This window comes from Hordeum vulgare, chromosome 7H (genome assembly GCF_904849725.1).
Source record: "Hordeum vulgare subsp. vulgare chromosome 7H, MorexV3_pseudomolecules_assembly, whole genome shotgun sequence".
Classification (NCBI taxonomy): Eukaryota; Viridiplantae; Streptophyta; class Magnoliopsida; order Poales; family Poaceae; genus Hordeum; species Hordeum vulgare.
Window position 1 is genome coordinate 155,448,137 of NC_058524.1, and position 72,089 is coordinate 155,520,225.

The following is a 72,089-nucleotide window of genomic DNA, read 5'->3' on the forward strand; positions in this document are numbered from 1 at the left end:
GCTTCTAGTGATAAGCTCTAGTTTGTAAGAAGCTTAGGCCAAAACTTTCCTCAAATTGGAAGATTTTTTTACCACGACATGTTGGTGCCATTTAATGACACCATGCCAAGTTTCATGAATTTTAGACGAGTTTTGGATTTATAAGAATTTAAAAACCAAGCTTCTCAATGTTTGTGGCCGGTCCACGATGCCAAGGTGTTTGAAATTCATTCCCATATCTTGCATGGGAACTAAACATGCACGTGTGGACATATATATGATTTTTCAACCCATTTTTGTGCACTGGAGCATGTGGCTGCAGTTCAAATTTTAAATATGCACACTAAATGCCTAGAAAATTCAGTTAATGTCTAAAAATGTCCAAACGAACCCTGGATAATTCCAAATTTTAACATGACACTCCTAATAATCCATGTTGCCTCGGGAAAAAATTAAGGCGAGAACAGACGACGAATGTTGTTTCCTTCACAAAGGTTACACATTCCCTATCGAAACCACGAGGCTTCTAGTGAGAAGCTTTGGTTTGTAAGAAGCTTATGCCATAACTTTTCCCAAATTGGACAAGTTTTTTACCATGACATGTTGGTGCCATTTCATGACACCATGCCAAGTTTCATGAATTTTCAATGAGTTTTGGATTTATAGGAATTTAAATACCAAGTTTCTCAATGTTTGCACCCGATCCATGACACCAAGGTGTTTGAAATTCATTCTCATATCTTGCATGGGAACTAAACATGCACGTGGAGACACGTATTTGATTTTTAACCCATTTTGGTGCACTGGAACATGTGTGTGCAGTTCAATTTCAAATATGCACACTAAATACCTAGAAAACTCGGTTAATGTACAAAAACTTCCAAACAAACTGTGGATAATTCCAAAGCCTCTAGAAAACAAATCAAGGCAAGAAGAGGCAACAAATGTCATTTCATCCACAAAGGTGACACATTTCCTAACGAAACCGCGAGGCTTCAAGTGAGATGCTCTAGTTTGTAAGAAGCTTATGCCAAAACTTTTTGGACAATTTTTTTACCACATCATGTTGGTGGCATTTCATGACACCATGCCAAGTTTCCTGAATTTTACACAATCTTGTATTTATAGGAATTTAAAAACCAAACTTCTCAATGTTTGTGGTTGATCGACGACACCAAGGTGTTTGAAAGTCATTCTCATGTCTTGCATGGGAGCTAAACAGCCACCCTGGGACATATACATGATTTTCAGCCCATTTTTGTGCACTCGAGCATGTGCGTGTAGTTCAAATTTTAAGTATGCACACTAAATGCATAAAACTCGATTAATGTATAAAAATGTCCAAACGAACAGTGGATAATTCCAAATTTTAACACGCCACTCCTATAGTTCCATGTTCATGGAAGAAAAATGTTCTATCAATTCAAACACCGTCCTTTTAGAGGTTGTAACCCCATTTTTCTTCCAATTCAAAAGGAAAAATCAAGTACAACTCAAATAGTTCATTTGCAAGAATCATGTGCGATGCAGTATTAAATATCTTGGGGTCTAGCTTACTCCGAAAGCTTGGTCGGCTACAGTCCACCACCCGCGCGTCAACCACACTTGCTTGCTAGTTTTTCACCATTCCGAGCAAAAAAATTGGTAACCACAAAAATATCTACCTCGTCCGTATCAAAATTCATATCTCCACTATTTCCTCCTTGTTTTTCCAAGTTCAGACGTGCACTACTTGCTTGCAGCACCACCTCCTCACCTACGACGCTCCTTCCTGTTGCGCATCCTCGTTGATCTTGTTAAGTAATCCACACCCACCCACATCTTTATCCTCCTTGTTCATGCCACATGCCTCACAGCCGGCGCGACACCTTCCACCCAAATTGTCACCCCATCCTCCAAATAAGTGCCGCCCTAAGCCATGGTGCACACATTATATCTAGGAGCTCAAGGAGCATCTAGTAGCGGAAAAGCAAATTGCGGCCCCATGCACGGATGAGGTCACCAGGGCTATCATGTGTCTTGACCACTAAATCTTGGAGGAGCACCTCGCCGTAGAGGCCACCATTGATGCCTCGTGCATGGACGCAGCCACGCGGTTGGCTACTTTAAGTGAAAGTTCACAGTGTTTTCTCGAGGCCATTGCCGGTGCCTTCTTGTGATGTTAATATGCAATCTGATCTTCTAGTATATATGTTATATATAATGTGCAATGTGGTGCTTAGTTAAATGTTTGGTTTATTCATTGTGACATTCAGTCAACTATTTGATTCAATTCTAAAATGCGATGTTCAATTCTTGTGGTTTCAATTTTGTATTGTTATGTGTGAAAAATAAATCAAAATTGTCTATACTCAATACATGAGCAACATATAGAGTTGCTATAATTCCTAGTCCTTAAGCTTACTTGGTTTGGATAATTGTCTTTTCCATGTGGCTTGAATCAATCTGCTAGATCTGCAATATGTTTATTTTTCATCAATATATTATACTTAAGTACGCCAACTCTTGATTAAAATGATTAATAACTACCTTATATGTATGATAGGGGAACAATGGGAGACACTAAGGTTTACCTTCGAGGTTTGCACATGCATGGTCCTTTGGATAATAGCACATTATTGTGCAATTGCAGCAACCATTCTAATATCTTGGTTTTTAACCTTTTGGTCTTGCACATGTAGGTCCTACAGTGAGAGGTTTAGACCCACTGTTCGATCCATTTTGCATATGGGAAAATCAAATGCCCATGAATATCAGTCAAGTCAAGAAACTCAGAAAGATTGTTAGGACAAAGAAACTAGCGATGAGTATACAGTGAAGAAGACATCAGTCTACTAAAGGATGGTACTAACTCTTTTACCTAGTTTTTTTCTTTTGTGCCATTTCAAAATTTAGAACAAATATATGCATATATTTGGTTTCAGTCCTTTACAAAGCAATTCACCGATGATTACCTCTCAAACCACCTGCATGGTCAAGAGACGAAGAAGGTATTCATTTAACACTCATGGCTGAAGTCTTCCTAAAGAGGACAAAGATTGGGCGAGCAATCATCCACAACCACTGGCCTAAAGTTGCAAGGACATTCAACATTACTGAAGGTTCAATGTTCACCTTCTGATTCAACAGTTTTACAGATGAGATTCATCTCTCTATATACCGAATATGATGATATTTTCCAAAGGTTTTAGATATTGCATGTGAAACTTGATGCTGTTGAGTAATGTCGTAGCTAGCTACTTAGTTCGTTCCTAAATAAAAATATTTTTAGAGATTCCACTATGGACTACATACGAATATATATAGACATACTTTAGAATATGGATTCACTCATTTTGCTCTGAATATAGTCCGTAGTGGAATCTGTAAAAAGACTTATCTTTAGGAACAGAGGGAGTATATGCTTATATGATGTAATTGAGTGGTGAAGCTATCTGATGTTGTACTCTGATGTTATTCAGTTATGAAATCCTGGTTATTGCAATACGACTATGAAATATATGGTATGTTTGATTTGAAATGTCAATTTTATTACTAAAAGGATTATCAATAATAGGCCAATTATCCTGCTTATTGGGGTTTTCTAATGGATAAGGTTTCTAAGACACCACCGTGGGAAATTACCTCAAACAACCCACACAGTTTCTAGAAAGTAGGTGTGTTGGATCAATGAACAATCACGGCTTCCGCCCGACAAATGTTTGCGTTAGGCCAACTTGCACAAATGTTTCCACATAAAAACCATGTGAGTTGGACAACCTATGCCATACAATTTCTTCTAGGCACCGTGTGAGATGCTCAGAACATCTCACATGGTTTGTCTCATTTAATTATTTGCGATGGGTCACCCGATCATACACACACTCTTTTTGCTCAACATGTGTGACCGAAGGACTAATGTCAATTATGCAACTTTATTCTTATAGACGTTGTTGGGCTTCCAGGTGCAGAGTTTTGTAGGAGAGCAGCAAATTTCCATCAAGTGTATGACCTAAGGTTTATCGATCCATGGGAGATGTAGGAAGGAGATGGTTTGTCTCAAACAACCCTGCAATCAAATATAAGAAATCTCTTGTGTCCCCAACACACCCAATACAATGGTAAATTGTATAGATGCACTAGTTCCGCAGAGACATGTTGATACAAGTGCAATATGAATAGCAGATATAGGTTTTTGTAATCTGAAAATATAAAAACACCAAGGTAGCAGGTAACAAAAGTGAGCATAAATGATATTGCAATGCCTGGGAATAAGGCCTAGGGTTTATACCTTCACTAGTGCAATCTCTCAACAATGCTAACATGATAGAATCATATGATCATCCCTCAATGTGCGACAATGAATAACTCCAAAGTTCATATCTAGCGAAGAGCATAAGATGAAATTGTTGTAGGTAGTAGAACTACCTCCAAACTATTATTTCCGATCAATCTATTGAGCTATTCCTATATCAATCAACCCTAATATCACCTAGATACTCAAATGTCACCTCAAGTATACGTGGGGTAGTTATTCGACATGCATCAAACAATTTCAGATTTATCATATTCAAGCCAACACAATGAACTTCAAAAGGTACACCAAGATTTCTAACGGAGAAAGTAGGACAAGAACGTGTATCAACCCATATGCATAGATTATCCCATTTTCACCACGGGAATCCGCAAGTTGAGTACCAAAACATATATCAAGTGAATCAAGAGAACACCCCATTGTCACCAGCGGTGTCCACATGTAAGACATACATCAACTGATCTCAAATCCAATATTTAATCCAACATAACAAAATCTCAAAGGGGAAGATTCAATTCATCACATCAAGGTAGAAAGGGATGAACACCATATGATCCAACTATATTAACAAAGCCTATGATACATCAAGATCATGAAATCTCAAAAACAAGAGAGAGAGAGAGAGAGAGAGAGAGAGAGAGAAAGAGAGATATGAGACACATAGCTATTGGTAAATACCCTCAACCCCAAGGGTGAACTACTCGCTCCTCGTCAGGAACACCGCCGGGATGATGAACATGGCCTCTTTCGATGATTTCCCCTCCACCAGGGTGCTAGAATAGGTCTCCATGTGTTTTCTAATACAGAGGCTTGCGGCACCGGAACGGAAGCTCTAGGTTTATTTCTGAGGTTTTGTATATATATGATTTTTTAGTGTTGGAATCACGTCAAGCGGAGCCACGAGGTGGTCCCAATCCACCAGGGCGCGTCATGTTGGCTTGGCACCAATAGGTGCGCCCTCTGGTGGTTCTTTTCTCTGTATTTATTATTTTCTTAATAAAAAATCCTCAAAAGGTTTCAGGTGATTCCGGGAACTTTTATTTTGTGCATAAAAAAAATAACACCATGGTAATTCTGTTGAAAGGAGCGTGAGTCCGGATTAGTTCTAATTAAATCATATAAAGTGTATCAAAACTATATAAAAGTATTGTAAACACAGGTAAATATAGCATGAATACTTTATAAATTATCGATATGTTGAAGACAATTCTCCACATAGAATGAAACAATAAAAAAAATATGTTGGATGCATATTAGTTGTGGACGCGTCTCTGGATGTTTTGTGTGTCCCGTTCGGGGTAAGCCATTCGAGATGCATTTACTATTCATCAAACAATGTTTTTAGCATAATTTTGATTTTTTTTTCATTTTTTCTCAAAATATCACAAATATCATTTCTTCATGAAACATTATGCGTGAGTATAACAGTCGACTATCTATCTTAAAAAATCAGATTTTTAAAATTCTTTTACTGCCTCGAATCCATGCTATTTATACTAAATCATTGGTGATAATTAATATAGATCGAAGGGAATTTTTCAAGTTTACTATTCATGAATGGTGCAGGTGAGAGCATCTACAACGGGACGCCTCAAACCACCCACGAACGACCGGGCGGACGACTAGTTCAGTGACCAGTCAAAAAAGAAGCGACCCACATGGGCGCCTCAAACCAGCCATAAACGTCCGGGCCGACCGACACCCCTCAAATCTAGTCTAAATCTGGGACGAATATAGAATGGACCGGGCGCGTCCGCCACATTGGACCTGAGAGCCGGACCCCAACAAACATTGCACCAAATCCCCCCCCCCTCCGACCAGCCGTGCTTGCGACCACAGACATCCTAGCTGGTCCGGACAACATCGCAGTACGTCCCGCAAGTCTCGTACTTCACCTTACCCTCTATGTGTTCGACACATTGTGTGCTCAACTTTTTCAGTTATTTTTTTCGTTAGCAGAACGATGATTTCCGATGGTTTGTCGCACGAGCGGTATGCACCAATAGAGCTTGATGAAGTGATTGAAAAAAAGTTCTTCGATTCCTCGAATTCGAAAGAAAGTAGGGCCATCAATGCACCCATTGTGAAGGGTATAAATTGTCATTGTGAATCTTCTCCGCTCACAATGACAATTCATATCCTTCATAAAGCGAGCATTGATGGTCCACCTCACAATAAAAGAGAAGCTTACCACTTTGCATGATGCGGTTATTCGAGCTGTTCGCGTCGCTCCTCTCGTCGTGAGGTGAGATCAAACCCTCAACCCCGCCGGCCCAAGACGTATGTTACATCCACAATGAAAATCTTAAGGGCAAACAATTTGTATTTGTGTATACTGAAATATGCTTGACCAAAATGATCGACGCACATGTGTTTGCGTGTTTTGAAAATATTTCCTCTGTTTCATAATATAAAAAGATTTTGATACCAAAATGATTGACGTACATTTTTAACAAGTCCATATTTGTGTTTTGAAAATCTTAAATAGCATCTATGGTTGCAAATGACAAAATATAAGACCTAGCCAATCACTATCCGTGAGCGCTTCAGAACGCATTCACGGACGTCTAGGAATCTAGATTTGCATAGAGGTCAAATTTCATGTCTTGACCCTTTTGAAGAAGTTCTTCGAGAACTGACCGCGGTTGCAAAAAAATCAGGATATGACCTTTTTTCCTACCGTCGGGATGTATGGCAGTAGGGATACATAGCCTACCGCTAGGTACCCTAACGGTAAGTGACTAATCCACGTCAGCAGCCCTAAACGGTTATCGTCCCCCTCCATTGCACCCTACTGCCGAAGGGCCTGGCGGTAGGCTGTGTAACCCTACCGCTGAGCACCCTCGCGGTAGGGTGCTTGAAGTTGTAAGCAGCCCAACCGCCCGCCCCTAGCTCCATCTCCCCCTCCCAGCCACCAAGAATAGAGGAAGGACTACTCTCGCCCCTCTCTCATATCCTCCACTCCACCTCTTGGATCTTCTTCGTTTCTTCACCGTTTTGCGGATCGAGATGGCCTCGCAATGATAAAAGTAAGCTCCTCCGTTCTCTCCAATTAGTTTTAGTCAAATAGCTTCTCATTCTTCACATTATTTGCTTCAAATCACCCTTATTTTTGAACTAGATTTTTTGTACCCTAGGATTGTTTTAGGTTGATTTTAGATGTTCTATTGGGTTAGATATGAACTCTAATCACTAGTTGGAATGGTAGTGTGAAGATGAACCCTAGTTCCTTGGTTTTTTTAAATGATGGTATGATGCATGTTCTTCGAAATTAACTCGTATGTTTGTTTTGATATGATGTGATGCATGAGGTATAGTGGATGTTGTTTGTTAAATATGCTTAAGATGAACCCTACTTCATGTTTTTTTGTTTTTGAAAAAAAAAGAACCCTAGTTCATGTTTTTTGTTCTTGAAAAAATATGGTATGTTGCATGTTGAATTATTAATAGTGGATGTATATGATGCATATGATGTTTTTTGTTTTGCTATGATGCATATGATGTGTTGCATGTATAGTGGATGTTGTTGGAGAAATTTATAATAATGAATTAATCATGTGGATGTTATATATTTTTACGCTTATGCTTATAATGTTTATGTTTATGCAATTTCATTTAGGAGGTCACCTCTTCCGGACAACATCGGGACTAAGTATACCATGCTTGACCCTGCGTTCGACAAGGGTCATCGTGCCCGTTTCATTGAGAATGGAGAGGTAATTACCATGCTTGAACCAAATCTTTCGAAATGATGAAAAGAAGTTAATAATTATTTGGATCTTCATTTTGACAGATGCTCCCTGTTGGGGAACCTCGCCTGGGAAACAAAAAATTTCCTACGCGCACGAAGACCTATCATGGTGATGTCCATCTACGAGGGGATTTCAGATCTACGTACCCTTGTAGATCGCACAGCAGGAAGCGTTAATAAATGTGGTTGATGTAGTGGAACGTCCTCATGTACCTCGATCCGCCCCGCGAACCGTCCCATGAACTGTCCCGCGATCCGTCCCACGATCCGCTCCGATCTAGTGCCGAACGGACGGCACCTCCACGTTTAGCATACGTACAGCTCGACGATGATCTCGGCCTTCTTGATCCAGCAAGAGAGACGGAGAGGTAGATGAGTTATCCGGCAGCGTGACGGCGCCTCCGGAGGTTGGTGGTGATCTTATCTCAGCAGGGCTCCGCCCGAGCTCCGTAGAAACGCGATCTAGAGGAAAAACCGTGGAGGTATGTGGTCGGGCTGCCGTGGCAAAGTTGTCTCAAATCAGCCCTAATACCTCAGTATATATAGGAGGGAGGAGAGGGACCTCGCCTTGAGGCTCAAGGAGCCCCAAGGGGTCAGACGATTGGAGGGTGGAGTCCTTCTCTATTTTCCCACTTCCCCTTTTTTCTCTTTGATTTTCTTTCTCTCCTGCGTAGGGGCCTTCTTGGGCTTGACCACCAGCCCACTAAGGGCTGGTGCGGCACTCCTAAGGCCTATGGGCTTCCCCCGGGGTGGGCTGCTCCCCGGTGAACATCTGCAACCCATTCGTCACTCCCGGTACATTCCCGGTAATGCCAAAAAATTTCCGGTAATCAAATGAGGTCATCCTATATATCAATCTTCATCTCTGGACCATTCCGGAAACCTTCGTGACGTCCGTGATCTCATCCGAGACTCCGAACAACATTCGGTAACTAACCATATAACTCAAATACGCATAAAACAACGCTGAACCTTAAGTGTGCAGACCCTGCGGGTTCGAGAACTATGTAGACATGACCCGAGGGACTCCTCGGTCAATATCCAATAGCGGGACCTGGATGCCCATATTGGATCCTACATATTCCACGAAGATTTTATTGTTTGAACCTCAGTGCCAAGGATTCATATAATCCCGTATGTCATTCCCTTTGTCCTTCGGTATGTTACTTGCCCGAGATTCGATCGTCAGTATCCGCATACCTATTTCAATCTCATTTACCGGCAAGTCTATTTACTCGTTCCGTAATACAAGATCTCGTGGCTTACACTAAGTCACATTGCTTGCAAGGCTTGTGTGTGATGTTGTATTACCGAGTGGGCCCCGAGATACCTCTCCGTCACACGGAGTGACAAATCCCAGTCTTGATCCATACTAAGTCAACAAGCACCTTCGGAGATACCTGTAGAGCATCTTTATAGTCACCTAGTTACGTTGTGACGTTTGATACACACAAGGCATTCCTCCGGTGCCAGTAAGTTATATGATCTCATGGTCATAGGAATAAATACTTGACACGCAGAAAACAGTAGCAACAAAATGACATGATCAACATGCTACGCCTATTAGTTTGGGTCTAGTCCATCACATGATTCACCCAATGATGTGATCCGGTTATCAAGCAACAACACCTTGTACATAGTCAGAAGACCCTGACTATCCTTGATCAACTGGCTAGCCAACTAGAGGCTTGCTAGGGACAGTGTTTTGTCTATTTATCCACACATGTATCTAAGTCTTCATTCAATACAATTATAGCATGGATAATAAACGATTATCTTGATACACGAATTATAATAATAACTTATTTATCATTGCCTCTAGGGCATAATTCCAACACTCCCGCCACTGTGGATGAGGGCTCACAGGACGACCGTTAAGATGGAGTACGACGAGCGCTGCACACCATTCTACAGGAGAGCCTGACTATTGAGTTTTGTCGTGCAGTTCAAGCGTAAGCCGCCAATGCTCGTCGACTCAGATCGCATATCTTTGATCAATCGGTGGCGTCCAGAGATGCACAATTTCCATCTTCCATGTGGGGATATGACGGTGACCCTCCACGATTGGGGGATGATTACGGCCCTACCGATCGAGGGCTTTGCTCTCACTCAACGAGCAGAGAGGAAGAACTGACAGGATATGGTTCCCGCCCTCATCGACGACTGCCCCCCCCATTAAGGGTAATCGTACATCCGCCGTACCGCTTGTCTGGCTCCTGGATCATCGGAGCAAGTGCACAGAAGATGTCGAACCCCGGACGATGGAGAAGTACACGAGGGCCTACCTGTGGTATCTTCTCACAGAGGTCGTGTTTCCGGACTACTCAGGGAACAATGTCCTATGGATGTATCTCGACTTCCTAAAGGATTGGGATGCAGGGTACAACTGGGGATCCGCCGGCCTCGCCTACCCATATCATTCGGTAAGAGAATATCTCACTGTTTTTATTGACGCATGCTGCTTTAAATTATGTCATCTGATCATCAATACATGTTTTGTAGCTTGACGACGCAACCGAGAGCATGGAAGAAAAATCCAGTATGTGTGGATGTGCCTGGGCCCTCTCCATTTGGATGTGGGAGCGAATCTCAATGGGGCGTTCGGAGAAGCTGGCACAACGGGAATAGACTGACTATGGCGAATATGACGACGAAGCTCGATACCAGACCATCGCATACGCTTGAGATGTGGTGGGTGTCTACACGAGCATATCGAAGGTTTTGTACAAGGTCTTCACCAACGAGCTTAATGGTATGACAACTTTCCAGGTATAGAAATAGATTTTGAATATTTTCGACGGTATTTTCATGTGAGCTTACCAACTTTTTTGTACTAGGTTAATTGGTGACCGTATGATGAACGAGAGTGGGGGTTTGAGCTGAATACAAACATTTTTGAAGGCTCGGATGCACTAAGTTATGTCCCTGGGACTCAAGTTAGTGAGAAGAAGTTGAGGTGAACCGTGAAGGTAACATCGAGCCTCCTACAATTACATTCTTCCTTGTGTTCATTTTCATTTGTAACCATAAACTTGATCCATATTATGTTATTGTTTCATTCTAATTGCAGAAATTCGTCAACAAATGTCGTAAGCTGGTGGGCCTCCTTGGATGCGCTAGCTCTGCTAATGCTTATGCTCCTGCAGCCCTGATGCATCTCGCTTCATAGAGCCATGCTGCCTCATCGTCTAGGGTAGTTGGGGAGGACGAGGAGGAGTACGAGGAGGAGGACGATGAAGAAGAAGGTGAAGATGAAGAAGATGGCGAGGAGCGAGCAGAAGAAGGACATGTGGAAGAATAGGAACATAGCGATGAGGAGGAGGAGTACGACGATGATGACGTACCTCCACCAACTCAGACCACCCAGGACAAGAAGAGAGGGAAGCAGTCGAAGAAGGATTGGGCAAGTCTATCCCTGTTTCAGAAATCGCGTCCGCGTCTCTGCAAGAACAAGGTGGATGGGACCCATTCAAAGAACAACGAGGATCTTACCTCCAAGAGGGGAAGGAGCAAGTGAAGCTGTCGTTGAACTAGTTAAACTATTTATGTTGACTTCATGAAACTGTTTGGTATTTATTGAACTATCGTCTACTGTGACAGTAGTTGAACTATTTGCTATGTGAAACTATTTGCTACTATGTGGACGTGTGCTATGTTTCTTAGTTGAACTATTATTCATATCAAGGTGTGATACATGTTATATTGTGTTGATCTACATATTTTATGTTTTTAAGTCTAAAATATTGTTGTGGAAAAAATTAAACCGACAAAATACAAGTTGTGTGCAAAAATGAACTATGATCACACCCTACCGCCAAGGTCCATGGCGGTAGGGTGTGTAACCATATCGCAGAAATTATGTGAATCCAGGTGTTAGTACCGAGAATTGGAAATATCTGCACCCTACCGTCGGAGACCTCGGCGGTAGGTTATCACAACCTACCGCCACATGCCCATGTGGTAGGTCTGTGCTAGGTCAATGCTAGGGCCATTAAGTAAACGGTTGTTGTCATTAGCGTACCATCGGAGACCTTGACGGTAGGCTACGTAACCCTACCGCTGTACCCCTGACGGTAGCAAAAGGGTCAAATGTCGATTTTTCCAAACCGGGGTCAGATCTGGCTAAACTTACCGAAAAGGGTCAAAACATGAAATTTGGCCTTGCCTGGCTGTATATGCTCTAAACCATGTCCACCAAATCCCACATCCTCTTATGCTCAAAGCTATTTTCCCTTTTCTCTTTACGCGCCTAAAACATACTTCCTCTGTTTTATAGTATATGATGTTTTAGTAGCTTAAATTGAACTGCAGAAATGTCATATGTTATGATATGGAGGAAGTAGTTTATGATGGACTATGTCTGCATTCAGTACTGAATGAACTTATTGCGCGGGCAGCGCGCAATTTTTTTTTACAGTGCAAAGGTTTTTTTGTGTTTGAGTAAGCAGATGCTTCAACGGAAGCCGCAAATTTTTGAAGCCGCAAATTTTAGTGTGTCGCTATAACGCTTCAACAAGCACGTTAAAAGTACAACGCATCACTCATACTTCAACCGTAGTTCATCATAAATAGAAACTACTCCTCGTCGATAGTTCATAGATAAGAACATAGTTCATACATAATAAAAAATATAAAAATCATACATAATAATAAAAAACTACTCCTTATCGTCTTCCTCCGACTCGCTGGTGTCCGACTCCTCCTCGTGATGAAGGCGTCAGCCCACCGTTCATCATCGGGGTCCTAAGTTGACGCTTCTTTGAGCTCGATGTTGATGAGTGCGGCCTGCTTTCGCATACGCGTGTCCTCGCGATAGGCGGCTCGCTTCGCCCTCCTTTGCACGAAGAATGCGCGCTCGTCGAGGACGTCCTACGGAAACTATTGGCGCCATGTTGCCATGGCATGCTCGCCCATCTCAGCGATGCCGAGGCGGCGCTCCCGCCTTCGATTGTGTATCGGTCTTCTTCGATGACAACCAGTGAGGGAGGCGCGAGCCGCTGCGCCCGCTCCGAAGAAATTCATGTTCCTACGAGGCCACCGGAGGCACCACGCCGCCGCGTCGTACGCGCGGACGGCGTCTTCGGGGTTGTCGAATGTGCCGTGGTCGAGGCGCATCTCGCCGGAGCGGATCTTGACGAAGAAGGTGCCGGAGGGGCACGCGCAGACGCCACTACCTTATTGAAGTAGGGCACGCTACGGCAACACAGGACTGACGGGGTGGGGGCTAGCGACAATATGGCAAACAAATAAAATAGCCATATCTTTGGATCTGACACCATACCATAATCAAAAGGTATAACGGCCCAAGCGACCAGACTTAACATAAATGTAGCCACTCAAGCCATTCTAAAAAGGAATAAATCAGCACTACTTGGTGAAATGGGTTTTTTTAGAATCAATTCCAAACCATCTGCTAGAGGCTGTAACAATCCAAACGATCCCACTGCATCAAAACTCTTTCGTCGTTGCACAAAAGCCATTACTTTATGTTCAGCTAGCACTAAAAAGGCTACTCCTAGTAGAAGTGGTAGAATTAAACAAAGTATTTTCGCTGGAACAACTATGTATGTTTTCGATTTTCGGTAGCCCGAGCTTTTCCGGCTGCACGACGACAGCGAGGGGAGAAGAAAGAGCAACGAAGAGGGCGCGTGGCGAGGCAGAGCGATAGAGAGGGCGCGTGGAGTGATGTTGGATCTATAACGTATGCATCGACACGCGCCAAAACTACCGCACGCGATACCGCTTTTTCTCATATGCATCCTTTTTTGCGCTACTTTTTACGGTGCACGTATGGTCGTTCGCATGTTAAAATTGTTATTTTTAATATGCATTTTATTTAACATGTTTGTTGGAGATGCTCTTAAATCGCCTTCCTTTGCAATCCGGACTCTTCTTCGACTAATCAACTTTTTCTCCCTACTATGTTAAAAAACTTGTTCTCCGTACTCGCGGCCTTGTCTATCTCCACTTCACTGCACTTTCCCTTATTTTCCCAGAAAACCACTACATTTTGCCTCTCCATTCTGTTCTTGTCCTGTTCCATTTTTCCGTCTTGCTGTACATGGCGTCGGCTGCAGCTGAGGGGAGGAGCCGGGTGTTGGTGATAGGCGGCACGGGCTACATCGGCCGATTCATCGTCGCCGCCAGCGCGCGCGAGGGCCACCCCACCGCCGTCCTCGTCCGCGACGCCGCGCCCGCCGACCCAGCCAAGGCCGCCGTCCTCCAGGGATTCCGGGATGCCGGCGTCACCATCGTCAAGGTCAGCAGCCGTCGTGCTGTTCTTTGCTATTCTTATCCAGCCTTTGTTTTTATCTCTCTTTTTATGAAGTTAGTGGGTCTAACTTCTATCTAAGGATGGTGCCATTTTGGGTCAAAATGATAGCAGAAACAATCATAAGAAATTCTCTTGGATTGCTTCATGGCCTATTTAGGAATTATGATTTCCTCTTTCTTCTTGTCCCTTGTGCGGTGCACGAGTGCTAAACAAAGCGGCGAACTTGGTTTCTGTTGTGCCATATCTATCAACACGACAGAAACGAGAGTAATGGGAAGGTGATTAGCCCGGTTATAAATAAAAATTCAACAAGGCAGAAATTAAGGAAATTTGAGGTTTCAGAGGAAATAACAAAATCTTAGAAATATGCGATGGCAAGGATCCATTTCATTCTGTTCGATTCAGTCAATCAAATAAACAGTCATGTAATATGACTTCAAGGAAGTAAACATTAGATGATTTGCTTGGATTATGTACAGAATTTATCTTTTATCCAATCTGCTACGCCTTGTGTGTCAAAGGGTCTCAACCCCCAACATGGGAGCCCGCAGGGTTTATATTGATTGGTTTGCTTGTGGTATAAGAGTTTAGGTGGTTTAAACCACCTGGAGAGATTTACATGGAGGGGTAGGAGATAGAGACAAGATAAATCTAAACAGACTACCTACCTCCTAACAACCTCTCGATATGTGGTGCAGCACATAGGTTAACAGATATTTAACATCCCCCCTTAATCATAACTTTACTAAGTTAAGATTACGTTTAAACTCCTCAAATGGTCTTGAAGCCAATGGTTTTGTGAAGCCATCCGCAACTTGATCTTTGGAGTGCACAAATCTGATTTCTAACTCCTTGCTTGCAACTCTTTCTCGTACAAAGTGATAGCCAATCTCAATATGCTTGGTTCTTGCATGAAACACTGGATTAGCCGATAGGTAAGTGGCACACAGATTTCACACCAAAGACAAGGAGTTTGTGTATGATATATCCCAAGCTCCTTCAGCATTGACTTGACCCAAATAATTTCAGCTGTGGCATTCCAGTGCCTTATACTCTGCCTCTGTACTTGATCTGGAAACTGTTGCCTGTTTCTTTGCACACCAAGAAATCGGATTAGGTCCAAAAAATATTACAACCCCTCCTGTTGAGCGTCGAACATCCAAACATCCTGCCCAGTCAGAATCAGAGAATGCACTAACAAGAGTGGATGATGATTTGTTGAAGCTCAAACCAACACCCGAAGTACTCTTGATATATCCAGGGACGAAGCCAGAAAATAGTGATGGGGGGGCAAGAACTAAAAACATCAAAATCTTTGGATACATAGTCACATAACTTAGTAAATATTGGAAGATATAAATAGTCAATGCATGTTTGTTGCTCCACAATAAGAATAAAAATTACATATCTATTAATTTGAAGCTGGATTTACGAGCACCAGTATCAAATAACATGAACAAGATCAAGGAAACGCCCCCTTATCAACCCTTCTATGTTCACAAACCGAAGAACTACTGCCATCTGCTCTTTTTTAGACTCATCCCGACATTCATCAACCAGTATTGCAAACTTGCTATTACCCATTTCTTCTTTAATTGAGGTTTGCACTTTCCGTGAAATTATGCTAGCAATTTCCTTCTGAATAGTAGAGGAGGCGTACTTTGCACTTTTAGGAGCATTCTATACAACTTCTTGTACATCCTTATTATAAGAAGCCAAAAGCTTAATCATTTCCTTAAAATTACCTTGATTCTTGGAATCCTCAGATTCATCGTTTCCTCTAAATGGAAATGCTTGGAACATTAACCACCTGATGCAATCAATAGAGAATAATTATTAGACATAACGCATTAAGAAAATTTTCTTAAATTAAATATTTGTTGCTTACCTCATGGCATCAATAGAAGTCTTAAGCCTCAGTCTTGCGTCAAGAACCATTTGCTTAGTTTGCTTTTTCATCACCTTGTCAATATGAGTTGGATTATTTTTCAGATTTTCGTAACACCGAACTGCAAAGTTATGAGCCGAGCTGGGAGTAGTGCCCATATGTTTGAGAAAAGCACATTCTTTTCCATTGTTAACTTTCTTCCACTTATCAAATCCTTTGACAGTGAATGTGTCGGAACCACACTTCCCAACTGGCTTCTTCGAAAAGAGAAAACAAGGCAAGCAATAGGCACATTTTGTATCAGTCGAATATTCCAACCACCAAAAAACTGTGTACCAATCTTTTTGGAATCGCCGACGAACACTTCTTTCATTATATTCATAATTTGCCAATTCGGGCTGATAGGCCCCCTCACATATATAAAAACGCCTAGCATCATCTTGCTTTTCTGGAGGGAGTTGCCAAATTTGAGGGCGCCTCCCTGGGTCTCGATCATATTTTGTGGTTATAACTGTAGCTTCTTCTGTAACTGGAACATCTTGAGCATCACCTTCAGCATGACTAGGGTTGTTCTCTTCGCTAGGTTGCATATCATTTGTATTAGCACCATCACCATGTTCACATGGCTGAGAGCTTGAACCAATTGGCTTGAAAAAAGCATGGATTGATTGAGATCTCTTCCTCTTCATGTCTACAGAACACAATTGGACAATAAAATAAATCCTAATTAGATTTTAGTGTCTATATTCTTACAATTACATTCCAAGCAGGCCTGATTCCAAGACAAAGATTAATCTAATGCTGGTGCTGCAAAAAAACTGACCTTTCTTCCTTGTTTGGTCGCTCATCAGTGTGGCCGGCCGGCCGGAATACGCCGGGCTGCAGTTGTGCAGGATTGAAAGTGGATGGATTGATAGAGCTCATAAGATACCTGTAATTGAAACCGGATGGAGTCATGGAGAGATTGAGTCATTGAGATGTGCAGGCTCCTGCATGGTCTGGTCTCCACGAACTGCAAAGTTATGGCACATACCTGAAGACTGATTGAGCCATGAGGCCAGGACCAAACCAATCTGCCACCTGCTCACGACCAAACCTGCCTGCCTGGGAGTGTGGCCGTCGGGGTCTCACCGTCTCAGGAACGGATGGAGACAGGCGGCCGACGGTCGGCGGCGGCGGCAGCGAGCAAGTTTTTCAGATCGCAATTCGTAAGAACGAGCGCTCCTTAGGTCGTGGCGTGACTGGCGTCGTGCGTATTACGTGCGAGGGTTGTGTTTCTTTTTTCCTTTTGCTGATATATTTGGGCCTGTTGTGTAGATGACTCTGGGCCTCTTGCCTATGGGAGCATGGGGGGGGGGGGCGAGACAACTAAAAATTATATGCGTACGAAGAAAAATTTGGCTCCTAACTAATCGTTGTCAAGGGAAAACGAGATCGTTGGGGGGGGGGGGGTCTAGCCCCCCTGGACCCCCCTTAAAATCGTCCCTGGATATATCGCAGTATACGCTTTGCAGCAGTCAAGTGAGTAGTAGTGGGTGCATGAAGAAACTGACAAACTTTTTTTACAGCAAAGGAAATGCCTGGCCTGGTAAGGGTCAAATACTGAAGTACACCTACCATGCTTCTGTATCGAGTGCCATCCAGATTCAAGAGTTCACCCTCTGCAAGAGATAATTTTTCCGTGCTTGATAATGGAGTTGGTGATGGTTTACAGCCTTGCAATTCTGTTCTGCTCAAAAGATCGGCTGCATATTTCTCTTGTGACAAGTGAAGACCCCCTTCACTACTTCTCTTAACTTCTATGCTGAGGAAAAATGCAAATCACCAAGGTCCTTAAGGGCAAATTTTGACCTTAAATCTTTTAAAAGAGTTGTCACTGCTTCATTTGATGAACTTGTAACAATGATGTCATCAACATATATGAGCACAAACATGGATGTACGAGACTTATTATAAATGAACAATGAAGTGTCGTACTTTGAAGGAACAAACCCAAGTGCTTGTAACTTTGAGCTCAAACGAGAGTACCATGCCCTAGGAGCTTGCTTTAGACCATAGAGAGATTTGTCAAGCCTGCACACATGAAAAGGTTTATCTTTGTTCTCAAACCCAGGAGGTTGTTCCATGTAAAATTCCTCTTCCAGAACACCATGAAGAAATGCATTCTGCACATCTAGCTCTGTGAGACACCATCCTCTGGATACAACAATAGATAAGACAAGACGAATGGTGCTGGCCTTAACAATAGGATTAAAAGTATCCTCATAATCTATGCCATATCGCTGTTTGAACCCTTTTGCAATAAGTCTAGCTTTGTAACGATCTACAGTGACATCTGCCTTTTTCTTTATCCTAAACACCCATTTGCAATCAATCAAATTTTTACCTTGATGTGAAGGAACTAGGTGCCATGTCTTGTTTTTTTGGAGTGTCTGAAATTCTTCTTCCATAGCTCTCATCCACTTGGGATCTTTGCATGCCTCGCTAGGTTCTCCTGTGGAACAAATGTGACCATATTTAACTTTATAATTTGTATGCTAAATTACCCCTGCTCTTAACCTTGTGTGCTGTGGAGTTATATGCTGATTGGTAGTAGCAGTGCTGGGCACAGAAGAACCCGAGACTGGCACACTGTCAATGCCTGCAAGATCTGTTGTGGATGAGTCTGCAGCTGCAGCAGTAGGGGTCGGCGCATAAGATCCGACTGCAGCAGTAGGGGTCGGCGCAGAAGATCCGGCTGCACCAGAAGCAGCCACGGCCGCCGCATCCCAGCCGATTGGCCAGGTGTCCGCCTGGCGTAGACTCGAGGGGTCACGCCAAACCAAGCAGTCGGGGTGTCTCCTGGCGCGGTTACATGTGCATGAGAAGCTGGGCCTTCATCCGGCTGCATGGACGTCGCCGATAGGTGCACCGCTTCTGGCGGGGATTCGCAGCACGCCTGACGGGGCGGAGATCCCGGAGATGACGACGCAGTTCCCGATGAGCATTATGTGACAGAGCTGTCACGCACCGGGGGACACATAAAATAGTGTCCATTTTGAGCAATTTCTCCATTGTTCTGCCTCAAGTTATTTTCTGCAACATCACAAAGCTCATGGGCATGATTAGAATAGTTAGTCACATGGTCAATACAATTATCATCCCCTTGATCAAAACCGGACAAGTGAGGAGGAAGAAGGAGAATTTCTTAGCGAAGAAGAGCACCGGCATTAGGATGAAGATGAGCAAAAGGAAATACTATTTCATCAAACACAACATCCCTAGAGATATAAACTCGACCAGTAGGAACATCTAAGCATTTGACACCCTTGTGTTGGGCACTATAGCCAAGGAACACACATTGTTTGGAGCGAAACATGAGTTTGCGATTGTTGTAAGGGCGAAGGTTGGGCCAACAGGCACAACCGAAAACACGAAGAGAGGTGTAATCTGGTCGAGTACCAAGAAGTCTATGCATATGAGTGTCATTATCAATAACACGACTAGGGAGTATATTGATGAGATGAACGACGGTAAGAAACGCTTCATCCCAAAATTTGAGAGGCATAGATGCACCGGCAAGAAGGGCAAGGCCAACTTCGATAATATGCCTATGCTTGCGTTTAGCTGACCCGTTTTGTTGGTGTGCATGGGGGCAAGAAACATGGTGTGAGATGCCCAAACCTTGAAAAAAATAGTTTAATTTCTCATACTCACCACCCCAATCAGATTGGACAGCAAGGATTTTGCTATGAAATTTACCTTCAACAAGTGCTTGAAAATGTTGTAAAACTTGGAATACGTCGGAACGTTTTTTGAGAAGATAAATCCAAGTGAATTTACTATGATCATCAATGAAGCTAACATAGTAATCGTGTCTACCAACAGAGGTGGGAGTAGGGCCCCATACATCAGAGAAAATGAGTTGTAAAGGTTTGGTAGAAATACTAGTAGACACGGGGTATGGCAACTGATGAGATTTAGCCTTTTGACAAGAATCACAAATAGTTTCAATACTACGCTCACCAAAACACGGGAGCTTATTATTCCTAAGAACTTGTTGAACAATAAAAAACAATGGATGTCCTAAACGTGCATGCCACCTTTCTGAAGAGATTTTGATGACACCAGAGACTTGTTTATTGAAGCTTCTAAATTGGGGAATCAACGGATAGAGCCCATGCACACATCTACCTCGGTAGAGAATTTTCCTCGTGGCCTGATCACGAATCAAAAAGAAATACGGGTGAAACTCTAAAAACACTTTGTTGTCTATAGCAATACGATGAACAGAGAGAAGGTTTTTGGAAGTTTTAGGAACATGCAAGACATTTTTAAGGTGAATATTACGATGAGGAGTGGTGACAATTGCATGACCAATGTGATCTATCTTCATACCTTCGCCGTTTGCATTGTGGACTTGATCGTGGCCACGACTCTTCTCGCTCATGGTCACCTTCTCGAGCTCATTGATGATGTGTTCGATGGCGCCAGAGTCAACATACCAGTTTATGTCAACTCCATATGATGATGTTTCTGCAGCTGCGGAAACCTTTTTTCACTGGGAATTGTTCTCGGCATAGCGCCAATCACAATCTTTCGCGATATGATTATTTTTCTTACAAATCTGGCACTTGTTTTCATATTCTTCAGACCTTTGAAAGGGGCGCCCTCTATTGTTGTTGTAGGAGGGGCGCCTGCCGTTGTTGCCGAAGTTGTTTCCGCCGTCGCTGTTCTGATCACCAGATTGGTAGTGGCCGCTGCCACCACCATTGGCGCCGGAGTAGTTGTTGTTGTCGTAGTTGCCGCCGCCACCATTACCGCCACCGCCGTTCCGCTGTCCGCCGCCGCCAACGCCACCTCTGCGATAGCCTTTGGAGAAGCCCCCACGGCCTCTGGTAGCAGCGTTGGCGGATGATTTGAAGGCTTTGGCCAATTTCCACCGCCGCCGCCAACGCCACCTCAACGATAGCCTTTGGAGAAGCCCCCACGGCCTCTGGTAGCAGCGTTGGCGGATGATTTGAAGGCACCCACTCATGTGCCCTGAAACATCTCAACACGTTGGTTGAAATTGGCCACCGTGCTCAGTGCGGACGTCGAGTGCTGAAATCATGGGCCGGTAGTCCATGTCCAGCCCATGCGATGATGAAGGATATGAGTTCCTCGTCGGAGATGGGTTTACCAGCTGCGGCGAGTTCGTCAGAGAGGGCTCTCATTTGACCGAAAAAGGTCGTGGCGCTCTGTGAACCTTTCTGGGCGTTGGACAAAGCGATGCGGCAGTTGTTGATGCAGGAGCGGGATTGAGCGGCAAACATGTTTGCAATAGCTGACCAAATAGCGTGGGATGTTTCTAAGGATGCTACCTGAACTAAGACCTCTTTGGAGAGATTTCGAAGTAGGTAGGCAACAATCTTCTGATCTTGAATCAGCCAGACGTTGTAGGCAGGATTGGGAACAATTTGATATTTTCCATCCGAGGTTTTTGTGACAATGGTTTTGGGTGGTTCAGCTATGGTTTGATCTAGGTACTGCGTACCCAGGTAGAGCTACCAGGGGTCACTGGACACCGGGTAAAAAATTATTTCTTTGGTATACTTCATGTATGTGTAGTATGTGACACCCCAAACTAAAACAAATGATGTTTATTATTTATGTGAGGACACCGGCTCAATTTCTTTCTAAGTCCGCCCCTGGGTACCCATATAGCCCAGCTCCCATGATTTGAGAGCGAGCTTGGGCTTGCCATAAGATGAAGTTGGTTTTGGTGAGGGGTTCGGAGGTGGAATTGTTGAGGCCGGCGGAGGGTACCTGGCTGGAGGAAGCCATGGTGAGATCGGTGGGGGAGATGGAGGCTGCGAGATATTGTGTCGAGGAAGATTACTAGATAATGGGGAAGAGGGAGGCTCTGATTACCATGTCAAAGCGTCTCAACCCCCAACATGGGAGCCCGCAGGGTTTATATTGATTGGTTTGCTTGTGGTACAAGAGTTTAGGTGGTTTAAACCACCGGGAGAGATTTACATGGAGGGATAGGAGATAGAGACAAGATAAATCTAAACAGACTACCTACCTCCTAACAACCTCTAGATATGTGGCGCAGCACATAGGTTAACAGATATTTAACACAGTGTTCATGCCTAAATTTGCTGGGGACAAAAGGCATATTTTGTAACACCACTCGTTGTTCTGTTGATAAAAATACTGAAATGTGTTCACAAGGCGGCGGCAAGTCAACAACCTTTCATGCCATTCAAGACTTAACTATAATGTTGGCAAGGACGATAGTCATCACTGATTGCGTCGTTACCCCATGTTGATTACTAAAATAATGACATCAAGATATAAGTTTGACTGGATAGTGATGTATAACTGTTGCATTGCTGTTGGATCATTAGGGTGATATGTATGATCATGAGAGCCTGGTGACAGCCATCAAATCAGCAGATGTTGTGATCTCGGCCGTGGGTTACGCACAGCTACCGGATCAAACTCGCATTATCTCGGCAATTAAGGAAGCTGGGCATGTAAAGGTGATATCCAAAGTACCAATCATCAGTATCAAATTGTTATGTGTGCACACCTTATGGTTTACTGTGAATACTTTAGCTGATGATATAGCAAAATTTCTTTGTCATTATGAGTATGCAAAACTGTTATATGGTTGCCTGTAAATTGCAACGAACTGTGCACCCTAAACTCTTTTATGTGAAACAATTTGTGAACTGCATTTTCTTCAAGTATTCGTATTTTTCTGATGAGATCATGAGAACACTGGTCATTTTGTTACTAAGAAACTGGTTTGATAACTTAGGGTGTTCCCTGCCTTCCGCAACACAGTGGACAGAAAAATCATTGAGATGGACAGGAATTAGTTGTAGTTATTTTGTTCAAAATATGTTGAATGTGCCTCTTTTCATATCGGATAGACTGATACCATGCATTCCTGGTGTCATTATTATTTTCTACAGCAGTTCTTACTGAACTCTGATATTGATGAGCTTCTTGCAGAGATTTTTCCCATCAGAGTATGGTAATGATGTGGATCGTGTACATGCAGTCGAACCTGGAAAGTCAGTGTTCGGTGGGAAAGCTCGTATAAGGCGTGCCATTGAGGCTGAGGGGATTCCCTACACATATGTCTCTTCCAACTTCTTTGCTGGCCGTTTCTTGCCAGGCCTTGCACAGATTGGGGTCACCGAGCCTCCAACTGAGAAGGTTCTCATTATGGGTGATGGAAATGTAAAAGGTAGATCTGATCAAGATGCCCTTAGTATGATTGTACATTTTTAGGATGTGAGACATGAATCTCTATTTTGAGGACGCAATTTAAATCAAACAAGTAATGGGATTGTGGCTGCACTCTTATGTGTGTATTTTCGACAACAGGAGTCTTTGCCGCGGAAGAAGATGTGGGAACCTACACTATTAAAGCTGTAGATGATCCAAGGACCCTGAACAAAATCCTGTATCTGAGGCCGCCAAGCAACACTTTGTCCCATAACGAGCTTGTCTCACTTTGGGAGAAGAAACTTGGTAAGACACTTGAGAGGGTGTACCTCCCAGAAGACGAACTCCTGAAGAAGATTCAAGGTCAGAGTAAAAGCCTTGTTTTGCTCTTATAATGTTGCAGTTGCCGTCTATACTTCTTTTGTATTGATTGCCCTCTCGGGTATGTTTCAGAGTCGCCAGCACCGCTGAATGTAGCACTGGCAATCAGCCACTCTGTCTGGTTGAAGGGGGACCACACTAACTTTGAGATCGACCCATCATTTGGAGTTGAAGCCACTGAGCTTTACCCCGATGTGCATTACATTACCGTGGATGAATACCTAAATAGGTTCCTTTAAACTCCTAAATCTTATATTCACCAATATTCATATACTTTGAATAAATGTTAGAGGTTATGTATTTTTATTAGAATGGCACGTGAATTACGTAATCAGAGTGTGACCTCAATAATGTGAGGAATGCATCTCATGGTGGCTATGCATTCCCTTGAGCTTAGAATATATAAACTGAGGTTGTATAAATTTGGAATTTTTAGCTTGATGGAACATGATACCATATGTAACAGCCCAGGGGTTTACGCCAAATTAGAAATTGTTTGTTATTTTATTTTTTGCATCATAAGCATTACTGCATTAATTGAACAATTATTTGGATATTTTACTTCACCATTTTGTTACATCATGAATAAGTGTCACACACCAAAAAGCTGAATTGAGATTTTTGACTTTGTTCCGCCTTCTGTCTTTTTTGGGATCTATTTGAAACTTACTTGGATTTTGGTATGAGATGGAACTTGAGCTTATCATGGTTGATCCTACATCCAGTGCATATTGTTGCCCATATTCCAATGCCTGGAATTCATCAAATCTTATTCCTTCTTTGATAAACCGTAATTTTCATTTTGGGGAATTATTCTTTTCTTCCTAGGACGAAGGAGCTACCATTTCTAGACATGAGACGATTCCACCAAAATTCTTAAGACACTCATTGGGAGTTGCAAAGTCCAGATATATAAATATATTGGCCAGCCTTGATCAATTTCTTTTATTTTTTAATTCCTTTCTTTCCTGCCCTTTTATGGGGAAAAAATATAAACCATATTTATAGCCCTGTCAAAATTCTCATAAATTCGGTATATCATTTTTATACCAAGGGTGATCTTTGGTAAAAGTTTCAGCCCCAAGATCATCCTATAAAATGCCTTTCCTTTATAACCTTCCAAATTGGCCAGGGAGCTTATATTTCTAGATCAGATCAAAACCCCGTAAATTTATGGTAGTTTTCATATATAAAAACTCTGGTACAAATTTCGGCCCTAGCCTTGATGTTTAAAATTGTTTTTCTTCATAACCTATGTAAAGGGCATTTTTGTCACTTGCACTACCAACCATATTTCTAGCCATGGTAAAATCCTGAGAAATTCAGATGATGCCAAATGTGATCGATGGTAGGAATCTCAGCTCAACCGTGTGTTAAATTAATGCTCTTTTGAAACATATGCAAATGGTCATTTTGGACCTTTGTACTATACCTGGGCATAGGATACCTGGTCTGACCGGCCTGACCCAACCCGGCTTGCAAAAGCCCGACCCGACCCGGTCCAGCCTTGCCTGTGGGCCGGGCCTGGGCCTAGGTTTTTAGCCTGAAGGTTGGGACGGCCCTGGACCCACCATATTTGTGATTTACCGAAGAGGCTCGGCCCGAGGTCTAACGGGCTTTTACGCTCTCGGGACGGGCATGGGTCTGATTTTTAGGCCTGACGTCCAGGCCGTGCCAAGCCTGGGCCTTCTTCTTGCTTCAGGCTTGGTTAGGCCCGACCGGAAGCCCGACGAATGGCCAGGTATAACTATGGCACCTAGATAGGGGAGTGATGTTTTGGCTCCCCGGAGCATATGCTCCCGGGCGAACAGTATGCGTGAAAAAAATATTAAATGTTTTTAAAAATTCTATTTTTTTTGTAGATTATTGTATTAGTGTCGCAAACATGCATGTCAATTTTCATGCGATAAGGAGCAGCGGTATTTCGTCGGAAAAAAATGGGGTGACCTTTTGTTGTAACTTTTGATGTTCAATTTGTTCTTTCGCACAAGCCAAAATGTTTAATAATTTTCCCTCAAAAGTTACAGGTAGCATTTGGATGTGACTAAGTACACAAATAAATTTTTTCTTGATTTTTTTTTATTTCAAACTTTTTTTTGGCCCCGGGAGCATATGCTCCCCGGAGCCGAATTGACTTTCCGACCTAGATAGCCTCATTCAAATGAGCTGAAATTTGATGGAGCCCCTCAGCTTACCTAAATATTGCGAATTCCAGAAGATCGGGTGGATAGGGTCAAGTTTTCTTGCTCAGTTTCATCTCTGAACTTTGCTACAAAAACTTGTTTTTTGCTTAGGAATCAAAGTGCAAGTGCAAAGCTCCTCCACAGCCATTGATGATCACAATGCATTTTTGGAGGAATGTAGGTGCAGGTGGGTGAGCTTGGTACTGCTGGATGGAGAGGATAAGACCTCCACGACGCCTTGGCCATCAGATGAACCGGCTTGCCGACATGGTCACCTCCTGCGATTCGTGGGCACGGAAAATTCACTGTTTTGATCCTTCTTGACTACAACACGATCCAACCCTATATGCGAAAAAATTTGAATCTGATCTTTTTTATCGTCATTATCTTTAATGGTAGAGTAGCCCATCCTATCGCCAAGGCCTTTTTTTTTACGGGTTTATCACCAAGGCCTTTGAAGGTAGGATTTACATGCACCGTCCGTCAAGCTCGTTCGTTGCAAAAAAGACCCTATCATCATGGTCTTTGACGATGGGAACATGCATGCAATTATAATAAGGACATACATATAATAAATAAAGTTGAAGACCCTATCATCATAGGTCATGTCGGTAGGGTAACACATCCTATTAGCCAAAAACTATGACGATAGGACTTGGATTGGCTATAATTGAGATGCCAACTTCATATAACCGACTATTGGTTATACTATTAATCATGTTCTTATAATAATATTTCTTGTAATTGGTTATACTATTAATCATGCTATTATAATAATCTTTCTTGTAATCGGATGGATGAGCATCCAGACTTTCTTGTGAATGCCATTGTGAATGATGTAGCCATTTTGCCAAATCAAAGCATTCACTTACAAAATCATTAGGAAATTATTAAAGAAAAAAAAGGCAGAGTTGCTCTACCACGCAGCAAATGGGCAGCCGTGGAGATCGGAGAATCGCAATCCGATCGCGAATCAGGCCCCAGCCTCACCCACCTGGCCACCTATCTCCCCGCCCGTGCCAGACGTGGCGCACGACACCGCTATGGAACGCAAGTCAACACACCCCATTTCCACTGTTTGCCCGCCCCCCTATGTACACATACCAACCAACCCATGGGCCGTGACCCACTACCCATCCGTCACGGTCCCCCTGCTGAGCTCCCGATCTCTGCTCTGCTCTGCTCCGAGGCGCCGGCAATGGAGGTGCTCTGCATCGGGACGGCCGACACCAAGCTGGAGGAGCTGCTCTTCCTCGCCGCTCGCCTCCGCTCCAGCCTCGCCGCCTCCGGCCCAAAGGTACTGCTACACTGTCCGCCTATCTTCTCGTCCCCGCCTGCAACTAGGTGAGGGGTCCAGTTATGAGTTATCCGCAATTTGAGTTCCATCCGTATGCTTGAAGCGATCGTCGGTTCTCGGTTCCCGATCTCTGAAAGGAGTGAACACGGATTCATTCTATTCGTTTGTTCCCACAAGATTCTTGGCCTCACCTACGTTAGAGCTACAGTGCAGTTTTCAGGGAGTATTCCTTCACTGAAAGTAGAAACTGGAGTTCCCTGTCTGAATTTGCAAACTGCGTCATAATGTTGGGATATACTGTAGCAGGGTAACATATGGATTATGTTATTTGCCATACTGTGTTCTTGCCTGCTTATTGAGCAGGTGACAGCAGATGCCATGTCTAATGTTTTGCTCAAGGAATTCTTATAGTACAACTTTCACCAAAGTACATTTCCTGCTTAAGGCTCAGAAGAGTACACGAGTCCTTCATTAATTTGTTATTTGTGTTAGCCACATACAGTAGCCTTAAAGCTCGAAGGCATACACTCAGACTCTCAGTAACAGATAATCATTTGCCAAGTAGCCTACCAACAGTTGATACTCCCCCGGTTCCCTAATTCTTGTCGTGTTTTAAGTTCAAATTATGGAACGCAGGGAGTACTAAAATTGGAGCACTGAAGCTTGCCGCACCTTTTATGTGCACTTGCGTGTAGTGCACCCTCGGAATTGGCCTCCAGATCTACTATTTTCTTCGATAACTCGGGCATAACATGTCGTCTATTGAAATGGTAGGTTAAAGTAAGCATAGTGGATGTGTCCACAACTAAAACAGTGCCAACACAAGATTCCAAAGACATTGCAGTTATTGCAAGAGATACAGTTCTCTCATGCTATCCGGATTCCAGCCAACAAGATCTTCCAGATGACAGAGGTGAAGCGATTGCGCTTATGTCAAAGGCCCTTCAGAGCTTCCTGAAAAACAGATATGAGGCTGGTACCCTGGTTGCTGCTGTTGGCCTAGGGGGAAGTGGAGGAACCGCACTAATCGCTCCTGCTCTAAGATCCCTACCACTCGGAGTGCCTAAGCTTATTGTATCTACTGTTGCTAGTGGCAATACTGCACCCTATGTTGGAACATCTGACTTGGTATTGTTTCCTTCAGTTGTTGACATATGTGGAATAAACAGTGTCAGCCGTGTTATATTGTCCAATGCTGCTTCAGCTGTTGCTGGAATGGTATGTGGGATATTAATGGCTTCCAGTGAATCAGATGAAACAGACACAAAGCTGACTGTTGGAATTACAATGTTTGGTGTTACCACACCATGTGCAAATGCGGTCAAAGATAGACTGAACAAAGAAGGGTATGAGACGCTTGTATTCCATGCCACTGGTGTCGGAGGCAAAGCAATGGAAGAACTAGTTAGAAGTGGTTTCATACAGGTAATTAATACTTTCATGTGGTTTTGTACATTTATGACCATGTCTTGTCTATTTTTCTGTAAGATTTTGTTCTTGTGGAAACTATGTTTTTGAGTTTTTCAGCTCATGAACTCTGATGATAAACTCATTGCCAGACAGAAACTCCACTGGTGTTAACTTACTGTCTGTAGAGTTTTTCATCTTACTTCCATTTGGTTGCATGTAGGGTGTATTGGACATAACAACAACAGAAGTTGCGGATCACATTGTTGGCGGTATCATGGCATGTGATGAGACCAGGTTTGATGCGGCTATAGATAAAAAGATCCCTCTGGTTCTCAGTGTTGGGGCCTTGGATATGGTTAACTTTGGAGCTCATGATACAATACCTGCTGCTTTCTCAGACAGAAAGATCCACATACATAATGAACAGGTTACACATAGCATTATTTTCCTATTTTGGACCTTGTTTTGCTTCCTAAATTTTACTCGGTCTTTGCCAAATTTTATTTATGATGTGTATATTCGCTGTAAATACTGAATCTTAAATATATTGTTAGGTTAGCACAATGATATGTTTACCAGATTAATACGCTAGGCTATCATTACAGTTACAAACAATGCTATTATGGTACCAAGAGTAAGATTGCGGATATATATACATAGATATATAGGAGAGGGGTAGGATAAAGGAAGAATTCACAAATTATTATTTTTGCTTAGTCTGAACCACACAACACTTGTGCTTCTAAATAGGAGACAAGACGTAGTCTAGTCAAACACTTTTTTTAAGAACCCAACAACAACAACAACGACAACAACAACAACAACAACAACAACAACAAAGCCTTTAGTCCCAAACAAGTTGGGGTAGTCTAGAGGTGAAACCCATAAGATCTCGCGACCAACTCATGGTTCTGGCACATGGATAGCAAGCTTCCACGCACCTCTGTCCATGGCTAGTTCTTTGGTGATGCTCCAATCCTTTAAATCTCTCTTTACGGACTCTTCCCATGTCAAGTTTGGTTTACCCCGACCTCTCTTGACATTATCAGCATGCTTTAGCCGTCCGCTATGCACTGGGGCTTCTGGAGGCCTACGCTGAATATGCCCAAACCATCTCAGGCGATGTTGGACAAGCTTCTCTTCAATTGGCGCTACCCCAACTCTATCTCGTATATCATCATTCCGGATTCGGTCCTTCCTTGTGTGGCCACACATCATCTCAACATGCGCATCTCCGCCACACCTAGCTGTTGCACATGTCGCCTTTTAGTCGGCCAACACTCAGCGTCATACAACATTGCGGGTCGAACCGCTGTCCTATAGAACTTGCCTTTTAGCTTTTGTGGCGCCCTCTTGTCACAGAAAATGCCAGAAGCTTGGCGCCACTTCATCCATCCGGCTTTAATTCGATGGTTCACATCTTCATCGATATCCCCATCCTTCTGCAACATTGACCCCAAATAACGGAAGGTGTCCTTCTGAGGTACCACCTGCCCATCAAGGCTAACATCCCCCTCCTCCTCGTGCTTAGTAGTACTGAAAGCGCACCTCATGTACTCGGTCTTAGTACTACTAAGTCTAAAACCTTTCGATTCCAAGGTTTGCCTCCATAACTCCAGCTTCCCGTTGACCTCCCGTCCGACTATCATTGACTAGCACCACATCGTCCGCAAAGAGCATACACCATGGAATATCTCCTTGTATATCACTTGTGACCTCATCCATCACCAAGGCAAAAAGATAAGGGCTCAAAGCTGACCCCTGATGCAGTACTATCTTAATCGGGAAGTCATCAGTGTCTCCATCACTTGTACGAACACTTGTCACAACATTATTGTACATGTCCTTGATGAGGGCAGTGTACTTTGCTGGGACTTTGTGTTTCTCCAAGGCCCACCACATAACATTCCGCGGTGTATCTTATCATAGGCCTTCTCCAAGTCAATGAACACCATATGCAAGAACTTCTTTTGCTCCCTATATCTCTCCATAAGTTGTCGTACCAAGAAAATGGCTTCCATGGTCACCTCCCAGGCATGAAACCAAACTGATTTTTGGTCACGCTTGTCATTCTTCTTAAGCGGTGCTCAATGACTCTTTCCCATAACTTCATTGTATGGCTCACCAATTTAATTCCACGGTAATTAGTACAACTCTGAACATCCCCCTTGTTCTTGAAGATTGGTACTAATATACTCCGTCTCCATTCTTCTGGCATCTTGTTTGCTCGAAAAATGAGGTTGAAAAGTTTGGTTAGTCATACTATCGCTATGTCCCAGAGGCCTCTCCACACCTCAATGGGGATACAATCAGGTCCCGTCGCCTTGCCTCCTTTCATCCTCTTTAAAGCCTCCTTGACCTTCGACTCCTAGTTTCGTCGCACAAAACGCCTGCTAGTATCATCAAAGGAGTCGTCCATATCAATGGCAGAGCTCTCACTCTCCCCATTGAACAGCTTGTCAAAGTACTCCCGCCATCTATGCTTAATCTCCTCGTTCTTCACCAGGAGTTGCTCTGCTCCGTCCTTGATGCACTTGATTTGGTCAACATCCCTCGTCTTCCTCTCTCGGATCTTGGCCATCTTATAGATGTCCCTTTCGCCTTCCTTCGTGCCTAACCGTTGGTAGAGGTTCTCATATGCCCGACCCCTTGCTTCACTCACAGCTCGCTTTGCGGCCTTCTTTGCCATCTTGTACTTCTCTATGTTGTCTACACTCCTATCCAGATATAGGCGTCTGAAACAATCTTTCTTCTTAATTGCCTCCTGGACGTCATCATTCCACCACCAGGTATCTTTAGCTTCTCTTCTACTTCCCCTGGACACTCCAAACTCCTCTGTGGCCACCTTACGAATGCAAGTCGCCATCTTCATCCACATGTTGTCTGCATCACCTCCTTCCTCCCAAGGGCCCTCCTTAATGACCCTCTCCTTAAACGCCTGAGCTACCTCCCCCTTGAGCTTCCACCACTTCGTTCTAGCGACTTTGACACGCTTGTCCCGCTGGACACGAATCCGAAAGCGGAAGTCAGCAACCACAAGCTTATGCTGAGGGACAACACTCTCTCCAGGTATCACCTTACACTCTAGTCATGCACGCCTGTCTTCTCTTCTCGAGTGGATGAAATCAATCTGGCTAGAGTGTTGCCCACTACTGTAAGTCACTAGATGTGATTCTCTCTTCTTAAAGAGGGTGTTAGCTACGATCATGTTGTAGGCTAGCGCAAAGCTTAAGACGTCTTCTCCTTCTTGATTCCTGATGCCATAGCCAAATCCCCCATGCACCCCTTCAAAACTTGTGTTAGATGTGCCCACGTGGCCATCAAGGTCTCCTCCTATGAAGAGCCTCTCGCCAATCGGTACACTCCTAACCATGTCCTCCAAGCCTTCTCTGAACTCCCTCTTGGTGTTCTCATTGTGGCCTACTTGCGGGACATACGCACTGATAACATTGAGAACTAAGTCCCCAACTACTAGCTTGACCAGGATAATCCGGTCCCCATGTCTCTTGACGTCTACCACTCCATACTTGAGGCTCTTGCTGATCAAGATGCCTACTCCATTTCTGTTTGCAACCGTCCCCGTGTACCACAGCTTGAAGCCGGTACCCTCCACCTCCTTCGCCTTCTGTCCCCTCCATTTGCTCTCTTGGAGGCAAAGGATATCAACGCCTCTCCTCACTGTTGTATCAACTACCTCCCGAAGCTTACCTGTCAGAGACCCTACGTTCCAGCTACCTAAGTGAATCCTCCTAGGCTCGGCTAGCTTCCTTACCCTTCGCACTCGTCTAGTCAAATGCGAAGACCCTTGCTCATTTTCCACTACACCCGGGCGCCGATGTAGCACGCCGCTAAGGATGCGACGACCTGATCCTTGCTCACTTGCGACCGTATCCAGATCACGATACGGCGCGCCACCTGGGGGTGACGGCCCGACCCTTGCCCATTTTCCACCACACCCGCGTTCCGATGTGGCGCGTCGCTCAGAGGATTATGCCCCAACGAAAATCTTTTGGGTTTCATCTCCATAAGAGTGGGTGAGTTTTGATGTTGGCTCGCCAAGCCTATCACAACCCACCTCCTTTACCCGGGCTTGGGACCGGCTATGTTGAGACAACATAGGCGGAATTTAAGAACCCAACATATCCCTAAAACAGTATCTTATCTCTAAAGAAACATCTATTGTTATACTTGAATACTCTTCTTATGCACTGCCCACGAATGTGATCCAAATTTGTGAGATTCGGCATGAGCGTGCACGGGGTACATGAATGTGATAGAGCATACCAAAATAACGACCACGACCAAATTACGCAAACGAGAAAAATTGGCAAAGCCGAACGCGATTTTTTCAAGCACAAGAACATGACCTCAGAAGAGTACAAGGGATTGCCACTCTCCAATCTCCACGACCCTCTGAGACCTTTTGGGACCCTTGCATCCTTTTTTTGATAAAGGGGACCCCTGCATCCTGTCTCTATGAAAGAATATTGAGCTAATGGAACATAGCATCTAATCCTCTCTTTCTTGGACCTTGATTTGATTTGCGCAATGGCTTGCGTTGAGATCATCTGGCCATCTCCTCAAGAGTTATATAGGCTCCCACTTGTCCTCTTCTAAAGCAAGTAGACTATGTGTCCTAGTAAGACTCCTCTGGGTACCACACCCATTTGAGTCCTAATAAGATTAGGATTAGAGTTGCCATATTCAGTTGAGAAAATCCATCTGTTACATGCAAGCTGTAATTACTACCTTACAAGTATGTACTTTATGTGCCCCTATTTATGTGGATTTCACATTTCCTAGTTTTCTTGCGGTGAGTAAAAGACCATGTAATTCTTCCAGATTTCATTGATGCGGACGACCGTGGAGGAGAACAAGAAATTTGCTCAGTTTATTGCTGGCAAGCTGAACAAATCTTTATCTACAGTTACTGTTTGCCTTCCACAGAAGGGCATCTCTGCAATAGATGCACCTGGAATGCCGTTTTATGATCCCGAGGCTACATCTGCACTCTTGGATGAGTTAAATACCCGTCTTGTGAAAACTGAGAACAGACAGGTTTCTTCACGTTACATAATATATTACTTGCATCACTAGAGTATGGATACAAAGGGTCGCCGAATGAACTAAGCTGATTGGCTTGTTGACAGGTGAAGCTGCTTCCTTATCATATAAACGATCCTGAATTTGCCAACGCCTTGGTGGATGCATTCTTGAGTATGGATATAAAGGCCTCTAATGCCATAACTCCGAAAAACAACATGGTCCTACCAAAGCAAGACACAAATGAAAAAGTATCTTCTTCAGGACAGAAGACTTCAGATAGTTCTATCATATGGAGACCCCCTGTGGATTACCCTGATGCAAGACCAGGTTAGCGGTGATTCTGTTCCCATCTTATGCGCCCATATTTTATTATGCCCACACAAACAGACTGTTTATTGAATCACTTGTTTTAGTTTCTTATGAAAAAATTGTGGAAGGTTATCTGGTATGTACCATTTTACATGCTATGCCACCTTACAGAAAATCCTTCAGGATGAAGTTCTTATTTTGTTTTTATTCTCATGCTTCATACCTAGGCTTTTGTCACAACTTTTCTGTCTCTGATGATCCAAGAGGTCAACAAATAGTTGTGAGTGTCAACTCCTTTGGGGCTGTGCTGCAAGAATCTGCAGTATCCTTCACCGTTTGATGTTGTCCACCTTTCTCTAGTCTTAGTATCATCTAATTATTGTGGGGTTGTCTTGGGGAAGACTGCAGGCACTGGCCCAAGGATGCACAGAAATGGTGCCATCACTTAAGCACAGTTCTGACTTGGGAACAGAAGTCTCTATTCAAAGAGATTCCATTGTGTTTCAAAGGAATCGTGTAGTCCCCAAGAAACTCAACTTAGCTGGGGATGAGCTCAACATGCACATGGGACGAGCTCGGCGTACATGCATAACCTTTATGATATCAACCACAAAATACTTAATGCTATCATCACTTATTACCTCTCTACTGTGCCGAATCAGAAATGATTGGTGTCAGCTCACGTGTTTGCAGACAAATTAGGATTAACTTCAATTGTTAATAAGTGCACTAAGTTTTAGTCTATTTGCAGTACAGTATGATTTTACAAAGGGGTAATGTTGAAACTCTAATGATTTTACACATTATAGTTCCGCTGTGCATGGATGAAATAACTGTGGAAGGTCAGAAGTTCGGCGTTAGACTCTAGGGCATAATAAGGATTCTGGACCCTCATGTGCTACCACACAAGTTACATAGATTTCATAATTTTATTTTCAGCTCATTGTCTCTTTGTTTGGCACGACATGTTAAAGGGTGTTCGTCATTCATTTCAGGTTTCCAGATCTATAGACACAATTCTATACCCTAATTGCTTACTCTTCAATGCTGACAGAAACCTTGCAAATGACGAAGTCAATACTACATAGATTAAAGCAACAAATCAGTGAGGGCATCCCTGTTATTGGAGCTGGTGCTGGCACAGGCATATCTGCAAAGTTCGAAGAAGCTGGTGGGGTTGATCTGATTGTGCTGTACAATTCCGGGAGATTCCGAATGGCTGGAAGGGGCTCATTAGCAGGGCTGCTGCCATTTGCTGACGCAAATGCAATTGTACTTGAGATGGCCAATGAAGTTTTGCCTGTAAGTTTTTTAGTAACGGGGTTCATTCTTTTGTTCTCCTGACAACTGACTTGAGTATAGCTGGAAGTTAATGAGATGCTAATTTAGGTCGTTAAAGAAGTCCCTGTTCTTGCTGGGGTTTGCGCTACCGATCCATTTCGTAGAATGGATTACTTTCTTAAACAGCTAGAAGCCATTGGATTTTGTGGTGTCCAAAATTTCCCTACGGTTGGTCTGTTTGATGGGAACTTCAGACAGAACTTGGAAGAAACTGGAATGGGCTACAGGTATTGATTCACCACGTCCTTATTTTTTGGATGCATGTTTTATCCATGCCATGGCATGGGCATACTATGCTCAGGGAAAAAAATGAATTTTGGATATGGTTTCTGTTTCGGTGACCTCGTGATGGTTAGTTTTTGTTACTCCCTCCAATCCATGTCTACATGCATCCGTATCTAAACAAATCTAAGACAAGTAGTATGGATCGGAGGGGGTATTTATTTTTCTGCTGAGGGAAAGATTTGCATATCTGAATTCTGAAACTATGGTAACTTTCACATTTGAGTGTGTGTTCAAGGAAATTATGTTAAATTGATTTTGTCCATTGCCAGCATGGAAGTGGAGATGATCTCAAGAGCTCACAGCATGGGTTTCCTAACGACCCCGTATGCTTTCAATCCAGAAGAAGGCGCTGCCATGGCCAAGGCCGGAGCGCACATCGTAGTCGCGCATATGGGCCTCACAACAGCTGGGTCGATCGGCGCAAAGACGGCTGCCACATTAAATGACAGTGTTGCCCGGGTTCAAGCCATTGCGGATGCTGCAGTCGGTGTTAACCCTGACATTATTGTTCTCTGCCATGGAGGTAAGCAAGCAGTCTCTGGTTCATGCAGGCCCTCGACTGGCAGATGGTGTCTTGATAAATCATGTGATATTGATGCGCAATTCCACCATCAGGTCCCATATCAGGGCCCCGGGAGGCGGAGTTCGTCTTGAAGAACACGAACCGGGTCCATGGATTCTACGGCGCCTCGAGCATGGAGAGGCTGCCGGTTGAGCAGGCCATCACAAACACCATGAGGGAGTACAAACGCATCTCTCTAAGGTGAGGTTCGGTGGGTTACGGAGTGGGCTGATGAAGCATGCCCGGTGTTCCTCGCTCTGTTGTCACATGTAAATTTTTACTGAAGGTGCCTTGTGTGTTTGATGTAATAAAAGATATCGGTGAAAGTACTGTATGTGATGTAGCATAGCATGCCGTCTCGTTGGTCCATGGCTGGGGGAAGGAATTGTCGTACGAGGCATTTTACTTCACTATGCTCATATATAGTTACAGTGCTGTTCCGAACCTCGTCCTCATGAAGGGGTGTCGCATTGGTCACATGGGTGACAGTGTCGTTGGTCAGCCTGGTGCATGGCCTCGGGATCGGCGTGGATGTCGGAGCGGCGGCTCCTGATTTGATTGTGTGGTGTCGGTCTTGGTTGCTCGGATGATGAAGCTGACGGCTAGCCTGGTGCACGACCTTGGGGTCGATTTGTGTGGTCATCGTCTGTAAGTCGGAGTGACGGCTTCGGAGATAGATGTAGGGTGTCAGCTTCGGTTGCTTAGACAGCAGGGCAGGAGATGTGTGTGGTCACTGTCTGTACGTCGAAGTGACGACTTCGGAGATAGATGTAGGGTGTCAGCTTCGGTTGCTTGGACAGCAGGGCATGTGGCTCACCTGGCGCGCGGCCTTGGGGCCTGCGTGGATGCCAGAGCGGCGGCTTTGGGTTTGGTTGTAGGGTGTCGGCGGTATTGGATTGGTGTGGGTTGTTGGTGTCGTGTTGGGAGCTGAGCGTGTTGAAACGGATTTTGTTCGTGTTTCTGTTAATTAATTAAACAACTTTTCTATCTTAATTAATGAATTGGGAAACGTCTTTCAATAAAAAGTTACAGTGCTGTTTTGTTTCCCATGGATCACCAACGTGTACTAACTGGATTGAATGCATCATAGATTGTATAAATATGCATGTGCATACAGCTGAGCAAGCGAACATAAGTCCACAAAATACCACCTGCTTCCTCAAGCCTTGTACAATGCAAGAACCAGACCGTACGGAAAGAGTTCGGTCAGTTTGGTTGACCGCATATACTTTTAGGCCCTGTTTGGAACCATCCAGATTATATAATCTGATTTCATAATCTATTGTATTTCCAAACAGAACAGTTTATATTGTAGATTTTATAAACTAGATGACCAGATTATTATAATCTCATAATCTCCTCTACCCCAGCTAAAATGAGATTATGAATTACAAATGATGTGTTATCCTTGTAAATTTCAAGAGAATTACGCAGTGTCACCGTCACTTTTCTATTTTTCCTTGTAAACTAAGGGCAAACATGTCATTGTACAATTTAAAAGCTGGTTTACAGTTTATATAATCTGGCCTCCAAACATGCCCACCTGAATTATTTTTATAAACCAGATTATATAGGCCCTGTTTGGAACCACCCAGATTATATAATCTGGTTTTTATAATCTATTGTATTTCCAAACAGTATAGTTTATATTGTAGATTTTATAAACTAGATGACCAGATTATTATAATCTCATAATCTGCTCTACCGCAGCTAAAATGAGATTATGGATTACAAATGACGTGTTACCCTTGTAAACTTCAAGAGAAATACGCAGTGTCATCGTCACTTTCCTATTTTTCTTTGTAAATAGAGGGCAAACATGTCATTGTACAATTTAAAAGCTGGTTTACAGTTTATATAATCTGACCTCCAAACATGTCCACCTGAATTATTTTTATAAACCAAATTATATAATCTATGTTCGTAATCTAGATTATCATAATCTATTATGGTTCCAAACAGGGCCATAATCTATGTTCATAATCCAGATTATTATAATCTATTATGGTTCCAAACAGGGCCTTAGGCATGAATTGTATGAAGTTTAAAACACTTCTAAGCATGTTTCGCAGGAACGCTCGAATCGACAGTTTCTAGCGAGTCAGATCCGCACGATGCACGTGGGCGACAGGGCTGCACGCGAGGAGCCACACTCAAGAAGCCACGTTGCTTCCTGAAGCATGCCTGGTGTTCCTCGCTCTGTTGTCACATGTAATTTTTTACTGAAGGTGCCTTGTGTGTTTGAAGTAATAAAAGATATCGGCGAAAGTACTGTATGTGATGTAGCACAACATGCCGTCTCGTTGGTCCAAGGCTGGGGAAGGAATTGTCGTATGAGTCATTTTACTTCACTATGCACATATAGCGTAGAGAATTAGGTTTGAGTTGTACACCACTCAATATTGATTGGGTACACTAGACACATATATATAGGTATAAGATGGGCCTCTACCTCAACTATACAAGGAACTAGGAGGTGGGCCTATGGCACAATATACATGCACAAAGACCCCCCCCCCCCAGCAGTCGAAGTGTCTCCAGAGACACAAAGAATGGAACGGAACTCCTCAAATATGGAAGTGGGCAGTCCCTTAGTCATCACATCGGCGAACTGTTGTGCGGTCGGAACATGAAGAATCCGGATGTGACCAAGGGCGACCTGTTCACGCACAAAGTGGATATCAAGCTCGATGTGCTTCGTCCGACGATGATGAACGAGGTTGGCAGAAAGATACACAACAGAGACGTTGTCACACTTGTAGAAGTTGTCGAAGCCACGAACACTCGGCAACTGCATTGGCCACTTCTCGGTACTCGGCCTCCGCGCTGGAACGCGAGACAGTGGGTTGTTGTTTGGACGACCATGAGGCGAGTGAAGGACCAAGATAGACGCAATAGCTAGACGTGGAGCGTCGTGTATCAGGACAGCCGGTCCAATCAGCATCAGAATAGGCCACCAGATCCAAAGAGGGAGACGACGTGAGTGTGAGTCCGAGGGACATCGTGCCACGAATATACCGGAGAATCCGTTTTGCTAGCGTCCAGTGAGAATCACGAGGGGCATGCATATGGAGGCACACCTGCTGCACAACATACTGTAAGTCTGGTCTGGTCAGTGTCAGATACTGAAGAGCACCAACAATGGAGCGATAGAATGGAACATCCGATGCCACTGAACCCTGTTAGAGCATATATCTCCATATGTGGTTTTGGTAATTGATGACAATTCCTATGGACTAATGGTTGCCTTAAGTTATATTTATAGGATTTGTCCATAGGCACTTCTTGAAGTCCATCTGTTGGGTTCAAGGAGTTTATATGATGACCAAGGTGGTATTCAAGGTATTATCCAAAGAATGGTCATAGAGACACAAGGTTGATCAAGATTGTCAAACAAAGAGTAAATCAAGATGATCAACACACAAAGTGTACAAGATGTAACGAGAGGGATCAAGTGATCCCATGGTATGGTAAGCATACGTATTTGTGTACCAACCCATGGTCTTCTTGAGAGTTCTATGTGGGTTTAGGTGTGTTTCCATGGGCTTGCGTCAAGAGGAATATCTCATACAACCCATGGACGATGACGTCAAGTGATTGAGGATGGTGGCAATGGACTTGTGAAGATATGCTGAAGAGCGGCTCACCCATAGTGTGTATGGGGAGCAATCAACTAGTCTTCATCAAGCCAACGCAAGCAAGAAAGGTGGTCCATCTTGAGGAAGCCAAGATCATCGTCATCTAGCTCAAGAGGACGAGGTGCAAGGTATAGGTTTTCCCTTGATAGGTTTTCTGTTTTAGGATAGATTGTCGTACTGTCAAGGGGGGCTCTCAAGTGAGTAGCTTGATCGTATCGTTCGTTGAGAGCTCAAATCATTTGCATCCTTGCATCATACTTTTTGGTTCTTGTTTGGTATTTCTCTTTGTGAGTTTTAGAACTTATGGTCATCTTCATGACACGCTCGAGTTCATCGAAAACGGAATCCATATTCATCTTCTATGATGTTTTCAATGTTGGGAGTTTTTACCGATCTTATTCAAAGAAGGGTTCTCACCATTTTCTTATGGGACTTTTATCACTTGCTTCTTATTGATATTTCTATCAAGATTGTGTTAGCCCATGTCGTTATCTTTCCAACAAACTTGGTTTCGTTGAATTCGGAGTCCGTATGTGAAAGTTACAGCAGTTTCAGTATCCAGCGGTAGTACCGCTCCTGGTGCCAGCGGTAGTACCGCTCCTGTAGCGGTAGTACCGCCCCCGGAGAGGTAGTACCGCCCCCGGAGCGGTAGTAATTTTTTACCACCGCTCCCTAGCGGTATTACCGCCCCGTCGGACTGTTTTTTGCATCCTTTTTGGCCTCAGCATTGTTGGTGAACCTACCGAGCGGTAGTACCGCTCCTTGCGGGCTGTGAGGCTTAACGGTTGGATTTTCCCCCACCTATAAAAGGGGGTCTTCTTCCCCATTGAACCTTATCTCTTTTGCTTGTGTTCTTCCCCCATTGTTGACCTTCTTCGAGCTTGCTAACTCTCAATCCCTCCAATGATTCTTGCTAGTTCTTGAGGGAAAAGAGAGAGGAGATCTAGATCCACATTTCCACCAATCACTTTCTCCTCTAAGTGAGGGGAACCCCTTGGGTCTAGATCTTGGAGTTCTTCGTGTTCTTCTTCGTTCTTCCTCTCATTTTCGTTCCTAGCATTAGTTGCTTTGGTGGGATTTGGGGGAGAAGGACTTGGGCACTCCGTGTGCCCTTGCCATTGCATTAGTTGCATTGGTTTGAGTTCTCCACGGTGATACGTGGAAGTGAAGTTTGAGAAGCTTATTACCTTTGGTACTTAGTACCCTAGATATCGTTCTTCGTGGATTCTTTGGCGTCCTAGAAGCTTGGTGGTGTCTCGAAGATCAATCATTGTGGTGTAAAGCTTCGGGCAAGCGTCGGGGTCTCCAATTAGGTTGTGGAGATTGCCCCGAGCAATTTGTACGGGTACCGGTGACCGCCCCCAAGGTTTGCCATTTGTACGGGTTCGGTGACCGCCCTCAAGGGCCCTTAGTGTAATCACGACATCTTGCATTGTGCGAGGGCGTGAGGAGATTACGATGGCCTTAGTGGCATCTTGGGGAGCATTGTGCCTCTACACCGCTCCGGCGGAGATTAGCATCTGCAAGGGTGTGAACTTCGGGATACATCATTGTCTCCGCGTGCCTCGGTTATCTCTTACCCGAACCCTTTACTTATGCACTTTACTTTGTGATAGCCATATTGTTTATTGTCATATATGTTGCTATCACTTAGTTGTTTATCTTGCTTAGCATAAGTTGTTGGTGCACATAGGTGAGCCTAGTTGTTGTAGGTTTTGTGCTTGACAAATTAAACGTTAGTTTTATTCCACGTTTGTTCGAGCCTAAACCGCAATTATTTTAAACACCTATTCACCCCCCTCTAGGCGACATCCACATCGTTTCAATTGGTATCAGAGCTAGGTCTCTCTTTATTAGGTTTAACCACCAAGAGAGTAAGGATGTCGACTAGGGGTTTAGGATTCACTGACACTCTTAGTTTCGATGGCACAAATTTTGATGTTTGGGTAATTCGCATGCTTAATCACTTTCGGGTCTTGGACCCAAATTTAGAGTGAATTGTAGATATGGGTTTTTCTCCTCCAAAGGATTCTCAAAATATATCTTTAGAGGATGAGAAAAAGTCTTATCTCAATGCTCAAGCTTCTAATGTGCTTTTTTGATGCTTCGAGCAATGTAGTTATATTTCAACTCATGCCATTCCGGGATGCTCATGAGTTGTGGAAAAAGCTTCAAGATAAATATGGTATGTCCAAGATTTGTGGGAATGATTGTTCTCCCTCCACCTCCGGTCGTGTGGTCTTCTCAACTTCATCTACTTCACCTACATGTGGATTGCCACAAGGTAATGATATGGTGAGTAGTGGTGATCATTGCAATGATGATAGTGGGTTTATTGTTTATGATCCTTCATCACTATATTATTGCAATGCTTCATCTTTGGGCATTAACACTTCGAGCATTCTAGATGTTTTACATGCTTGTGTTGATAGTCTTTGCATATCATGTAAAAACTGCTTGACTAAATCTCATGATGATATGCTTCCTATTTCTTGTTGCCATGATAAAAATGTATATATTTCCTCGAGTTGTTGTGCTAACAATGTAGAGGAAATTCATCACTCCATGGAACAAGATGTGGCCTTGAATGATGCTTCAATGGATCCTACATCATCATCTATTGTGACTCACTTTTGCCTTATGGCTAAGGCTTCAAAGGTATCTCCTACTTTGAATCCCAATATATCTCATGATGATGATGTTGATGATAATGGGGATGAGAATAATGATGAAGAGAGTGATAATATTGCATCCTTAAAAATTAAGGGTGAAATGATTTTTAAATCTCTTTATAAGAATAAACTTGCTTGTTCCAACTTCTTGGAAATCATGTCTATTGCCACTGAGGGCAAGAAATACATTGAGGAGTTGGAAGCTCATCTCGAGGAGCATGAGGCCACCATTGAACAATGGAAGGTCATGAGCATGAATACGCTAACGAGATCGCGGAGCTATCTCAAGCTCTTGAAAATGAACAAACCACCAAGGAATCTCTTGAGGAAACCTTTGCTATAGAATTATCTAGATTAAAGGAATCCCATGATAGAGCTCTTGAGGTGGCTAATGATTTTAGAACTAAAAACGATAAGCTTGAAGTTGCACATGCTAAACTCGTTGAGGACTATGAGCACCTCGAAAATGGCTCAAAGGCTATTAAGAGTTCGCTCATCAAACTCACCGAGTCTCATGCTCAACTTGAAGCTTCATATGCTAAAGAGCTTGCCAAGTTGCCTTCTCCTCTTATTGTTAATAATGATGCTTGTGCTACTAATTCTACTTCTTGTGAAGCATCCATTTTAAAGGAGAATGTTGAGCTAAGGGTTCAACTCGAGTTGCTATCTAGCAATTATGGGAAATTGGAAGAAAGTCATGTAATGCTCACAAGCTCTCATGATGATCTTCTAGTATCCCATAATGTGCTAAAATTGGCTCATGAGGCTATTACTACCAAGGTAACATCGAGTGAGCCTCATGTGGACATTAGCACTACTTCTAGTCAAAAAGCTATATTGCCATGTGCTACTCCTCGTAATTCATCTACTCACAATGTTGCTACATCTTGTGATGAATTACTTTCCATGCCTTGTTGCTCTAAAAATGAAGCTTAGACTTCCTCTAGTACTTGTGTTGATACTAACCATGTAGAGGGAATCAAAGAGCTCAAGGCCCAAGTCACTTCCTTGAAGAAAGACTTGGAAAAGAGTCATGAAGGAATGTCCACACTCAACAATGTCTTGTGTGGGCAAAAATCCCCAAATGACAAATATGTACTTGGATTCAACTCCAATAAGAAGAATAAGTCCAAAAGCTTCAAGAAGAAGGGCCAAGAACAAGTCAAGAATTCGACCAAGATTATTTGCTTCAAGTGCAAAATTGAAGGGCACCATGTTAGATCTTGCCCACTAAAGAAGAAGCCTCAAAGTCACAAGCAACAAGGGAAGAGGCCACAAGTGCACTCACATACTCAACTACAAGTTGAAGAAAGGCCCCTTCCCAAGAAGACCCAATCCAACACTCCTCATGTTGAGAAATCAATAGGGAAGAAATTAAAGGGTAGATGTTGCTACTTATGTCGTGAGAAGGGTCACTTCGCTTCTTCTTGCACGAGAGGTAATTTATCCAACCCAATCATTATTGATGATATCTATTCACTTGGGAAGGATAAGGTTGACAATGTGTTTGCCAAGTTTGTTGGTACTCAAAGTGGTGTCAAGAAAAGTACCATTTGGGTTGCCAAGCCTATTGTGACTAACCTCTTAGGACCCAACGTGGTTGGGGACAAACAAGCTCAAACTTGATCAATAGGTGTTTGTGGATGACATTAGAGACTTGGATACATAATGAAGAATTAAGGGGTCTTCATCATTCATATTTTCTCAAGCCAAGTCATTTGGATTATCAAGTTTCTATCTTATATCCAATGTGCCTCCTTACGGTAACTTGTACTTAAACTGTTTACATTGTTAGTTGCTTGCCCCTTTGCATGTTGTGGTTTTGTACCTTGCATGTGTTTGTACATGTTGTGCTTCCAACTTGCTTATGTTGAGTAATCGAGTATGTGTATGTCGGTTTGTATATCATGTACATGTGAGTCTTGTATTGAGGATTTTTGCATCTTGTTTGTATATTTGTTGGCTCTTGTGAGAGATTAATGGATCATCACATTATGGGGGAGTAATATGCTATGTGCATATTACAAGCCTAGAGAATGTGTACATTTGAGGTATTTCCATTTAGTGTTGATATTGTAAATTATCTTGTTCCTAGGTGGCATGTTTGCTCTACAAGTGTCATTTGCTTGCGTTTTATGGGTAAAGATGATCTTGGATATATTTGCGATCTACCAATGAGTATCATTTCCAAAATACTTCTTGTCCTTGACAATTGGTATTTCCATCATGTGGTAGGAATTGCTAATCGTCTTTACGTTGGATTTTGTGTTTCGTTTGTCTTCCTTGCCTCTTGTGGATCTATTTTAACATGTCTAGTGTTTTTATAGATATAGAGAAAGTGATGATCCCATCTTGTGCATTTTGCATTTAAATGCAAATTCTATATAATGCACATCCCTTGGGGGAGCTATCCTATTTTCTTTAGAACACTCTCTTTATTCGCCCATCATAAAATCTTTTGATCCCCATCAAGTGTGTGTTGATGGGAGGCAAGTCTTGCTCTTTATGATGCTTTGTGCCATCATGAAAATTTGTCGAGTGTTTGGTTTGTTGGAACCTAGCTCTCTTTTGGAAACTAGATACCTCGTGTTTGTTTTCCTTCAATTGGTATCTTGTTTCCTTTTATTTGGCATGTGTCAATGGATATCTCATTCCTTGAGGTATCTTTTAATCGATATCCTTCAAGTGATAGGTTTTCGTTTGGTATCTTATTATCACTTGATACCTTGTCTTTTGGTGTATTATCAACTTTGTGTTGAGTTGATTCTTGAAAGCCTTGAGCATGCATATTTACTATATATAGCTTCTTTTGCTTTCTTTCTTTCTTTGACCCAATATATAGGGGAAACTCCACCTTGTCATAAATTGGCTAAAGTGTGCATGAAATTCAAATTCATATCCTTGTGCACATATGTATGTAGAGTTTGTCCTATGTATTGTTAGTTTTCTAACTCTTTGGTCCCAATGAGCTTGGGCACCATTTTGTTTGTTTTGTTGTTCCAGGAACAATTGGAGATGCGTTGGATGCTCGACTCACCTACAAGGAAGGTGTTGAGACCATGTGATTATTGGAGCCAAGTTAGGATGATCAACGAACAACTATCTACTACATCAATCCATAGTTGTCTCGGTAACAAGTATCTACTTCATGCATTCATTTCTTGCAAAGGCCCAAACCTGTCTTTTCTTTTCCAGGTTGCATCATGGCATGAATCTCTTGATTTGTTCTTGTAGTACTTGTTTCCTTTCTCAAAGCATCCAAACGATGATGTCTTATTGCTAGTTGGGATGTCTTTGATGTTCGTATGTTGGAATTTCATATTGTACAATAAGAAAATATTAGGCCATGTGCTATGCTTCCAAGCAAAGATCTTATTGATATATTTATGACTTCCTTTTGGATATCTTGTTTGTTCCTTCTTGTAACCATTTCGTGTGTACATCCTTCTTTGTGGATATATATCATCATGATTGTCTTCTACTTAGAATCTTTTACACATGAGAGAAGTTACATCTCTAATTGATATCCTCTTTTCTTTCACGTCCACTATTGCATTTCCTTTTTTAGTTTTGGTGGCTTCATGAAAGGATTTGTCTTGAGCGCGTATCTTATTTTCCTACATCTTGATGCACTCTTTGGCCGTGAAGATTATTTTTCCTCATGCTTGTCTTGATGAGGGTTTTGCCATTTCGATTGGTATTCCTCCTCTTGACAAGGTTCTTATTTCCTATCTTCACCATGGGTTGTCACAAGCATTGGTTCTTATTTTGTTTATTAGTAAGCTTGTGAACCCATTTTCTAGTATGTGTGTGTGGGAATGATATGTCTTGCACTTTTTTTCTCATTTCATCAAGACTATGTTGATGAGTAATGCTCATCCTTATCTTAGTCTTCTCAAGTGCTTTGCCATGACTCACACACATTATTTTGGTTGAGCCTATTCTTAAGTTGCTTCTTTTACATGTTGCTCAACCATTTGTTTTGTGCAAGTGATATGCTTATTGTCTCATCTATCTTCTTGCACTCGTTGTGTGTTTTTATTAATTTTGGGGGAGCAACGATCCTATTTTGTGCACTTGTATCAAATAAAAAAAATATCTTATTAGTGCACAAATCATGGGGAGCTTCTCTAGTTTTGATAAAACACTCCTTTGCCTTTATCATAGTATCTTTTATTCATGTGGTTCTAAGGACCATGTGATTGTTTGTTCCATATGGTATCTTTTGATTGCTTGCTTCTATTTTGTATGTCTTTGTGCCATACGATCCTTCTTTTTGCAATCTTTGGGTCGTCAATATAGTTTGTTTTCCTCCAACTACTTATCATTGTATTTGTGTATTTCTTTGCACTCATCTGGTGAGAAGTACACACTTTTTGGAGGACCACCTACTATATTGGCTTTCTAAACTTTTCGTCCATTTTGGCAATCGATGCCAATGGGGGAGAAGTTTAGAGAGTTTACTTTGGATATGTTTAGAGGGTTTTTCTTTTATTGCGTAAGCATTTTCATCTTGCACGCATACATTATTGCTTTGTATGTGTGCGCTTGGTTATGCTTATTTCCTTATATAAACTCCCTTGAAGTGGTTGTCATCAATTAACAAAGTGGGGGAGATTGTTAGAGCATATATCTCCATATGTGGTTTTGGTAATTGATGACAATTCCTATGGACTAATGGCTGCCTTAAGTTATATTTATAGGATTTGTCCATAGGCACTTCTTGAAGTCCATCTGTTGGGTTCAAGGAGTTTATATGATGACCAAGGTGGTATTCAAGGTATTATCCAAAGAATGGTCATAGAGACACAAGGTTGATCAAGATTGTCAAACAAAGAGTAAATCAAGATGATCAACACACAAAGCGTAAAAGATGTACCGATAGGGATCAAGTGATCCCATGGTATGGTAAGCATTGTCCAGTAAGTATTTGTGTACCAACCCAGGGTCTTCTTGAGAGTTCTATGTGGGGTTAGGTGTGTTTCCATGGGCTTGCGTCAAAAGGAATATCTCATACAACCCATGGAGGATGACGTCAAGTGATGGAGGATGGTGGCAATGGACTTGTGAAGATATGCTGAAGAGTGGCTCACCCATAGTGTGTATGGGGGAGCAATCAACTAGTCTTCATCAAGCCAACGCAAGCAAGAAAGGTGGTACATCTTGAGGAAGCCAAGATCATCATCATCTAGCTCAAGAGGACGAGGTGCAAGGTATAGGTTTTCCCTTGATAGGTTTTCTGTTTTAGGATAGATTGTCGTACTGTCAAGGGGGGCTCTCAAGTGAGTAGCTTGATCGTATCGTTCGTTGAGAGCTCAAACCATTTGCGTCCTGCTACAATAACAAAAGTCATTCCTTGGCGCTAGGAATTCTTCTTGCTACTTCTCTTGTTTGCGTCGGTTTTTCCCTTGAAGAGGAAAGGGTGATGTAGCACAGGAGCAGTAAGTATTTCCCTCGGTTTGAGAACCAAGGTATTGATCCAGAAGGAGGGTCTCGTCAAGTCCAGAGTACCTGCGCAAACACAAACAAGCTTGCACCCAACGCTTCAAAGGGGTTGTCAATCCCTTCAAGATTGTTTGCAAAGTGAGATCTGAAGGCGGAAACTGCAACGAAGTAAAAAGTGTAAGGCTGAAAATATGGTGTGGAGTAGACCCGGGGGCCATAGTGTTCACTAGAGGCTTCTCTCAAAATAGCAAATATCACGGTGGGTGAACGAATTACTGTCGAGCAATTGATAGAACCGCGCAAAGTCATGACGATATCTAAGGCAATGATCATACATATAGGCATCACGTCCGAGACAAGTAGACCGATACTTTCTGCATCTACTACTATTACTCCACACATCGACCGCTATCCAACATGCATCTAATGTATTGAGTTCATGACGAACAGAGTAGCGCCTTAAGCAAGATGACATGATGTAGAGGGATAATCTCAAACCAATGATGAAAACCCCATCTTTTTACCCTTGATGGCAACAACATGATGCGTGCCTCGCTACCCCTTCTGTCACTGGGTGAGGTCACTGCACGGTATGAACCCAAAATCAAGCACTTCTCCCATTGCAAGAATTATAGATCTAGTTGGCCAGACAAAACCCACAACTCGAAGATAATTACAAGGATATGAAATCATGCATAAGAGAGATCAGAAGAAACTCAAATAAGATTCATAGATAATCTGATCATAAATCCACAATTCATTGGATCTCGACAAACACACCGCAAAAGAAGATTACATCGGATAGATATCCATGAAGATCATGGAGAACTTTGTATTCAAGATCCAAGAGAGAGAAGAATCCATCTAGTTACTAGCTATGGACCCGTAGGTCTATGGTGAACTACTCACGCATCATCGGAGAGGTCATGGTGTTGATGAAGAAGCCCTCCGTGTGTGAATCCCACCCTCCCGCAGGCACCAGAACGTGCCCCAGATGGGATCTTGCGGAGACAGAAGCTTGCAGCGGCGGAAAAGTACTTTCGATGGTCTCCTAATTTTTTTGGGATTTTTAGGGAATATATAGGCGCAACCCCTAGGGCAGAGGGCGTCCAGGAGGCCCACAAGCCTGTGGGCCGCGGCCTCCCCCCTGGCCGCGGGGTGGGGGCTTGTGGGGCCCCTGAGGCCCCCTGCCTTGGCTCTCAAGCTTCCCGATCTTCTTCCGTTATGAAAAAAATATTTTCGGGGATTTTCTTCCGTTTGGACTCCGTTTCAAAATCTCCTCTAAAAGGGGTCAAAAACATGGAAAAAACAGGAACTGGCACTTGGCACTGAGTTAATAAGTTAGTCCCGAAAAATATATATAAGGCAAGCAAAACATCCAAAGTTTGACAAGATAATAGCTTGAAACCATCAAAAATTATAGATACGTTGGACACGTATCAAGCATCCCCAAGCTTAACTCCTGCTCGTCCTCGAGTAGGGAAGTGATAAAGAATGATTTTTTGATGTGGAATGCTACCTAGCATAGTTGTCCTTTGCAACTTCTTTCACGTGAGATGAATGTTAAGATCCGTAAGATTCGAAACAATAGTTTGCTATTGACATGAAAATAATAATACTCCAAGCAAACTAGCAAGGTAATCATGAACTTTCAAAATAACTAGGCCAATGAAAGCATCCCTACAAAATCATATAGTCTGGCTATGCTCCATCATCCTCACACAAGTAATGTAAATCATGCACAACCCCGGAATTGGCCAAGTAATTATTTTCGCACTCTTACTTTCTCAAACTTTTTATAACTATCATGCAATACATGAGCGTGAGCCATGGATATAGCACTATAGGTGGAATAGAGTGTGGTGGTGGTTGTGAGACAAAAAGGGAGGAGATAGTCACATTGACTCGGCGTATCAAAGGGTTATGGAGATGCCCATTAATAGATATCAATGTGAATGAGTAGGGATTGCCATACAAGAGATGCACTAGAGCTATAAGTATGTGAAAGCTCAAAAGGAGGACTAGTGGGTGTGCATCCAACTTGCTTGCTCAAGAAGACCTATGGCAATTTTGAGGAAGCCCATCATTGGAATATACAAGCCAAGTTATATAATGAATATTCCCACTAGCATATGATAGTGACAAAGCAAGAAGCTCTCAATCATGAAGAACATGGTGCTATTATCAAGCACAAGTGTGGAAAAAGATAGAAGCATTGTCCCTTCTCTCTTTTTCTCTTTTTTTTATTTGGGCTCTTAGGCCTCTTTTTTTTTGGCTCTTTGGCCTTTTTTTTATTTCCTCACATGGGACAATGCTCTAATAATGATGATCATCACACTTTTATTTACTCACATCTCAAAACTCACAATGATGACTCCATAGGAAATGCCTCCGGCAGTGTACTGGGATGTGCAACGATCTAGCATGGCGTATGACGTTGAAACATCTCGCTAGCTATCTTAAGATCATGCAATGTCAATATGAGAGTGACGGCACAAGTCATGAGACAGAATGGTGGGAGTTGCATGGCAATATATCTCGAAATGGCTATGAAAATGCCATAGTAGGTAGGTATGGTGGCTGTTTTGAGGAAGGAATATGGTGGGTTTGTACACCGGCGAGAATTGCGCGACACTAGAGAGGCTAGCAATGGTGGAAGGTGAAAGTGTATCTATACCATGGACTCACATTAGTCATGAGGAACTCACATACTTGTTGTGATTTTTTTATTAGTAATCGAAACAAAGTGCTAAACGCATACTCCGAGGGGAAGGGTTGGTAGGTGTTAACCATCGCGCGATCCCGACCTCAACACAAAGGATGCCAATCAATAGATCAATTATGCTCCGACTTCCTAACATAGCGACTCACCATACATGCATGCTACGGGAATCACTAACTTGAACACAAGTATTTCTAGATTCACAACACCCTACTAACATAGCTCTTAATATTACCAAATCCACGTCTCAAAACTAATTGAGAGGAATCAAAACTTCTCTTTCAACTCAATGCACATGAAGATGGAGGTTTTTGCATCCTCTTTGGGTACCTATCACATTTGGGAGTACTTTCATAGCATAAGCCAACTACCAAGTCACGCACCGCCGTGCTCTAAAAGATATAAGTGAAGCACTAGAGCAAAAGTATCTAGCTCAAAAGATATAAGTGAAGCACTATGAGCATTCTAGCAAAATCACGATGAGTGCATGTCTCTCTCTCTCAAAAAGGTGTGCAGAAAGGATGATTGTGACACAACAAAAGGAAAAGACTCCTACGATACAAGACGCTCCAAGCAAAACACATATCATGTGGTGAATAAAAATATAGCTCCAAGTAATGTTACCGATGGATTGAAGACGAAAGAGGGGATGCCTTCCCGGGGCATCCCCAAGCTTAGGCTTTTTGGTGTCCTTGAATTTGGCTTGGGATGCCTTGGGAATCCCCAAGCTTGAGATCTTTCCACTCCTTATCTCTTTGTCCATGAAAACATCACCCAAAACTTGAAAACTTCACAACACAAAACTTAAACAGAAACTCGTGATAACATTAGCACAAGAAAACAAACTACCACTTCTTTTGGTACTGTAGCAAACTTAAATTCCATCTATATTGGTGTTGGGCTACTGTATTATCACTTTTCCATGGCTAGTACCCCCCGAGACTAACCATAGTTTCATCAAAACAAGCAACCAACTCAACAAAAATAGAATCTGTCAAAAACAGACCAGTGTGTAGCAATCTGTATACTTCGTATACTTCTGGTACCTCAAAAAATCTGAAAAATTACGACGGCCTGATCAAAAAGCATATCAACCAGCAGCAAAAAGAATCAACTCAAAATCTCTTTCTGAATAAAAACGAAAAATCATCTCGTGAGCGAACAGTTTATAGTTTCTGTCTTTTTCCAGCAGGATCAAACAACCATTACCAAAACTAGTCATAAAGGTTTTGCTTGGCTCAAACACCAAAAGAAACACAAAAAACACAATCACAACAGAATTGTGATGGTGTGGACGCAACAAAACAGAAATAAAAATGTAAATTCATTGGGTTGCCTCCCAACAAGCGCTATTGTTTAACGCCCTTAGCTAGGCACAAAAGTGATAGAATCACGTATCGTCGTCTTTGGTGCTCAAACCATAAGTGGCCCTCATCATGGATTCATAAGGCAATCTTATTTATTTCTAGGAAAGTGTTCCATGCCCTTCCTTAAAGGAAATTGAAATCTAATATTCCCTTCCTTCATATCGATGATAGCACCGATAGTCCTTAGGAAAGGTCTACCAAGAATAATAGGGCATGTAGGATTGCAATCAATGTCAAGCACAATGAAATCCACGGGTACATAGTTCCTATTTGTAATAATAAGAACATCATTGATCCTTCCCATGGGTTTCTTGATAGTAGAATCAGCAAGATGCAAATTAAGAGAACACTCTTCAATCTCATTAAAACCCAGAACATCACATAAAGGCTTTGGAATCGCAGAAACACTAGCACCTAAATCACACAAATCATTGCATTCATAGTTTTTGATTTCGATTTTGATGGTAGGTTCCCATTCATCATGAAGCTTTCTAGGGATAGAGACTTCCAACTCAAGTTTCTCTTCAACAGATTTTATCATAGCTTTGATGATATGATCGGTAAAGGCCTTGTTTTGGCTATAAGCGTGTGGAGAGTTTAACATGGATTGCATCAAGGAAATGCATTCAATCAAGGAGCAAGTATCATAATTAAATTCCTTGAAATCCACGATAGTAATTTCTTTACTACTCAAAGTTTTAACATCTTCTACTCCACTTTCAATGCTTTTAGCATCAAGATAGATGGACTCCGAATCATTGGGGCACTTTTCAACCAAAGTGGATTCATATCCAGCCCCATAATCATTAGGTTTGACAAAAGAAAACAAAGATTCAATGGGAGTCACACCAAGCACTTTAAGATCTTCGTGATTCTCATCACGAGTTTCGGGTTTAGCAATCATTTTATTGACTAAAGTAGCCTGCTTATCAGAAATCTGGCCTACCAACTTTTCAAGACGAGCAAACTGAGAATTTAGCGCAAGGAATTATTTGGCCATATCATCAACTTCTCTACTCATAAAAGCTAGAAAAGAATTTTGCTCCTTCAGCTCTCTACAGAAGTAACTGTTGTATTCAAACTATGTAGACATGAAGCCTTTAACACTAGTTTCAATCTCTTCTAACTTCGCAAAGTGAGCATAAAAATCCCTTGGTGGGGCCATTCAGGTTTTAGCAGGCAAGAAAGCGGGCAAAGAGCAAGCGAGAAGAAGGGCGAACGAAAAGGGCGAACGAAAAAAGCAAACGAAAAAGGCAAATTGGTGAAGTGGGGGAGAGGAAAGCGGGAGGCAACTGGCAAACAAAGTAAATGCAAGAGATGAGTTTGCGACACCTACTTGGATGATTTCTTGACTTGATCTTCCTCCCCGGCAACGGCGCCAAAAATTCTTCTGCTACGGTAAAAAAAGTCCTTCCTTGGCGCTAGGAATTCATCTTGCTACTTCTCTTGTTTGCATCGGTTTTTCCCTTGAAGAGGAAAGGGTGATGCAGCACAGGAGCAGTAAGTATTTCCCTCAGTTTGAGAACCAAGGTATCGATCCAGAAGGAGGGCCTCGTCAAGTCTAGAGTACCTGCACAAACACAAACAAGCTTGCACCCAACGCTTCAAAGGGGTTGTCAATCCCTTCAAGATTGTCTGCAAAGTGAGATCTGAAGGCGGAAACTGCAACGAAGTAAAAAGTGTAAGGCTGAAAATATGGTGTGGAGTAGACCCGGGGGCCATAGTGTTCACTAGAGGCTTCTATCAAAATAGCAAATATCACGGTGGGTGAACAAATTACTGCCGAGCAATTGATAGAACCGCGCAAAGTCATGACGATATCTAAGGCAATGATCATACATATAGGCATCATGTCCGAGACAAGTAGACCGATACTTTCTGCAACTACTATTATTACTCCACACATCGACCGCTATCCAGCATGCATCTAGTGTATTGAGTTCATGACGAACAGAGTAACGCCTTAAGCAAGATGACATGATGTAGAGGGATAATCTCAAACCAATGATGAAAACCCCATCTTTTTACCCTTGATGGCAACAACACGATGCGTGCCTCGCTACCCCTTCTGTCACTGGGTGAGGTCACCGCACGGTATGAACCCAAAACCAAGCACTTCTTCCATTGCAAGAATCATAGATATAGTTGGCCAGACAAAACCTACAACTCGAAGAGAATTACAAGGATATGAAATCATGCATAAGAGAGATCAGAAGAAACTCAAATAAGATTCATAGATAATCTGATCATAAATCCACAATTCATCGGATCTCGACAAACACACCGCAAAAGAAGATTACATCGGATAGATCTCCATGAAGATCATGGAGAACTTTGTATTGAAGATCCAAGAGAGAGAAGAAGCCATCTAGTTACTAGCTATGGACCCGTAGGTCTATGGTGAACTACTCACGCATCATCGGAGAGGTCATGGTGTTGATGAAGAAGCCCTCCATGTCCGAATCCCCCCCCTCTGGCAGGGCACTAGAACATGCCCCCGATGGGATCTTGCGGAGACAGAAGTTGGCGGCGGCGGAAAAGTACTTTCGATGATCTCCTGATTTTTTTGGGATTTTTAGGGAATATATAGGCGCAACCCCTAGGGTAGAGGGCGCCCAGGGGGCCCACAAGCCTGTGGGCCACGGCCTCCCCATGGTCGCGGGGTGGGGGCTTGTGGGGCCCCTGAGGCCCCCTGCCTTGGCTCTCAAGCTTCCCGATCTTTTTCCGTTACGGAAAAAATCTTTTCGGGGATTTTCTTCCATTTGGAATCTGTTTCAAAATCTCCTCTGAAAGGGGTCAAAAACATGGAAAAAACAGGAACTGGCACTTGGCAGTGAGTTAATAAGTTAGTCCAAAGAATATATAAAAGGCATGCAAAACATCCAAAGTTTGACAAGATAATAGCATGAAACCATAAAAAAATTATAGATACGTTGGAGACGTATCACATCCTTGCATCATACTTCTTGGTTCTTGTTTGGTATTTCTCTTTGTGATTTTTAGAGCTTATGGTCATCTTCATGACACGCTCGAGTTCATCAAAAACGGAGTCCATATGCATCTTTTATGATGTTTTCGATGTTGGGAGTTTTTACCGGTCTTATTCGAAGAAGGGTTCTCACAATTTTCTTATGGGACTTTTCTCACTTGATTATTATTGATATTTATATCAAGATTGTGTTAGCCCATGTTGTTAGCTTTCCAACAAACTTGGTTTCGTTGAATTCGGAGTCCGTATGCGAAAGTTACAGTAGTTTCAGTATCCACCGGTAGTACCGCTCCTTGTGCCAGCGGTAATACCGCTCGTGTAGCGGTAGTACCGCCCCGGAGAGGTAGTACCGCCCCCGGAGCGATAGTAATTTTTTACTACCGCTCCCTAGCGGTAGTACCGCTCCAGGAGCGGTAGAATCGCTCTGTCGGACTGTTTTTTGCATCCTTTTTGGCTTCAGCATATGGTTGGTGAACCTACCGAGCGGTAGTACCGCTCCCATGAGCAGTAGTACCGCTCTTTGCGGGCTGCGAGGCTTAACGGTTGTATTTTTCCTCACCTATAAAAGGGGTCTTCTTCCCCATTGAACCTTATCTCTTTAGCTCATGTTCTTCCCTCATTGTTGACCTTTTTTGAGCTTGCTAACTCTCAATCCCTCCAATGATTCTTGCTAGTTCTTGAGGGAAAAGAGAGAGGAGATCTAGATCCACATTTCCACCAATCACTTTCTCCTCTAAGTGAGGGGAACCCCTTGGGTCTAGATCTTGGAGTTCTTTGTGTTCTTCTTCGTTCTTCCTCTCATTTTCCTCCCTAGCATTAGTTGCTTTGGTGGGATTTGGGAGAGAAGGACTTGGGCACTCCGTGTGCCCTTGCCATTGCATTAGTTGCATCGGTTTGAGTTCTCGACGGTGATACGTAGAAGTGAAGTTTGAGAAGCTTATTACCTTTGGTACTTAGTACCCTAGATATTGTTCTTCGTGGATTCTTTGGCGTCCTAGAAGCTTGCTGGTGTCTCGAAGCTCAATCATTGTGGTGTAAAGCTCGAGGCAAGCGTCGGGGTCTCCAATTAGGTTGTGGAGATTGCCCCGAGCAATTTGTACGGGTACCGGTGACCTCCCCCAAGGTTTTCCATTTCTACGGGTTCGGTGACCGCCCTCAAGGGTCCCTTAGTGGAATCACGACATCTTGCATTGTGCGAAGGCGTGCGGATATTACGGTGGCCTTAGTGGCATCTTGGGGAGCATTGTGCCTCCACACCGCTCCAACGGAGATTAGCATCCGCAAGGGTGTGAACTTCGGGATACATCATTGTCTCCGCCTTCCTCGGTTATCTCTTACCCGAACCCTTTACTTATGCACTTTACTTTGTGATATCCATATTGTTTATTGTCATATATCTCGCTATCACTTAGTTGCTTATCTTGCTTAGCATAAGTTGTTGGTGCACATAGGTGAGCCTAGTTGTTGTAGGTTTTGTGCTTGACAAATTAAACGTTAGTTTTATTCCGCATTTGTTCAAGCCTAAACCGTAATTATTTTAAAGCTCCTATTCACCCCCCTCTAGGCGACAACCACATCCTTTCAAACCCTCCTGAGCAGAAACTTTGGCCTTCGTGTCAATAGGAGTAGCGGCATGATGACAATTAAGCTTACGAGCGCGCTCAAGCAGCTCATGCACATACTTCTGTTGATGGAGAAAGAAGACGTCAGGTCTCCGGATGACTTCAATGCCAAGGAAGTAATGGAGAGCATCCAAATCCTTGATGGCAAACTCGTTACTTAGCCGCAGAGTAATCTGCTGAAGAAGAGCTGCGGAGGAGGCCGTGAGGATGATGTCATCGACGTATAGTAGCAAGTAGGCACTTGTGTCGCCATGGTGGAGAACAAACAAGGAGGCGTCCGAGCGAGTAACACAAAAGCTTAGTGTTTGTAGAAAACCGGCGATACGCTCATACCAAGCACGTGGAGCTTGCTTTGTAGAGAGAACGGGACAGCAAGCTGACATGACTGGGATGAGGGGCATTGATGAAACTAGTGGGTTGCTAACAGTAAACCTGCTCATCAAGGTGACCATGATGGAATGCGTTGGAGACACCCATCTGATGAACGGGAATGCCACGAGAGACCGCTAACTGGAGAACGGTGCAGATCGTGCCTGGTTTGACAAGCGGCACAAATGTCTCGGTGAAGTCAACACCGGCTTGCTGACGAAAACCGCGAACCACCCAACGAGTCTTGTAGCACTCAAGAGTGCCATCGGAGCGAGTCTTATGGCGAAAAACCCACTTACCGCTGATGACGTTGGCGCGAGGAGGTCGCGGAACCAAAGTCCAGGTGCGGTTTCGCTGAAGAGCGTCAAACTCTTCCGGAATCGCGGCTAGCCAATGAGAATCACGGAGGGCTGCCCGCACAAAAATGGGAAGTGGTGACGGCTCAGAGGTGGACGCTGCAAGAAGGTACTCATCGCTGGAGTACCGCAGGCTCGGTTGGTGGACACCGGCCCTAGCCCGCTGTAATGCCCAAGATGCGATCCTATCCTTATTTTGGCACGAAGGCCTCGACAGGGATAGAAGCGCATCTCGTCGTTTCGCAATAATGGATATCATTACAAATACATGTACTGAAGAGAAGAGTATATGGAATTGGCTTACACTCACCACAAGCTACATCAGAGTCACATCAGTACAATACATAAATATCATGAAGAAGAGCAGGGTCCGACTACAGACGAAAACAAACGAGAAAAGAACGACGTCTATCCTTGCTATCCCAGGCTGCTGGCCTGGAACCTATCCTAGATCGATGAAGAAGAAGAAGAAACTCCAAATGAACAATCATCGCGCTCACGTCAAAGTAACCTTTACATGTACCTGCAACTGGTGTTGTAGTAATCTGTGAGCCACAGGGGACTCGACAATCTCATTTCCAAAGGTATCAAGACTAGCAAAGCTTAATGGGTGAGGTATGGTTAAGTGCTGAGGTTGCAGCAAGCGACTAAGCATTTATTTGGTGGCTAACTTACGAGTAGAAGAATAAAGAGGGGGATGATCTACGCATAGCGGACGTGAACTATGATGATCAAATGAATGATCCTGAACACCTACTTACGTTAGACATAACCCCACCGTGTCCTCGATCGGAGAAGGAGATCGCGAAAGAGACAGTCGCGGTTACGCACTCAGTTGATAAGTTTTAATTAAGTTTACTTCAGGTCGTCTAGAACCGGATGTTAAACAAAGTTTCCACGTTGCCACATGACCGCGGGCACGGCTATCCGAAAGATTTAACCCTGTAGGGGTGCTCCAACTAGTCCATCACAAATTACCACAAGCCGCATAGAAAACCTCGATCACCAAATTCGTGATCTCCTCGGATTCCTTAATGGAAGACCTCAACTCTGAGAAATCCCAAAGCATCACAGGAATCCCGATGCACAAGATATTTCGTCAAAGGTAAAACTAATCCAGCAAGGCCGCCCGACGTGTCGACAATCCCTATAGGAGCCGCGTATCTCGTTCTCAGGACACAACAGATGAGCTAGATGTCGGGATGGCGAAACCCTGGGTGACCAGGGGGCGCCGGACATCGCTTAGGTTGGACCAACACTCATGAGGAGCACTGGCCCGGGGGTTGATTAAATTTCCCCGGGTTAATTACTCCCTATGCGGTTCATTAGTTATTAGGAAAATGTAGTACCAAAGTTGGGCCTTGCCAGACCAGTTTTAATCTAAGACGAATTTTCAAGCGGGTCTCCATAACAACCCTGATCGTGTTAGGAGCGCTCAATTATGGAACGTAACACGAGTAGCCGAAACTAAGGGGGCAAAGGTGGAACAAAACACCATGCTAGAAAGGCCGAGCCTTCCACCTTTTACCAAGTATATATGTCCATTAAATTAATTAGCAATTAATAGGGTGATATGACAAGGAACCCATGTTATCACATGGAAGCAACTGCACCTGCAACTAGCACCGCTAACACATGGTTAAGCAAGCGGTAACATAGCCAATCAGTGGTTTGCTAGGTTGAGAACAGGTTGAAGGTTTTCATGGCAATGTTGAGAGGCTGATATTTAACATGTGGTAGGCAGCGAGACATAGCGATAGAAACGATAAAACTAGCATGGCAATGATAGTAATGGTATCTAGAGAAATGGTCATCTTGCCTGAGATCCCGCTTGGAAGAAGAACGACTCCGTGAAGTAGACGAACCGATGTAGTCGAATGGGTCCTCACTTTCCGACACGATTGCGAAACTCTATCGAGACGAAGCAACCCGGAAACAAGAATCAACACATGATATTCACCACGCGATGCACAACACAAATGATGCATGAGCGGTTTCATATATGCACGATATGACATGGAAATTCACACAATCAAACACTACACATTAAATGAAGTTAAATATGCAACGAGTTGCATGTTGACGAAACTCCACATACGAATTATTTAGTTCTATCCCGATTAGGTACACGGCAATGTTAATTGTGGTTAAACATGGCAAGAGGTGAAGCGTAATTAATCTACCTATCTAGGCATTTTAATTGAGGTCGAAAACGACATATAGCATCTCCGAGATGACCTCATATGTTAATTTAAAATTCTGTTCAGATCTGAACTAACACATTCTAATATTTGTTAAACAGCAAAATAAATAGGTTCACGTGAAACTACACGTTATCCTAGTCCAATTACATATATGGAACATCTCCAACGGAGCTACAGTTTAAAAGATATGATCACCGCAAGATATGATGTCATGAATGAAATATGTATGTGAATGTCATCCACAAGCATTCCAAAACATACAAACAACAAGATAATATGAGCCTACACGAGATTCTAAGCAAGTTTCATGTAGGACACGATCAAAACGGAGCAATGGTTCAACAAATACAAGCTACACAAGAAATAGTCATAATCTGCCAAAAACAGCAACATGGCATTTTCTACACCCAAAAAAACAAGCTACATAAATCTAAACTGCTCAAACAAGGCATGAGACAGTAGACGGAAAGATGCACTTCAACATCCTACCAATAACATCTAGCATGGCAACATGGATCACTAGGAAAAGAACTCACAAAATGGCATCTCACACACAATTTCAGACTTAGTGAAAATATTAGTTTTGACAGTGTAGTTTTTGATCTGAAGGCATATTGACAGCAGAAAAACTATATGCTACGTGGCACAAAACGCCATGAAAATGTACAGAATGCTTGAGAATCTTAAGGACTGCAACTAACTCCATTGCACCAACCCCAAAGGAGCTTTAGATCACTAGCAAAACTCATGGCAAGACAACAAGAAAATATAACAGATTTCAGACTTAGAAATATTTCAACATCTCCAAATCAGCACTATTTTCTAGCATGTTGACAACAAGCAAACAACGCCTAAACATGGATTTCTAAAGCAACCGAAATTACCAGAGGCTAGTATACATATCCAACCACATATCTCTAGTTCAAAACTAATTCATATCATGCACGAAATAAATCACAAAAAATAAACAAAAGGTCAACATGGCAAAATATCACGCGCACTAACTTGCTCAAAAGCTAAAACTAAATGCACTATCAAATTTTATGGATTTTTCTATCCCGAAAACATATATAATATGTGGGGTTCGAAAAAAATAAATTACCACCACACGTATATGCGAGAATATGTCCTAAACACGACATAGCAAATAAGCGATGGAACCTAAATGCAAAAAATACAAACAGCTATTCTAAAATACATGGTAAAGGGTCCCGAAGAACATGAACATTTTATCTATGGTATTTGAACAATCCGGACACGCACAAAATATCCATGGAATAAGAATCTATTAGGACAACACACAAAACTAGGCAAACAATGGGTCAAACCACTCCAAACATGCATGCAAGTTGCAAAATATTATTCTACGTGAAAAACTACACGATTTACATATATAATACGTCGCGATCCGATGCACGGTTAATTATTTACGAGCGTTTGAAAATCTAGCATTTCCTGAAATTATTAAATCCGAAAAATCCTAAAAAAAAATACTACCGGACATAATCTCTAACGGGCCTAAACAGGGCAGCACAACTTAGCTTTTATACGCCTAGGGCGAGGGATTGCGGGCGGCTCACCTTGGGCCAACGGGTCGACTTGTGGAGAGGGAACCGGCTGGGGAAGCTGGGCCGGGGGTTGGTGGAGCTGGCGGCCTGGACCGGCTACTAGGCCACGCTGGGCCAGAGGTGGGGCAGATCAGGGCCCAGGCTGGCGAGCGACACGGGAGGGCTCGTCCTCCTCCTCGCTCGGGCAAGAGGACATGGCTGCGGCGGCGCGAGGCCCTCCAGCGCGCGGCTGCTGGCGGCGAGCTCGCAGGCTCCGGCGGCCCCTGGCGCGCGGAGAGCTGGATCCGGTCTGCGGGCACCGGATCTGGTCAGGGGCGGCGGCCGACGGCTGTAGGAGGCGGGGCTCGCAGGAGCTCGGGCAGGGGCTGGCTCGGGGGCTCCTCCCCTCGAACTGCCGGCTCGCGGCGGATCCAGGCCGGGAGGGCCGGCTGCGGGCTCGGGCGGGCCCTCGCGGTTGGCAGGAGGAGAGAGAGGCTGCTGCGCCGGCTAGGGTTTGGGGGTGGCGCGGTTTTCGAGGAGGAGAGAGAGGGACACTAAAAATGGAGGGGGAGGCTGTCTATTTATAGACAGGGGCTAGGGTTATCCGAATCCGGCTCCGTGTTTGACCACGCGATCGCGATCGGACGGCCACGGACACGGAAATGGCTAGGTGGGCTGTGTAGAGTGGCTAGCTGTAGACGAGAGGGAAAACGGGCACCCGACAACGTATTTTGAAACACCGAAAAATTTGCGACGATAAGCCGAAGACGGTGCCGCTACGGTCGACCGTTCGGGTACCAGACGGATTCCGATTGCGATGAAAATTGGGACGCGACCTACCTATATCTAAATAAGACCGCACGCCAAGTTTTAACCCAATCAGAGAAAGTTCTATACACACTTTTAAAAACAAGGTTTTGACGATGCCGCGGGCGCGTGCGTGTGTGGTCGGGCTCAACACGGTCAACGACGAGAACGGAGAGAACCGACAAATAATAACAGATGCAAGTTTTGAAAAACCGGTGGCAACGGAATGCCGATGCAATACAGATGATGCCATGATGAATGCGACAAACGAAATAATAACACGACGACAACGAAAAAGAGGGAAATCTTCTGGAGCGTCGGTCTCGGGCTGTCACAACTCTCCTACACTACAAGAGGATCTCGACCCGAGACCAATAATGAAAGGGAAGAGGAAGAAAAAGCACGTGGTAAAACTTAGCTGCTTCTTTGACAAACGAGGGAAACCAACGATCCTTGAAGGTTGCAAAGAGATGGAGAATCATATAAGAAACAAGGAAGAATTCACATAAAATTTCGGTAACACTTCATGTAACGACTAAGATGCGGTCCGTTCCGATTTAGGGAACGAGGCCCCAAAATGGAAAGAAGCGCATTTAAGCGTTTCGCAAGCACGATAACATAGCACATACATAATAATAGAATGACAATTAGGGGTTCAACTGCCATCTCATAAATAATATCAGAGTTTACATCACGCAGTGATTCAAATAAGGTAGTTCCGCTACGGACTACAAAACATGAGAAATGGCTATGCTACCCTGCATGCTTGCCCACGATCACGACCACGCCTCGGTCTTCTGGATAGTTCACGTACAGGCGGTCGTTCTCCTCATCGTACTACCACGCCAGCTGCGTGCCGTCGGGATCGCCGGTGTCGGGCGTACCTGTACCTGTTGGTATGTTGAAGTAATCTGTGAGCCACAGGGACTCAGCAATCTATGACCTCGGTGCCAGAACTTGTCAAGTTATTAGGTAAGGAAGGTTCAATGTTTAGGTTGTAGCATCCTAGGCATTTATGGTGGCTAACTTACGTAGAACAAGTATTGAAGGTGGTCTATAGTAGCAATCGATGACTAGCTGATCAGTAAGTGATCCTGAACACCTACTTACGTCAATCATAACCCCACCGTGTTCCCGATCGAAGAGAGATCTTCGAAGGGGACAGTCACGGTTACGCACACAGTTGGCAATTTTATTAGATTAGGTTCAAGTTATCTATAACCAGATGTTAAGAAATATTCCAAGTTGCCACATAACCGCGGGCACGACTATCCTAAAGATTAAACCCTACAGGGGTGCTCCAACTAGTCCATCACAAACGGTCACGGGCCGCAAAGTAATCCTCTATCACGAATCTCGTGATCTCGTCGGATTCCTTAGAGAAAAACCTCAACTCTGGGGAGACAAGACTATACGCAAGGTATATCGCTAAGGTAAGACAAGACTAGCAGGACCTCCCGTCGTGTCGACGACCCCGATAAGAGCCGCGTATCTCAGTCTAAGGACACGACGGATGAGCGACGCGTACAGTGGCCTAATAGAAATCTCTCAAGTTGCCCTGAGTTGGCCCCGCACAGTGCTCTGGTTTGGACCAACACTCATGAGGAGCACTGGCCCGGGTTGTTGATTAATTCCTCGGGGTAGCTATTCCCTATGCAGATTATTATTAAGTGATTAGCAAATTAACACCAATGTTGGGTCCTGTCGGACAAGTGTTAACACTACACGATTTATCAAGGGGGTCCCCATAACAACCCCGAACGTGTTAGGAGCGATCAGTTATGGAATCAAACATCGGTAGCCGGAAACTATGGCGACAATAACGGAACAAAACACCCGGAAAAAGGCTAGGCCTTCCGTTATTTACCAAGTATATAGGTGCATTAATTAAATAACAGATTTAACATAATGATATCAAACTCATGTTATCACATGAGACAATTGCACCTGCAACTAGCACGCTAACATTAGAAGCTGAGCAAGGCCTACTTAGCCATTCAAGATTTGCTAGGAAGGGATAAGTGTTTGGGTTTCATGGCAATATCAGGAGGCAATTATTTCAGTGGCAGACAACGAGCATATGACAAAGAAACGTGAAACTAGCATAACAAGTCTAGAGATGGAATCAAGGTCATATCATCTTGCTTGTGATGTCCTCAGCTTGGAACTGCTCTTGTTCGTCCTGCACATACTCTCCTGGATCCACGTACTCGCTCTCCGATCCCGGTGCTACCCAACATAAAAATAGCATCCAATGAACAACAGCACAACAAGATGCAACAAGCACATGATGCATGAGATGAAAAAGAACATGCATCTCTATTCTAGCTACTTGCACATGCATGAGAAGATAATACAAGTTCCTGGACATAAATGCACTCTAAGTTATCTTGACATGCATGAGGATGTCATGAACAGATGCGTCACGCGAAAACGATGCAAAAACATATAAAGAACGTCACGAACGGAGCTACGGTTCAACCGGAAACAACGAAACAAGAAATAGAGTCCTACGTGTCAAATCCATCACCACACACTCCAATGGCATACTTCTGGTATTCCCAGGTTGCCAAATCACAAAACAACCAAGTATGGATGGGGTGGTGCAAGGAATATCGCCACACCATCAACTATGCACTCACAAGCATCAAAACATCAAACTATACAATCTGCCATAGACAGCATCATAGCAGTTTGAGAGCTACATGCAAAGCACCTACAGCCACCCAAATGTGCCAAATAAGATATGTGGCAGAAGCTATTCAAAAGCTCTACAAGCATGAGCAAAAATCTAATTCAAAGGAGTTTCACACGGAAAGTTATACAGCTGCTAACTTGGACAAAAATATGAGTTTTCAGGGACTTGGTGAAAATTCCAGATTCTCACTAGCTGTTTATGCTCTGAAGCATTTTGACAGCACCCAAAACAATATCTACAGGAATCCAAATGGAATGAAAATAGACAGAGGGCTAGACAAACATAAAATCTACAACTTTCGAGTTGATAGCAAAGGCTGATTCCCAACACATGGACTTCTACAAGCACAACAACATGAGAAGAAAATATAAGCAGATTCTCAGACTTAGTGAAAATCACAGATTTTCACTAAACTGGAATTTCAGCCACATGCCTACTTTGACTAGGCACAACTTGCACATATGAACTCCTAAGCATGAAACAAAACCAACATGTTGTAGAGGGGTTCACCCTCTACTGCCACAACAAGGAATCAACCTTTTGGGCTCATCACATCACATGGAACCAAGCTCTAAACATGGAACAAAACAGAAATATGACATTCCCAGAAAGTGTTCCAAAGTGGAATCTGAACCCACCATTGGATTCCTGGGATGATTGTACCCCAAAAACATATATAATACATAGGCACTTGCATAGAATAATTGGGCACAAACTTGAAAGGAAAATCTACATGGAATCACATAGAGGTGAATAGTGCATCATCACATGTGCTTCAACTAGCTCATCACCTACACATGCATATGCACACTCTCACAAGTCCAATGGTTCACATGAGGGGTGGACCTCATGTTCATGTGCCTTAGCACATCACCACACACACACATGCATCAAGCACAACATATAACAACACCTACACAAGCTAGATAGAACTCACAACTAACTTATACTCACATGATGATTCTTTCACCTACACACACAAGCTTGCTCATGTGCACATCAAGGCACCTCATGCCTTGGGCATGTGTGATACACACACACTCAAGCACACAAAACAACACATGAGCACCTACATACACACACACACACATAAGAGCCACTATTCCTACACCACAAAGTATGTGGGGAGGGGGTGAACCCTCACACACACACAAGATCACACACTAGCACAAGCTAGTGCATCAGCTATACATCATGCACATAGATTTCACACCACACTACACTACCCTAATACATCACACACTCATAACACACACACACACACACATAAAGACTAGCTCACAAATATACATGCACTCAAACCTATACATGCATTTATACACATGATATATCAACACATGCTATAGCATCAAGATCAAGAACAACCTGCTGCTTGGGAGGCAACAAAAAAATACCTCATATGGAGATCTAGCCACCACAGCAACTAGACAAGCAACAATGCAAAACAGGAAAGAAAAGCAAGAAAAATATAAAAGGAATGGGGGAGGGATCGAACCCTAGACCCCCTGGACAACTACACAGGAGCACACCACTCGGCTACTGAACATGCACTTGACAGAAACAGAGAAGAGAATAGGTTATGTTCTCTGCTGGAGTTACTGTGCCGAATAACAAAATACAAAAGGGTGCGCCGAGGGGATTAGAACCCCTGACCTGCCACTGCACCAAAACGGCACTACCACTCTCCTACTCGCTTGGATCTTAACAGAGGAGGGGAGTAAACTCTTTTGAGTAACCCCCTCATGTATCTCCTCTGCCCGACGGTGGCCGGAACTGGGGAAGGAGCTCGCCAGCATTACACGCTAAATTGGGCTACGGCTTGTCAATGGAAGGAAGCATAGGCCCCCACGGTTCCATTTCTACCACTAGCTCTACTCAAGGCGGCCTACATCTACCGATCCACGACGCGCGGCGGCGCCGGCGACAGAGAAAGAACACGACGACGAAGCTATGGCTACGCTCACAATCTGGCGACAGGAAGAGGGGAGAAGGGATCTAGCTCACCCACTGGACGAGGTCGACGCGTCGGCCGAAGAGGATGTAGAGGAAGAAGGGGAAGAAGTCGTGGTGGGGAAGAACGTCGGGGAGGAATCCGCCGTCATCGAAGTAGTGGTAGCAGGGCCGATCTCGTCGTCCTAGCTGCAGGAATGGGTTCCTTGGAGATCCCGCGTGCTCGCCGAGGGGTCGGAGAGGACGCAGGTGTACGAGCGCGACGGCGAGGACCTCCTCAGCTTGCAACCATGGCGGAGGAGCTCGATCCCCTTACCTGAAGCCGTCGACAGAGAGGGAGGAGGAGATGGGAAAGAGGTGGCGGCGCAAGGGGAGGAACCCTAGGCTGCACAGACGCCAAGGGGGGCTTATATGGAGGAGGAGGAGGCGAGGAACGCGCGCCTCGACGTCCGTGACGGTGTATGCTCGCTGTCTCTCTGTCACCGATGAACTGACGGAGGAAGGAGATAGGGGAACGACGTCTACAGGAGAAAGAGGGTGGGCTGCCAGCGCGAGAGGAAGGGAGCTGGGCCTGCTAGCAGGAGGAAGCCCACTAGGTGCGCCAGCTAGAAAGAAAATAAAACCCCTGGGTTTTCTAATTACCAAATAAACAGAGAAAAGAAATAAAGCAAGGCAAATCTGTTGGAGTTAAAAACAAAACAAAAATGCCCCTGGTCATAAGGAATTATGACCCATTTGAATAAAATGGAAAAGAAATATTTGGAGCAAATAAATATTTACAAAACAGAATTTGTTTGACCTGTTTTGTGAATATTTGCACCTTTAAAACTTAGTTTCAAACCAGCAAAATCATAGCCTCACATCCACCACAAATAATACTAAAGCATGGGCATTTTTGAAATAGAGAAGGAGCAAAATAATCTTGATTTGAGATAAATAGAGAAAGGGAGTTGTTTTGAGACGTATGCAAACCACATAGTTCTTGCTACTATCAAACTACATCCACATCATCACATATCATCATCACATCACAACACACCACATACATATGGTCACAGGGCAACAAACACAAAGGCAAGGAATGAATGGATGCATGAATGCAAAGGGAGACATGGCAAGGTGACACATGAAATAACACATGCATGGTCTCTCATATCAATGACAAGATGGACCCACATATAGAAGGTTCCAAATATGGCAAGTTACACTCTTGGGGCATTACACTTCGGTAGGAAAAAGGGGACAAAATTCGATACAATGGAAAGATCTTGAGAAGATTCACAAAAAACTAACTAAATTGAATAAGCAAGGAGAGAACATGATCTTGATAGAACAAGATGATAAATAGAAGAGAGCAACATCACCCCAACTCGGGAACAAGAGAATAGAAACTAGATCTGAGAAGAATAGAAAACTTGAATGAGGCACCGGAATAATTGAGAGACGAACGAAGAGACAACAATTGAGAAGAATTTGAGAACGAAAGCTGAAAGCTGAGAACGAAGAAATCTTCTGAAATGATGGCCTTCGGAGGATCAAGAATGAAACAACTCACAAATGCACCGGATAGCAAGAAATGGATTACTCATGATTGGAAAGAATTGAGAGGATCACACAAAGCTGAAATGATAATCTTCAAGAGAATGGACCAAGATTTGAGAGAAACACTCCTTCGGTCTTCCATTCTGAAAAAATGATGAGGAGAACAACACCACGAATGACTGAGACACTCCGGAATAAGAATACGAAAAGTTGAGCAAATGATGGAAATAAATTTGAAGCGATCTTGAAGAAGGAATATGCCTGATGAAATTCATACTTACGTCATAGTTGAAAAGAATTAAGGATCTCCAGAAAGATTACAAGAGCCACATAAGATCCTCGGAAAAACTTGTGGGTTATGGGCCCACTCAAAAGAAACCACCGTTGAAACAATTGATTAGGAAGAGAGATATTGCACCGGTATAATTGAAAACTTGATGAGGTTAGCACCTCGAAATAATAGAAAGAATTGAAAACAAGAACTTTCTGAGATAACTTCAACACTCCGGCTAGAACACAGAAGGAATAATAACAAGAGAGGCTTGAACTGAATCCACCGGGAACAAAAGAATAGAAAAGATAGCAGAAGCAACAATGAAATGAAATGCACTTGGATGATAATCTAATCACTGAAGAAAAGGGAGGGAGGGCGGGGAAAACAAAGACCACTGGGACAGATGAGAAGAACTCCAGAAAGAAATGAGAGATTGATCTTGCAAAATTGGAGAGGATAGATTTCACTTGAAGAGAAGCACACAGGTTGAAAAAGAATTGATATGACAACTCCAGTTGACAAGAATTGATGAGACAACTTGATTGAGCAAAAGAATTTGCATTCTCATAAAAAAATATGAGAACACCTCTTAGAAAAAGATATGAAATCACCATTTGACATAAAAGCAAATTGAATTGCCATACTAAAAAAACAAAGGATGCGGCTTATGAAACAAGCCAGAACAAATTCATGAGAGAGATTCCGTCCGATATTTTCGTGGATGAGGATCGCACGGGCTCTGTCCTACAGTATCCATCATGTGCAAGGCAGTGCACACGACATACGAAGCGTCCCCGAGTTGTAGCAAGCTAGAAGGATCTTTAAGACACAACGAGAACCACTGTAAAACGACCGTGAACAAACGAATCCACTAGATGTCGAACCGCAACCTAACATCATGCATTTGTTGGAAGATTGTCCTATAAGTAACTACTTGAATTCCCACCTAAGAACTTACGAAATTTCTGGTCATGCAATCTGGTTCACGGATACAAGGAGTAATATATCAGTCAACTCCTATACTAACTCGTCGAGTGTATCACATCCGTCAACACATAACCAGAGATCTCGGAAACTCGTCTATCTGAGACCCTCGTAATCACAACGATACTAAGTATGGCGATACATCCGGAACTATCTGCACCAGTACTAGGGAAGCCGGACTTCTCTCGCCACTACTAGTATTGAAGCAATTTCGAGCATCCTCCGTCCTGAGATACTAAGAAATCTGAATGATAGCGATGTGCTCAAGAATCCCGTGGAGCTCAACTCTCCGGAAGAAATCAAGTCAGACAGGAGGCACCAAGACAGAACTCCGTCACATCGACATCATATATATTCCAAAATATCCGCGTGATCCTAATTTTTTTTGAGTGAGAAGAGGAGTAGAATTAAAATTATTACGTCAATATTCCTCACTAGAGCATGGAAGAGGAGAAAAAGAATCCTACTCTCCGATATATAACTAGACTCAAAGTAGTTTTTCACTAGACTCGACTCGGCCAAGTTCGATCAATCAAGGGGGCTCCTAGGTCGGTACTGCTCTGATACCAACTTGTAACGCCCAAGATGCGATCCTATCCTTATTTTGGCACGAAGGCCTCGACAGGGATAGAAGCGCATCTCGTCATTTCGCAAGAATGTATATCGTTACAAATCCATGTACTGAAGAGAATAGTATATGGAACTGGCTTACACTCGCCACAAGCTACATCAGAGTCACATCAGTACACTACATAAATATCACGAAGAAGAGCAGGGTCCGACTACGGCGAAAACAAACGAGAAAAGAACGACGTCCATCCTTGCTATTCCAGGCTGCCGGCCTGGAACCCATCCTAGATCGATGACGAAGAAGAAGAAACTCCAAATGAACAATCATCACACTCACGTCAAAGTAGCCTTTACCTATACCTACAACTGGTGTTGTAGTAATCTGTGAGCCACAGAGGACTTGGCAGTCTCATTTCGAAAGGTATCAAGACTAGCAAAGATTAATGGGTGAGGTATGGTTAAGTGGTGAGGTTCCATCAAGCGACTAAGCATTTATTTGGTGGCTAACTTACGAACACAAGAATAAAGAGGGGGATGATCTACGCATAGCGGACGTGAACTACGGATGATCAAATGAATGATCCTGAACACCTACTTACGTCAAACATAACCTCACCGTGTCCTCGATCACAGAAGGAGCTCGCGAAAGAGACAGTCACGGTTACGCACTCAGTTGATAAGTTTTAATTAAGTTTATTTCAGGTCGTCTAGAACCGAATGTTAAACAAAGTTTCCACGTTGCCACATGACCGCGGGCACGGCTTTCCGAAAGATTTAACCCTGCAGGGGTGCTCCAACTAGTCCATCACAAATTACCACAAGCGGCATAGAAAACCTCGATCATGAAACTCGTGATCTCCTCGGATTCCTTAATGGAAAACCTCAACTCTGAGAAATCCCAAAGCATCACCAGAATCCCGATGCACAAGGTATTTCGTCAAAGGTAAAACTAATCCAGCAAGGCCGCCCGACGTGTTGACGAGCCCGATAGGAGCCATGTATCTCGTTCTCAGGACACGACGGATGAGCTAGACGTCGGGTTGGCTAAACCCTAGGTGACCAGGCGGCGCCGGACATCGCTCAGGTTGGACCAACACTCATGAGGAGCACTGGCCCGGGGGTTGATTAAATTTCCCCGAGTTAATTACTCCCTATGTGGTTCATTACTTATTAGGAAAATGTAGTACCAAAGTTGGGCCTTGCCAGACTGGTTTTAATCTAAGACGAATTTTCAAGGGGGTCCCCATAACAATCCCGATCGTGTTAGGAGCGCTGAATTATGGAACATAACACCGGTAGCCGAAACTAAGGGGACAAAGGTGGAACAAAACACCAGACTAGAAAGCCAAGCCTTCCATCTTTTACCAAGTATATATGTGCACTAAATTAATTAGCAATTAATAGGGTGATATGACAGGGAACCCATGTTATCACATGGAAGCAACTAGCAACGCTAACACATGGTTAAGTAAGCGGTAACATAGCCAATCAGTGGTTTGCTAGGTTGAGAACAAGTTGAAGGTTTTCATGGCAATGTTGAGAGGATGATATTTAACATGTGGTAGGCAGCAAGACATAGCGATAGAAACGATAAAACTAGCATGACAATGATAGTAATGGTATCTAGGGAAATGGTCATCTTGCTTGAGATCCCGCTTGGAAGAAGAACGACTCCGTGAAGCAGACGAACCGATGTAATCGAACGGGTCCTCACTTTTTGACACGATTGCGGAACTCTATCGAGACGAAGCAACCCGGAAACAAGAATCAACACACGATATTCACTACGCGATGCACAACACAAATGATGCATGAACGGTTTCATATATGCACGGTATGACATGACAATTCACACAATCAAACACTACGCATTAAGTGAAGTTCAATATGCAACGAGTTGCATGTTGACGAAACTCCACATACGAATTATTTAGTTCTATCCCGATTAGGTACACGACAATATTAATTGTGGTTAAACACGGCAAGAGGTGAAGCGTATTTAATCTACCTATCTAGGCATTTTAAATGAGGTCGGAAACGACATATAGCATCTCTGAGATGACCTCATATGTTAATTTATAATTCTGTCCAGATATGAACTAACACGTTTTAATATTTGTTAAACAA

General features: G+C 43.3%; 2 protein-coding genes across 2 annotated transcripts; both read left to right on the forward strand.

Annotated features, from left to right (window-relative positions):
* Positions 1-13,995: 13,995 nt before the first annotated feature.
* Positions 13,996-24,280, forward strand: LOC123410010 (phenylcoumaran benzylic ether reductase Pyrc5-like). Its single transcript, XM_045102879.1, has 5 exons — positions 13,996-14,283; positions 22,561-22,695; positions 23,174-23,411; positions 23,552-23,755; positions 23,846-24,280. Exons 1-5 carry the CDS (start codon positions 14,086-14,088, stop codon positions 24,010-24,012), a joined length of 942 nt encoding a protein of 313 aa, XP_044958814.1. The 5' UTR covers positions 13,996-14,085; the 3' UTR covers positions 24,013-24,280.
* A 2,771-nt stretch (positions 24,281-27,051) lies between these two features.
* On the forward strand, positions 27,052-36,540 carry LOC123407351 (toMV susceptible protein tm-1(GCR26)). Its single transcript, XM_045100467.1, has 9 exons — positions 27,052-27,253; positions 28,028-28,678; positions 28,884-29,090; positions 33,506-33,721; positions 33,814-34,036; positions 35,073-35,320; positions 35,408-35,586; positions 35,914-36,167; positions 36,260-36,540. Exons 1-9 carry the CDS (start codon positions 27,071-27,073, stop codon positions 36,409-36,411), a joined length of 2,313 nt encoding a protein of 770 aa, XP_044956402.1. The 5' UTR covers positions 27,052-27,070; the 3' UTR covers positions 36,412-36,540.
* The last annotated feature ends 35,549 nt before the right edge of the window (positions 36,541-72,089 follow it).

What these genes read in the sequence shown, in the direction of transcription:
- LOC123407351 (XM_045100467.1), top strand. Translation starts at nt 27,071, where the DNA reads ATGGGCCGTGACCCACTACCCATCCGTCACGGTCCCCCTGCTGAGCTC. An exon ending in TGGCCAATGAAGTTTTGCCT is followed by an intron (nt 35,321 to 35,407) that starts GTAAGTTTTTTA and finishes ATGCTAATTTAG; the next exon opens with GTCGTTAAAGAAGTCCCTGT. An exon ending in GAAACTGGAATGGGCTACAG is followed by an intron (nt 35,587 to 35,913) that starts GTATTGATTCAC and finishes GTCCATTGCCAG; the next exon opens with CATGGAAGTGGAGATGATCT.
- LOC123410010 (XM_045102879.1), top strand. Translation starts at nt 14,086, where the DNA reads ATGGCGTCGGCTGCAGCTGAGGGGAGGAGCCGGGTGTTGGTGATAGGC. An exon ending in CCGGCGTCACCATCGTCAAG is followed by an intron (nt 14,284 to 22,560) that starts GTCAGCAGCCGT and finishes TTGGATCATTAG; the next exon opens with GGTGATATGTATGATCATGA. An exon ending in AGGAAGCTGGGCATGTAAAG is followed by an intron (nt 22,696 to 23,173) that starts GTGATATCCAAA and finishes AGCTTCTTGCAG; the next exon opens with AGATTTTTCCCATCAGAGTA.